The sequence below is a fragment of the Onychostoma macrolepis genome, chromosome 07, assembly GCF_012432095.1.
Source record: "Onychostoma macrolepis isolate SWU-2019 chromosome 07, ASM1243209v1, whole genome shotgun sequence".
In the NCBI taxonomy this organism is placed as follows: Eukaryota; Metazoa; Chordata; class Actinopteri; order Cypriniformes; family Cyprinidae; genus Onychostoma; species Onychostoma macrolepis.
In genome coordinates, this window is record NC_081161.1 from 27,369,272 (window position 1) to 27,441,360 (window position 72,089).

The 72,089-nt window shown below is 37.3% G+C and overlaps 1 protein-coding gene and 1 long non-coding RNA gene across 5 annotated transcripts; one reads left to right on the forward strand and one right to left on the reverse strand.

The window, feature by feature from the left end:
• Positions 1–10,352: 10,352 nt before the first annotated feature.
• On the reverse strand, positions 10,353–34,321 carry LOC131544896 (uncharacterized). Of its 4 annotated transcripts, XR_009272266.1 has the most exons (5): positions 32,448–32,569; positions 28,015–28,145; positions 13,576–13,700; positions 12,359–12,503; positions 10,353–11,929 (listed from the first exon to the last, which is right to left on the reverse strand). It is a non-coding gene; the product is annotated as an uncharacterized LOC131544896 (long non-coding RNA). The 4 variants fall into 4 exon arrangements; XR_009272267.1 differs by lacking the exon at positions 32,448–32,569 and adding an exon at positions 34,135–34,321 and having other exon boundaries at positions 10,353–12,503; XR_009272265.1 differs by lacking the exon at positions 12,359–12,503.
• A 152-nt stretch (positions 34,322–34,473) lies between these two features.
• On the forward strand, positions 34,474–49,025 carry irx5a (iroquois homeobox 5a). The gene is made up of 3 exons (XM_058783573.1): positions 34,474–35,113; positions 36,140–36,545; positions 37,046–49,025. Exons 1-3 carry the CDS (start codon positions 34,874–34,876, stop codon positions 37,735–37,737), a joined length of 1,338 nt encoding a protein of 445 aa, XP_058639556.1. The 5' UTR covers positions 34,474–34,873; the 3' UTR covers positions 37,738–49,025.
• The last annotated feature ends 23,064 nt before the right edge of the window (positions 49,026–72,089 follow it).

Consider the following 72,089-nt stretch of genomic DNA (forward strand, 5'->3'; position numbering starts at 1 on the left):
TCCCATCATTCAAAGCAGATGGGATTTCAGTGTGTGTGTGTGTGTCAGCTCTCGTTTGGGGGACGCAGCCGCTGGCAGACCTCAGCAGTAAAACTTATTAGGTATGCAGTTGCAGTGCGGCCCAAACCACACTGGTTTAGCGAGGGAAACCGCTGATGCTCTAAACCACTGTCACTACAACACATACACACTTCAGCCAACACACACACAAACTCAGACAAATAAGTAAACACATGAGAGTGAATACATCAACAGCTCCTGGCTATCATCTGATATAATGGAAGATTCTTGCAGCAGTCATTCAAATTGCATTCAGTCTCCCAATAATGCCCTGGGCACAAGAGGAAGGAAGTGATTGCGATTGGATTGCACTTGTGCAGGAAAACAAAATCGGAATCAAGCCATCTTATGGGCTTTCATTTCCCATCAAATTTTCTAGCCCACTTTTTAAAAACAAAACCTTTTTGACTTTTTTTTAAATAAGGAAAGAAATTCAGAGTGCAAAGCAACTAAAAGTCAAAATAAAATAAACATTATAAAATAAACATTAAGCAGTTAGTAGGGTTAAAAATGGATTTTAGTTATTTACTGTTATACACTAATAGATACTACTAGAATGTCACACATACAGTTATGTGCACACCCCATAATATTATTAAAGGTCACCAGTGGTAGAAATAACAAGATATTTACCACAAGGGGCAGATGGGTATTTTATTTTATTTTATTTTATTTTATTTTATTTTTTTTTATTTTATTTTATTTTATTTTATTTTATTTTATTTTATTTTATTTATTATTTTATTTTATTTTATTTTATTTTATTTTATTTTATTTTAATTTAATTTTATTTTATTTTATTTTATTTTATTTTATTTTATTTTATTTTATTTTATTTTATTTTATTTTATTTTATTTTTTTTTATTATTTTTTTTTTATTTTACTTTACATTTTCTCTGTTAAGAAACATAGGGTATACATGTCATCTGCAAATAACTTTGTAAAGTCTAAAACATTACCTGACTCTTAGAATAAAGAGAAAGACACAGAGAGAAACAAAAAGGAAGAAAAAAAGAAAAAAAAAAAACTCACAAACCAACAGATTAAAGAGAGGAATATTGTGGTGAATTTGGATCTGAGAGAGAAGGCCACAGTAAACATTCATAAACGTCCATGAACATCCAAAACACCAAAAAAAAAAAAAAAAAACAATAGGCGGGATTTCTGGAACACTGCTCTAAAGGGTCCAACAAAAAACATCTCATTATAGCTAACGAGGGAATAACTGTGGCACAGTGTCTGTGTGTGTGTGTGTGTGTGTGTGTGTGTGTGTGTTTGTAAACCAGTGTACTGTACATCTATTGTCTCTGATATTAACTTTGACAATACTTACAGCTCCTCTGCTGAATAGAGATTATAGATCTGCTTGCTTTTTTATCTCATGACACAGCACCCCTGACACATGCACACACAATATAGGAAGGAAGAGAGGAAGAAATTAAGTATCTGAACAAACATGGATGCCATTTAAAACAAGTGTAAAACTTAAAAGTAAAACAACTAGACAGCTGAACTGTATGCAATTGTATTTCCCTATCCTTTTTATAATTCATAAATGTTCATTCACTCTGCATGTTTATACGTTAAGCAGTAATATTACCAACAACAAAAAAATAAATAAAATAAATAAAAAATTTTTAAAAAGGTTTCCCATTCCCATGTATTTAAAATTTCCCAGCCACTCAGACCGAATGTGAGTTTTAGACAAGATCATATATCACAGAGACTGAATGAAGGAGCTACACAAAGGTCTAGTCTTCATTGCATTCCTTTTTCTGTCTCTCTCTATCCCTGATAAACATCTGAGGTTAAGCTGGGAAAGGTATATAGCATCACTGAACCTGCACTAAGCAGTGCAGAGCTGTTTGAGAAGGAGGAGTTCTTTACACAAAGTGCAGAAAGCAGAACTAAGGCACAGTCTCCCTCTAATTAATCCAAACACAATCTCTTTCAATAACTGCCTAAACACTGCAGTTATGTTTTATGTTGTTAGTGTTCTATTCTAATGTACTCTCTAATTTTGGCATGTAACAAAAACGCAAAATTATATCAATACCAACTTGTTTATCGAGACTTTTAAAGAGAAATACATCAATACTGTGGATAAAAACTCACAAGCAGTGCATAATGGTCAACAATATTTTGGCAGGGTCAAAAAAGGGCCAAAGCATAATCTTGAGAACTATCATGCTTTGGATATGAAGGGTCCGTAAAATAAAGAATATCTGAAAACCTTCTGAGGCCTATGACAGACTGACATCCTCAACTGCTTTTCGGATGTGTACTGAGGCCTAAAGAAGAACTGACACTTGAATATATGCACAAGTAGACATCTCTCAGCAACCATCTCCACAGAAAGAACAAATACTATATATATATATATATATATATATATATATATATTTGTACTACCATTCAAAAGTTTAGGGTTAATAAGATTTTAATACATATATACATAATGAGCCTGGACAAACATACAGGAAAGACATTTTACATTGTTACAAATGATTTCTATGTCAAATAAATTCTGTTATTTCGAACTTTATATTTAATCCTTAATGCTGAAAAAATAAAGTATCATGGTTTCCACAAAATTATTAAGCAATTTATGTTTTTAATTTGTAAACTGTTTTCAACATTAATCATAATAAGAAATGTTTCTTGAGCAGCAAATCAGCATAGACTGATTTCTGAAGGATCATGTGACACTGAAGACTGAAGTAATGGATGCTGGAAATTCAGCTTTGCCATCACAGGAAAAAAATAAAAATTAAAAATAATTAAAATAAAAACAATAAAACAGGCATTTCGGTAATTTGTCACTGAGCTACAGGAAAAATAAACCACTCTGTAAATGGCTGTGTACACTTTTAATTAATCTTTTATGTATTTATAAAAAAGCAACAAGTCAGCTGGCATGCATATTAGTCATGTTGTTTATCATCAGATAAAGGTTCATGTTGTCAGCCACATTATTCCAAAATTCCTCTACATTAACATGATTTGTAATAGACGAAACTGCTTTAAAAAGTTTAAGAGAGAATAAAGGGACCAAAAATGAATGATATTACATATTAACATTAAAAGGATCTAAAGGCACACACACAGCTCTTTAAATTTCACTCTCCCTCTGTTATGAATAAATAAGAAGGAAATGATATTTCCCTATTAAGTTCATTTGCTTTCTTTCTCCTTTGAATAATGAATATCTAATGGAATAGCCAAGAGAATTATAATTCGGCCTATTAATTCAACATATTTTTTAAGGATTACATTAAATTTCTCAATTGTTCTTGCATATAATATTTAAATCAATCAGGGAGCTGTGGATAGAGAACAAAGCATTGTCAGTTCAAAGAGACAGACTCTCCTCTAAATGCTTTGAGCTCTGTATGGACGTCTAATCACAATAAATTAATAACAATGATACAAACAACAGCTCAGTTTAAGTACTTAGACAAAGGCATTCCACTACATCAATAGTCGATCTGTAAGCCCGAGAGCTGCTCGGAGAAAGTAGGGAATCATCTTTGGTGAGCGTAATTTTTTTTTTTTTTGAATTCTTTGAATTCTTCTTTAACAGGCCCTGAATATATGCCACCTAACACACACATACAGAAACAAAAGACACATACACACACACACACACACACACACACATACATATACATAGTGAAGAAGGGGAGGGGAAGATTTGAGCACTGGTTTGAATAAGTTCACAGCCTTTTTGCTTTGGTGTCCTACAAAATTACCATATGAGAGACTATTTACTCCCTGACAAAATTTCAGTGTGTTTCTATGAAAGTTCAGTCCATCCTTATGATGGTACAAAATGAAAAGCCTGCCTTACTTGTTGCATGCAATTAAGCTGGCGTGAGAGACAGCGAGGGCAGTTTAACATTTCATACAGGCTGTAATTATGCTTTAACTATTAGAAAGTGCCGTCCCCTAGGAGCCAATTACTTGAAAAGCTCTCATCACACGCAGGATATATACAAACAAATCCTTCAAGCACAAAGTCAGTCTTTAAACATTAAAAGGGATGAATTCAGGAAGCCATACCAATCAGTTTGATGTAGCTAATTACTAAATAAGAGAGCAGCAGACCAACCATATTAGATAATTATGACACAGGCACACACCTCAAACAGATCGAGCGAGCGAGCGAGCAAGTGAGAGAGAGAGAGAGAGAGAGAGAGAGAGAGTGAGGCTGGTTGTAGGAAGGATTGGATGATAGGTACGAAGAGAGATTAATCAGTACTTTAAAGCAATGCAAGCTGCAGGGCTCGGGACATTTTATAAAGTGATAATCAATGGAATTACAGCTTTTACCCTTCATGATCTATGTGGTGTCTCAGAGACCCTAAGCTTATTTTAATAGAACCTTGAAAAAAATAAAAATAATTAAAAAAAATACAAATAAAATAAAAAAACACACACTTAAAATGGATGCCTCGTGACTGTGCAGAATCTTATGAAAACTGATTCTACAAAAAATTCATACAATGTCATACAATTTTTTTTTTTTTTAAGTGTCAGAGATCCCAGATATAAAATATGGGGGATAGGTGCATTTTAAATGCATTTGGTCTACACAATATATGTACAATATTGCTTTTATTATATAATTTTACAATGTGTCTTTGCTGGATAACAATCAGCTTATGCCTGCTTTACAATGCAACAGACAGTTAAAGCTTTAATAATATCTGCCAACTGGGTTTTGATTAAGTCAGAAATAATAGGCTAATTTAAAATGGCCATTATTATTTTACACATATGCCACTAGGGTCACAAAGACCTTTACCAAATTCAATCACAGAACATTAGAGTTGAATCATCAGTCAAACTCTGCCTCTATCCATTACTGATTACACTTGTTCTTTTGCCTTGTGAATATACTGAATTAGTCAGAACCTCTTTGGTTATTACTGTACTCTAATTATTAGTGTGGTGTACTATAATTCACTCATGTTGCCTGAGCTGCTGAAAAGTGTTAAAGTATGTCTAGACTACTTCTGGAGATAAAAAAAATAAAAAAAAATCTTACTGATTGTGTCGCTGATTAAGTAGGAAAAGATGAGAATACAAAATATAAATGATAACATCAGTGGTCAAACCTAAGCTGTAAAATAAAAAAGGGAACGCTCGTAAGCTACAATGAATGAAATGAATGAACACATCTTTGTTATTTACTTTCTATAGTAGTGATTCTCAGTAGAATCTGGTTCTCAATCAGCTAATCAGCAGAATCTGAAGGTTTTACATTATACATCAAAGGGTGACCAAACAGTACCAAAACCATTTGCTACAAAAATACATATAGGCTACACTAACAATAATATTGAAATGTATTCATATAACAGAAAAATGGCTGAATAAAAAGCATTATTGAAATTGTCCTGGCTCTTTTAATTCAATGATTGCAATTCAGTCAATAACTTTGTTCATGTTTTTTGATGACAAGGGCGTCAAAAGTCAGAATTGGTAAGTCTATTTATTTTGTTATTTTAACATTGCACGATTATACAGTTATTTTAATTTGATTAATTATATTCACCAATGTTTCTTCCCTTCTTTCCATGACCACGACCCACCAATTAAGAACAACTGGCCTATAGCACAGTCTGTGTAGAAACAGCACACACCTCTTCGCTGCCCTATGCCTCTTTCCATTCAGAGTTTGGAAACTGTAATTACAGACATGTATTTCATCAAACATTACCACAAAGAGCGTGATACTCCAGAGTGAGGCTTGCGTTCTGTGATGTATTTGTGTGGCATTCCCGTCTGTGAGTGTCTGAATGAGACAGGCAAAAACAAAGCCGCCTAAATCCCATTTGGTTTGGAGGCAGCACATATGGAAACGAACCAACTCTGCTACTAATACAGCTAATAGGATGTTCCACTCTAAATAGGAGCTCATGGTAATACCAGCATTTTCATTCAGGCTAGAAATTGTAGTTTTAAATTACAGTTTAATGCTTCAGATTTTTATTAAAAAAAAGGCATCACGGCAACACAAAAATTACCAATGCTGCTGAACAGTGTCCCTGCTTCCTATTGTTAGCCAATTACTGTGCAATCTCTTTCTTCTGACTGAATAGCTCACTGTTAGCAAATAATGAAAAGGCAATTATGGCAAAGCTGTGTTCACATTACGCTCTTCATTTTGCGTGCTGGCGTAATTATTGTCAATCCTAGAGGCTTACTGTTGCATGCAAGAGGCAGCAGGGAAGAAAATGAACTGGGCTGGTGCATGGAAAATTAGAAATGTCACAGTTACCTTTTATATCAAGTGCTACTAGACCTCTGCACATAAACATATGGAACCTTCACATCACACACACTCACATCAGAATGAGAGCAAGAGGCGGTAGAAAATGTGTCTGCCGTTTTTATACGTTATGTACGTGCACACACACATATTTATGTGCATATTTTGAGTTGTCTTAGAAGTGTCCATGCATGTGGACGTGATATGTTTTATATTACGTGTATAAAATCAATGAAATATGCGAGTCATGTGTGTGTGTGCACGTACTTACTGTACATGTATATTTCTGTCTCCAGTAAAACATATGGACAAGTTCTAACATATGGAGATCTGAGTAAGGATAATTAAAAAAGGAAAAGGAAAAAAAAACAACAACAAAAAAAGAAAAACAGACAGAATATCATGAACTCTTCTTAAAATACAAAGGGCATTTCCGCTGCAAGGTTCTTTAAAAATATTACACTAAGAAAACAAATGTTAAAAGGTTCATTATGGAACCAAAATGGCTCTTTGGGAAACCTTTTTTGGTTCCCTTTTGGTTCTTTTGGATGCAATTATTTTTAAAATAATACAAATTAAAGGTATAGTTTACCCAAAATTAAATTTATATCATCATTCACTCACCCTCATGTCATTCCATACAAATTTCTTTCTTCTGTGGAACATAAAGTTGTTTTAGTTGTTGTTGTTTTTCTCTCCGCACAATGAAAGTCAGTGTTGTTTTGGATCCCAACATTCTTCAAAATATCTACTTTTGTGTTCCACAGAAGAAAGTCATACAGGTCTGGAATAACATGAGTAAAAGAGGATTTTCATTTTAGGGTGAATTACCCCTTAACTGAATTACTGTTCGGTAAGAAGCTAAGATACAAGAGACACACAGGAAGCATCAGCGTGTCTCGGAAGAGCACATCTGGTTTTGGGGGTTGGATATCTTTTGTCAATACTCCTGCATGCATATTTGACAAATCAAAGTGAATAAACAATGTTGTGATTCGGCTCCTTGTGAGAAAGAAGGCAGGAGCGCTAACACAATTCAGACAGGAAAAACGTCTCAAGGTCAGACTTTAAACACTTAAACGACACCATTGCAAACACCGCTCCAAATTCAACTTGACATCCTCCTACCTGCCAAGCACGATTAGAAACATTTTTTGAAAGTTTCCTTTTTCTTTCTTTTTTTCCTCTTCTGCATGAGCCTCGCTGCTGTGCTTTTTGTGTTTAACAAGGTTCTTTAAAGACCGTGCGAGGGAAAAGTGTATTTCTTAAGAGAAGCATGATGCGCTCTCTCTTTCTCGCTCGCGCACACACAAACTGCCAATTCCAGCCCTCAAATGCGTACAGAAGGCTGTCAGAGTCATACTAACATCGCTCACATAATAGCATCGTCTGGGAGTCTCGACACCAAAGCCGCGCAGGAAACATCACACTGGCTCCTGAGAAAAAGAGCTCTTTTAACTTTCAAAACTCCTTAAGTTCTGAAAGCGCAGTGCTGGTTTAAGCTGTCTCTCCGTGAGTGAGTGAGAGAGAGAAAGACAGACAGAGAGAAGAGAGGAAAGAAGAAAAAAATAATGACAAAACAAGGCAATCATTACGGTCTACTTGTGTGTCACTCTTCCAAACAAGCGAGCAGATGCGTTTGACGTCAGACGACTGCCTGGAATTGTACTTTGTTTTGAAGCCTCGTGGCTGTGAGGTGAACTTACCCAGCTAGCAATCAAAAGCAAAGATGCTAATTTACCTCTCTGCTTGATACAGCCTGTTTGTGAGCTCCCAAAGCAAAATGTTTTGATTTTGTCACAAAGACACACAGTGAGCGAGACAGTCAGGGCATCAATCACAGACAATTTGAGCATGTTACTCTTTCTTTATCTTTTGCCCCTCTGCGTTAGTCTTTTTAGCATTCATGACATGACACAGACAGAAACAACAGGGTACACACTGCACCCGAATCACAGCTCCCTCGTGAAAAGGGTAACTGACGGAGGCGAAGGGACAACTAATACAGTAACATATTGCGATTTTCTTTTGTCATAACTAGTGCAAGTTGACAGATTTTTTGGAAAGATAAACACTTATTTGTTTGTTACATTTCAAGGCTTTAAACGTTTTTTTAAATCATAACACAATGAATTACTTCAAAAAGTTCAAAATAAAATTGATTTCTCATTTCCTCATGGCTTCACAGAAATGCACAGTCTCGTCTGTACTCAAATTGAGCATCGATGCCCAAATGAATCAATGGGAATTTACATGCATTTACATTACAACAGGTGAAATTATCTAAATGGGAACAGCTTTTTGTCATTAAAAGTCTATAAAACTATAAAACAGTCAAACAATATATAAGCAGGTGCTCTGTATTGCCTTTTATCAGAATGCATGAATCTACTGAAAATTAGCTGACAAGAAGAGATAGCCATATCAAGAAAACTATGTAATGGTGTTTATTATCATTGTAGTGCTGAGTGTAATGGATGCGCACTGTGAGATTTCATCACTGTAAAGATAACTCGTTGTCTGATGTATGCTTGGATTCATTTACACAGACATAGATGATGTTTGCATTTCAAAGAAATATGTCTTAGTCAAGAACATGGGAAAACTGGTTTCAAAATTATAAATAAACATATTCAGTGTTTCTGCAATATTACTGTAAACTCCACAACGGAGGCCTAGTAATCAGTTCAATTCCCATTAAACCATAGTTATAATATGGTTTAATGGGATATATATATTTAATGGGATATGTGTTTACTGGGATATGTGTTTATACAACAGATTTATTTCAGAGGTCAGATTCTGTTCTATTTCTATCATTAGTTCAGACAGGAAACACGCAGGTCCACTTTCATCTGGAAAAGACAGGATTTTCCTCCTACGCTTTCCTATCTGTCCATCCTCAGCTACGCCAATCCGGAATTCATTTACAGCAATACTACAGATTTTTTTTTCTTCTTCTGAGTAATATCATTGTATGGTGTAGCACTGTACTTCAAATGGTGTGGTAGAGAGACAGAGAGGTGATGGTTTGGGCCGGAGGGAGGGTGAAGCCAAGCCAAAGACAACACAGCACAGTCCCTACAGCAGCAGGACATTTCCTCCCACAGACCTCTGATCTGAGATCAGGTCTAATCACACCTTTAAACATGAGACAGAGCCGCTCAACGGCATCCATGCATTAACCACCAGGGGGGACAGAAAGGCAAACATACATGAAACTAATGGTCAGAGAGTAAGTAAGAACGTGTGTGTGTGTGTGTGTGTGTGTGTGTGTGTGTGTGTGTGTGTGTGTGTGTGTGTGTGTGTGTGTGTGTGTGTGTGTGCACAAATGCGTTGGAAGCAGGATTTCAGGGGGCTCTTTACAATATATATTCTGGACTGGTAATTAAGCTTACAATCTAATATATTGTAAACAGAAACATGCACACACTAACCCACCACAAGCATCCAAATACACAGCCACATATCCACATGTGAACAGAAAGAAGACTGGACAGATTGTAAGAGCAGGAGGGGGTAACGTTCTGTAGTAAAGAGCTCTGCACTAATTGCTTTGGGTTAATTGGTATTTTTACTGCATTCACAGGGAGAGAGACACTGTGCTTAAACATTAAACACACATCACACACACATTTTACCAATCCTTTATAAAACAACCAAAGGTCATTAAAGTTGACCTTTTAGATCTATTAATTAGAAGAAAAAAAAAATCATTGCTATTTCACTAACAGGTGCTATATCTATCTATCTATATATCTGTCTATCTATCTACACACACACACACACACACACACATATATATATATATACAGTATATATATATATATATATATATACACACACACACACACATATATATATATACACTTTATGTGTATGTGTGTGTGTGTGTGTGTGTGCGTGTGTGTATAAATTATATAAATTACTAAATATTCTTCTTCTTTTTCTTCATATTATTAATAAAATATAAAATATACATACAAAAAAAAATAAAATAAAATGGGTCACACTTTATATTAGGTGGCCTTAACTATGTACTTACATCAAAAAATAAGTACAACGTACTTATTGTGTTCATATTGTATTGCAAAACACTTTTGCTGCTATTGAGGTGGGATACGGGTAAGGTTAGGGACAGGTTTGGTGGTATGGGTAGGTTTAAGGGTGGGTGAAGGTGTAAGGGATGGGTCAACAGTGTAATTATAAATTTAATTGCAGAAATTAATTACAGATGTAATTACATATAGGTATTTTTAAAAATATAAGTACAATGTAAAAACATGTATGTACACAATAAGTGCATTGTATCAAATGATTAATTTAAATGTAAGTACATATTAGTTAAGGCCACATAATATAAAGTGGGACCAAAAATTGGAATGGACAGAGCAATAGGAAATAATCAGGGAAATAAATAAATAACAACAAAGACATAGAGACAGAGATCCCGCTCAGATTTGGCTTTCATAGCTAACTCATCTGACCGGAGTCATCCTCATTTTCATCCTAGTAAATCTCTTCAGTCAGTTTTCCAAGAAAAGCACAGCTCTCCATTCTAAAAATACAACACAGGGCACGTGGAGCGTTAGCAGCATCTCTGTGATGTTAAGAAATGTTAAGTTGAGTTTCAACACTGTGGGACACAGTGGAAGTGCCACCTGTTCTCCAGATATGACGGATTTGTTGACTGTTTAAAAAAAGGGGGTGGAAAGAATGAAAGGGTTTACTGTCTTCCTGTGGCACAACTTCAGAAGACCGGGTATATTTTTAGCTTCTAATGTAGAGCAGCCCGGACTCATCTAAAAATCCCCACCACTGAGTTACCAGATGTCTCCTAGGCAATAAAGGAGTTGCCCTGAAGGGGTCCGGCATGATTTCATCCTACCAGGTATCAACAGGTGATTGGTGACAAAATCAACTTGCTCAGGAGTTAAACAAGGGGAACACAGTTAATTAAGACACATACAAATAAAAACTGAACTGTAAATAGAGATATGAGGAAAATGTACAACTATAGTGAAAGACCTACAATAAAGTGCAAAAATCAGCTATTATCGCTCTTCAGTGTGGGTCCAGACTAGCCCTTCATGGTTCTAACAAAGCACATGTTTAATTCATTATTAATTGATAGAGGCTTGTATATTCATGAGTGTGTAGTCCTGCCATCATTGTAAAATGTGTCAGCTCTCAAGGAGGTCCGCTTTGAGACCGCTCAGCTTGTGTGTGTGTTTGTGCATGCGAGTGTTTTGATGTGTAGGTCATTACGCTTTCACTAGCCCTTTGTTTGGCTGTGTGAAAAATCGTTTAGAAAGGGCAGTCTGGATTGAGACGCCATGTTTATGTTGCAATCAGATCTGAGCGATGAGACACAGGAGGGAGGCTAGCTGTGTGTGCTATTTATTCACTGTTTCCCTCACTCTCTATTCCCAAGAGCCCTCAAACAAACAGCACACACACACACAATCACAATCACACTCACACTCACACACACACACAACACATACACCCGTACATACTTTGGTAGTCCGATACAAAACATCCCAATATAGATATGCCCATTAGTGGTCCATGTCTATGTGAGAATGGCTCTGAAACAGAAATAGAAAACATCATTACAGACTGCTGCAGGAATGCTGAAACACAAGAGTAACATGCCAATCCCCATAAATAAAATAAATAAATTAAAAAAAAAAAAAAGAATATGTCTGTTAAAGATGTATAAGTATAATGTATGTATATACTCTATATATAAAGACACATAAACATAATTTACCAATATCAGATACAATCATAGAATATTAAATTACATTTTGTGGTTATATATTTATTTTATATTTTATTTTATATTTATATTTATTGTGGTTATATATTTATTTTAGTAACCACAAAATGTAATTTAATATTCTATCATATAATATGTAATTTAATATTCTATATATAATATGTTGCTCATTTTATTCCCATTCTGTCATATTAAGAAATAGATGACACATAAAACACACACACTAAGAGTGTACCTGAATGGGTGTCAGTCTCTATCTCTCTCTCTCTCATTAGGGGTCTGCTCTGTATCGAAGTCAAAGTTGTGAACTTGGCACAGCCATAAATTCGGACGCCCCCTTCATCAGAGCAGCCACTGGACCCTGCCATAACTCATTTGCACTTGCACACACACACACACACACACACACACACACACACTTACACACCAGGAACCACTGGGTCCAACCATAACTCACATACACTCTCAGAGGTCTTTAGATCCCTCTCAGAGGTCATAAACCACATTCTCTCTCACACACACAGAGGTATGTGGGGGTCCTAGTTTGAGGTCAGGTGATGGAGCTCTCGGGGTGATATACTGACACCCAGTCTCTCTAACTGGGGTAATGAGTCACAGAGTATGAAACAGAACCCAACTTGTTATTTTTTCATTTTGACAAGAAAAACTGCTCTCAGACATCAGGTGATATTTATGAGTATCAGCAGTCAGACAGAGGTTATGGACACAAAACACAAACGCTGCCCTTTGACGCTGTGTAAGCAGAGTGCAAAAGCCACAGTATGAAGTGCACACCATTTCTTTCATCTAACATGTCAAATATTTCTTACTTTTGACTTCAATTGGGCAAGGGAAAATGACCTCTACCTGAATATGTCTAGAAAGAACTGCTAGAAGGAAACAGATATTCAGGATAAGATTCTAAATATTTTATCTATTCTCGTTTAAGTGAGGATGAAATAAAAATAAAATAAAATAAAAAAATGGTAATATATAGAGAAACTAAGAAAAATGAAATAATAAAATTAGTTATTTAAATAATAATAATAATAATGTTGTTGATGTTGTTTTTAAATATTTAAAAATAATTTAAAATAAATAATACAAATAAAAACGGCCCCTTGTGATATATTTAGATCATAAGTTATATCAAGCACTATATTACATCCAGGTTTGCACACCTTTGCATATGTGTTAAATCTGGGCATGCTATAAGCATCACAGTACATTCCATCTGTGCAGCCAATTTCAGTGTGCTGAAGATTCTGTGCGTACACATACAGTATGTGTGTATTTGCACCAAAGTATTGAGCAGGTGGAGCAGGTGATGGAAACTGAAGGAATGTATTTAAGAGCTGTACAGCTGAGTAAGCATGCAGATTCATGGGTAATGGAGTCTATATCACAAACACACACACTCATGCATGCACACACAAACATGCAAACTCTTACTGGATAATGGAGTCTATCAAACTCGCTCTTCTCTTGGCTCACATGCACAGTCTGAGAATTAAATACTCATCTAGGGCTCCCAAGTGGACCACGGTCTTAAACAGCTCTGGGACTCAGTGTGTTGTCTACAGGTGAGGAAGAAACAGAAAGAGAGAGACAATGAATTCATTTAACCAATACTAAAAAATGCATACTAATAGAAAATCACTGTGTGTTTACATGCAAAGCTCTAGAGGAAAGAAAATGCGTAGGATCTTTCAGTCCATCCGACCCTCAGGTGTATTTTTATTATAATCACATGCACCACCAACCATAGTGATAAACAGCATTATTATAATATTAATGATCTGAATAGATGAAAATGTTATCATATATTTTCTATAAAGAATTATTTACTTGCATTTGTTAATGTAACATGAATGTATTTAAAGTCTTACGTACTAAGATGGTATTTTAAAATATGAAAGAAAAATAAATCTGCAAATAGAAGCACTAAATGAATTCAGCAGCTTCATGACAAAGCTAAGCAATAAGCATTGCAGGGTCACTCCAGTAATTGTACACAGAGCTATGTAAAACCTATCATCCATGCATACATATTTCATGAATGTCTCCCCCAAAAAAACATGTTAAAATGGTGAGAGAGTGTCAGGGAAAAGAGCCCAAACATTCAAAAGCGTACACAAGAATGTGGACAGTATAGGTCACACACAGGGAGACGTGGGTCACGCTCAAATTGTCCATCAGTCAGACAGGCAGAACTGATTTAGATGCTAAATAATGGTTTAGATATTCAAAAATTCCATATATATGCGAAAGGCTCCAGTGCACACCGAGGCAGACCCATCAAAGAACCCCTCACCAGCACTAACGCTCCAAAAACTGGCCCCGAAAAGCCTCTTTGTGTCTCTTACATTTTCTCAAATCCACAGCCAATGTGATCTGCTATTAAGTGAAAAGATAACATTTACATTCATTTATTTATATTTATATTATTAAGTGACAGTCTCTTAACAAAAAAGGAAAAGCGAAGTAAATAAATCACATAGATTCAAACAACAATGTTCTGTTGCACTCAGAAACCAAGAAGAAAACCAGAGAAACAGCACAATAAACTAATCAAGAGGTGTTTTTGAAGATGAACAAGTCAAATTGCAAGGTTAAATACTTGAGGGCCGTAATTCCCAAAATACCACAAATCTGTGTCTGTAGTGCATTACAAAATGCAACAGTAATGCAAACAGATCCCTTTTCCGAGAACATTGATTTGTATCAACATACAACTGTGGCTTCACTCAAAAAAATATATATAAATAGAAAATAATGAAAAGATTATTTTATAGAACAAAATCAAAAGGACAGGAAGTCCATGTTTTGACCAAAGGCAGAGAGAGAAAGAATCTGCACATGGACTTTTTAAATCAAACCCATGTCCTCACACAGGCCTCCACTGCAGGTCTGCACACTCAGGATAAAAAGAAGCAGATGATATGCGTCACACCCTGCGAGCACAAATCAGATTTTTGGATGGGCAGGTCAGGGGGTTTTAAAATGGCTGACTTGTTTCAATCACAGTTTATGGAATATAATCTCAAACACAAAGTATTTCAGCTTTTGCTATGCTTTTGAAGCCGCATATATACTGATATGGTATGAACACTTCAAATACAAATTCTGTGTAAATTATATAAAATCTATTGAGTCTGAAAATGGACAAAATTGACTGTTACTAATCTGCAAAGATATGAATTTGCTAGCTAAACCTTCAGCAAATAAAATCAACTAAACTATAAATCTAGTAGAAAATGTTTCGGTCAGTCTTTTGTTGTTTGCTGAAGCATTACCAGGATTAAAAATGATTAATAATAAATTATAATAATAATAATAAAATAAATAGAATAAAATCAATTTCTATCTAGCAGAAAAGTCCACGGTTTCTGTCAGTCTTTTATTTATATTTAGATCACACATCTAAATCAGCCTCACTAATCTTCAAAGATTTTCCAGAGAAGAGAAATCTTCAGATAATCTGGTTTGAGATATCTCTATGACATTGGAAAAGCAAGGTGAATCAAACTAGATGTAGAGCAGTGTGACAGAACTGATTGAGTGAGCAGTAATGTTGACGGACAACCAAAATCTTGTGATCTGACCCCAAAGACAAAGGTTTAATAATAAATATAGCAGTGTCTGGATTAAAAAGACACCACTCTGCATTTTTAATGTAAATGTGTGTCTGCATGCTGTTAAATATGAATGATCCCTGTCTCACCTCAGGGTGAATGTGCGAGGAATGAAGAGCGATGGTCTGCGCTTGTGTGTGTGTGTGTGTGTGTGTGTGTGTGCGCTAGAACTAAGCAGTTTAAATCGGCCACAATTTAGTAAAAGGGTCTCCAAAGTTCATACGCAAGGAATGTCTTGGCTAAATCAGAAGGGTCCAAACTGAAAGCACACCTCTCCCACTTTAAAGAAACCCCTCAACTCTGATCCTAACGGGCTATTAGAAGGGCAAGCGGGATTTTAAATCACTCACAGTGAGAGAGGAAGATAGTCGACTGTTCCTCTGCTTTATTTACACCCTGCTGCAGCCAGTGGTTGGTTGGCAGGTACTGATGGTGTGTGTGTGAATGTGAGTAGGGCACTGGGGCAGGGCTGAAAGGGGTTGGAAGGGTAATGCGAGGGCTATCACATTAACCTGACTGGAGCTCCTCTAATAGGCACCGCGGCTTAAATTGATATATCAATTTACTCCCCTCCTGCAGGACTTCAAAGGCCTGCAGTCTTGTTCCCTTAGCCTTTACCCGCCCCACATCAATCTGCCTGTCTACACCGCATGAGCCTCTCACAACCCACAACACACCGCGCAGCCAATCACATGACCTGCTACAACAGGACAAGTTCAAACTGGCCAATCAGAAAACATCCAGGAAGTAGCTCATCTGCTTATTAGATCTCGTATTGGCTAAATGAATAAAAATATATTGATGGAACTGCAACAACGTTATTCCTAACACAAAATTAGGAACTTGTTTAATAATTTTACCTGTATATAATGTTAAAGTGTCTTCTAGGAAAAAGTGTAGTGTATTGTTTTGTATGCACCATTTCCAGCTATTTTTAGCTGTACAAAACAGCTCGTTTTGCTGCTTGATATTGCAAACTGGTGTGTCTTACTCTTGCCATATTATTTTAATGTATTATCTTAATTATGAACACAGTGGTTTGTAGTGCAAACAGTTTTACCATTTACTGCTCTTTTTGCCATTTCATTACAGCGGCTAATGGACCGGAAGATTTGCACATTCACAGAAAACGGCTTACTTCCACATTGAAAAATAAGGTGGATGGCAACAAGACGAATACTGAAACAATATTAGGGTAATATTAATGGTGAAGAGCTCATTTACGTCAATACACTGAATTTAAAAAAAAATATTAAAAAAAGTTAAATACATATTTTTCCAGTTTATGAGACTTTTAAAATCACAAATATTAAGACACGTGAATTATTAAAAAAAAAGAAAAAAGAAAAACAATTACTGCAAGCCAAACAGTCATCTAAACAAAGAATTTCATATTGAACAATAGTGCTGAAATGTTACAGGTTAGAACATTATTCAAACTTTTGTTCTTGTTTTGTCATTGTCACTAAAATAAATGTACATAAAAAAATAAATAAATAAATAAAACAAAAAAAACATTTGTTGAACAAGAAATCTCTAGTTACCTTAATAAATTTATTGGTTAAATGGGACATTTTTGCATTTAGTGAATGAGCAAATTTAAACTGACAAAAAGTAGTGTACAATTATAAATACAAAATAGGACAACTTAAAAATCTGTGTGTTGCCATAGACGAAGATGAATATATCAGAATGGCACAGCTGACCAATCAGAAATGGGTTTTCCAGAATATGGTGTATTAGGTAAACACACTAAATTGTAATTATCTGCATAATCACGCAGCCTAATAAAACACATTACCCATTAGATTCCGCCGAGCTCATGTGCCTTTATTCAAGACCCATAAACAGGAACAAAAAGGCTGTACATTTGTTTTGACATGCACCTGTGAGCTGTATTTGTGTTAGCAAGACATTTACAACAGCTGAGATAGAAGCAGATCTTCACAGTTAGCTCCAGACTCTGTTCTTTTACACGGAATCAAACAACTCGTCTTCCCAGCACAAGCCCTAGAGGGCCATGATGTCATATCCAGTGTAACACCTTGCGGATGACTGACACATGTTTCCCATGGAGAGACAGACACACAAACACGCAAATGCACACACGTACGCACACAAATTGAAAGAGTCTTTGTTTTGTCTGACATCTCCCACCTTATGCTAACCTGTTTTGTCAAAACAATTCCCACAGAAATTAGATGACACAGATTCAGGAAGATAAGAGCCTAAATCTGCCAGAACCAAACCAACAGTGACAAACAACACCTGCTTGCAGTTTTCACACAATGATTTTAGTGCACATATCGATTTACATACCGAAATACTGTCAACCCAGACAAAAAAATGTTATCAATGAACTGTCTTTTCGAAATTGAGCAGTAAAGTGCTGATATGACTTACTGTTTACTACACCATTTTCCAAAGATCTTTGAGATTAAATCTAAAAGAGAAAGATCATACTGTTTTTATTACGCTGGACTGACTAAGAATGAATACTCCAACAGGGTGAAAACGACATTCGAAACGTTAGGTTGGATAAAGAGGAGAAGGGAGTGTGTTGTCAGGTGAGGTTCTCTCTCAAACCCACCTGATCAGAGAGTTTAGACAGAGGGGAAAAAATACAGCAAATATTCCAGGAAGAAAGGGAAGCGTTGAAGAGGTTGAAAGAGATTGAGAGAGTTGAGAGGATGTGGAAAAAGAGAGAGAGGGTCACAAAGTAGACGGGAGCCATGAATACAGAGCAGCCGAGATGTGAGAGAATTTTACAACAGCTATTGTCTGTCACTCACTCTGTAGATGTGTGATCACAATTTCTCCCCATCAAGTGTTTCACTTTCACCTGAAGTAACTACCCAACACAAATATGCTTTTTACCCATCTGCTTCTCTCACTTGGTCTTGGAGACACACACATACATAGTCTGTCTTTTTAACACAGAGACAGCAGATAGACACCCCCATCCCCCTGCAGTCCTCGCTGCCAGGCCGTGCCCTTGCCAAACAATAACAAGTTCACACTACAACCAAATGATTGCTTTCCTTATTTGTTGCTTTAAAGAGCTGCTTCTGATGATTAGGATTTTTTTATGTGGTGACCTTTGCATTCAAGGCCTTGAAATGCATGTATCTGTGAGACAGACGCAATATATCCATCCTGCTATTCGATCAGTGTGAGAAGGTCAAAAGTTAACAAACGCACAACCACGTACACATCCATGCAAACACACTCACAGTCCGGAACAAAATTAGCTAAGTGCTAAAACAGCTGTGCTTGGTCATTTATTCAGCAAACACACACAAAATAACCTCACTTTACTGTAAACGATCAAGACCACCCAAGCCAGCCACAGGTTTACAACAGATTTAGACCAGATGAGGAACGATAAACTCATTTGACTGCTTCTTTCTCTATTCTGTATGGCAAGAGTGGTTGAATATATAAAAAATATATTTAATGTCACTAAACATCTGTTTTATTTCCATATTATTAAACATGAGTTTATGACTGGCTTACAGTCCAAATCAGTTTTTTCTTCAGTTTTTTTGACTGTCAATTTGTCTGAAGTAGACTAAACTATTCAAACCAATCATGTATTTTTTGCATTATATCAGCTCTGTTTTTTTTTGTTTTTTGTTTTTTTATTGCTGGCCTCTGTCAAAGAGAAACATATTTTATCATACATTAAAAGCAGAAAAAATATATATACATAGCAATATATATTTTAATAAATTTAAAACAATTATAAATATAATTAAAATTGAACTCACAGACTATTAGAATTCACAACTATTTTTAATCTGTTAAAAGAGACGGGTGCTATTTGGAACCAAATGATACATGCAGCAACTATCAGCAGCAAAACACTTTAACATGACATACTTAATCAAAAAGCATGTAAAGACAGCACTGAATAGTTATTATTATGTTGCTTTTCTATTTGAACATTACATTCATTTTCACTGAAGCATTGTGTTGGAAGAAATATAATAATGAAATGTTTGTTTGATGAATCTTGTCAGTACTCTGCTTTTCAGTGCATTTGAAAATGATGGTCCAGCACTTGCATTGTCCTCAACGACTTCAGCCACAAGACAACATGCTCTGGATCTTCTTTTCTTCTTCATTCCATTCTGTCTTTTTTTCCACTTAGTTTATCATTTGTTGGTAAAGAGCAGAAAGAAGGAATGGTACGGTCACTGATTCGCCACAATAGGTGCCTGTGGGGGTTGACAGGAGGCACAGTTTGTGGGTGAGGTGTCGAGGCTGGGACAGCGCCAACTCCGTGTCTTTAAAACCATCGCTGTTGTGCTACACTAGGCTACGGGCCAGTGAGTAATCTTCACACAACAAATGTCACAAGGAATTCTGGGTAGCACAAACAAAACGACCAAGTCTGTCAAGAGAGGAGAGGGGAAGTGAGACAATGATGAATGATTGGCAAGAACCTGTTTGTCTCTCCCTCTCAATCTCTTAATTTTTGGCACTAGTCTTGTAAAGTTTTTTTCGTTGACTCTATTGCATGTCAAACTGACAGTAACATTATATCATTTAATGATGTGTGCTATACAGAACAAGAGTCGCAGCTCAGAGGTCTACTTTCCTCCTCTTTCTCTTTCTCTCTCTCTCTCCGTCTCTCTTTCTCACGGTGCTCCTCTGTCGGTTGGAAGCCCAGAGCAGGGCTGCTGCGGTGAAGCTCCCGTTACACTCTGCCTCAGCCTCTCTGTCATCTCCACTAAGCCCAGTGCACCCTGGGAAATTAAATAACCCCATGTCTCAGTTTCTCCCATTGCCCCAATTAGCATATTTTCTGTACAATGGGCATGGTGTCTAGGATGTAAAAGGACAGTCACTTAGCTATATCTTCTCAATTAAAGGGACAGTTCACATTAAAATAAAAACTCTTTCATTATTTACTCAACCTTATGTCATTCCAAAACTGTAGGACATGTTTACATCTGTGGAATACACTGTGTCAAATGTGTTTTTGTTTGTTTGTTTGTTTGTTTTTTTTTTAAATAAAAGAAAAGTCAGTCTGCCTGGAACAAAATTGTCACCAATATACTTTTTTCCCTTCCATAGTAGAAAGTACGTCATGTAGATTTGTAATGACATGAAGCTGAGTAAATGATGACAGAATATCCCTTAAAGCATAGGCATCTAAATTATATGATTGCAGACAGGGTGTCCGTTTATTACTAAAACTGTTTTTTGATGATGACCAATAATGAGCAATATTATATATTCAAATAATTACGCAGAATAATTAATTCTGGATGAAGTATCCCTTTAACTCCCTGCACAAGGAAGGACCACATCTAATCCACAGGATTATCTTCTGTTTAGGAATCTTTACATTAAAAAAAAATAAATAAATAAAGTATAAAAGTCTTTAAAACCAAACCTTTTATTTTCATAAATACTGTCTACATGGATACTAATTTGGCAATCTGCAGACTACAAAAATACTGAAAATGTAACTGGTTCCACTCAGCCTGCTCCAAGTCCAAGTGGGGCTTGAACAAGCATGTCAATAGAGGAGTTGGGTGCACTAACAAGAAGGTTAAAGACTGACATGCCTGTTGAGGCCAAGGGAGTGAGGATTGCCTGCCCAGCTATCAGAGGCGGACAAAGTACACACCTTCCTTACTTGAGTGAAAGTACAGATACCACTGGTCAAATACTACTCCACTACAAGTGAAAGTTGTAAAGACAGATTTTTACTTAAGTAAAAGTACAGAAGTATATGTTTTTAAAAGTACTTAAGTATCAAAAGTAAAAAGTAAATGCATTGTTTTATTGTATTTTGCTTTTATTGTATACTTACAATACTTTATGCCACTAATGCAACCTACTGAATACACTGATTAGCTTGTATTATCTTTGGAATTAAGAGTTTTTATGTTACCAAACCTAGAAATGGAACAACTGAATGAAGATAATCATCTTTAGTTTTAATCTAACACTCCTACAGCTACATTGAACTCATTTTAATACTTGTTTAAAAGTTACAAAGTTATTTTTCAAAGAGATATTAAAGTCTATGATATGGTTCATTTTAGGCAAACAAAGCAAACATTGAAAAGAAAACAAATCTTTAGTATCCTCAGAAAACTGGAACATACTCTCTCGGTATGGCCATGGGTGTGCAGGTTGCACCAAAGAACCGTCTTTTTTAATTTTGCCATCAACTGATCAGTGTTCATAAAATGCTCAGAAATCAGTGAACTTCACAACATGTGGCTAGGGTTGGGTATTGTTTGAATTTTATCCATTCAGATTCTGATTCTGCTCATTGATTTCAATTCTTATTGATTCCTAGTTTAGATTCCAAAGTTTTCATTTAGCCTACTTTTTGATCATTTGTTTACAAAAATATATATATATATATATATCGTGTGTGTGTGTGTGTGTGTGTGTGTGTGTGTGTGCAGTGTTTTGACAATAAAATAATTTTCAGATTTATATACTTCCCTGACCAGTTTTTAGCAGCAATTTACCAGTAGGCCTAAGTTTATAGCATATATAGAGTAAAGTGAGGGCAGCGATTTTTGACAGATATATTAGCCTACCATTTGTATTGCCATAAATCAAACTATAGTTAATATAATGAAACTATGGTAAATTGGTGGTGACTGAAGTTTTACTACAAATAGCATATGGTTACTATAGTGAGATAATAGTAAATTTGTGGATACTGTGATTTTACTGCAAATACCATAGTTACGGTTACTATAGTAAAAACATGGTTAATTTTCCAAAGGGCTTTAATGAGTTAACACATGCCTTTGTAGAGCGCTTTTGGCTGTGCAGTAGTGCGGACGTTTACATTAGTTTAGTGGTGAAGATCCCGAGGTTGCCAGATTTGCTAAAAGAAATCAGCCAAAAGCTAGGTGGAAAACTGCAGGCTTAGAAATACTGTAACACTTGGCAGATCGCAGGCTGGATTTTCGCAGAAAAAAAAGGTTCAGTGAATCTGAAAATGCACACACTGTAAAAACTGCTACATACAACGACTTTCTACTTGGGGACCTTGATATAAATGTAGTTGAGTAAAAAGTACGATATTTGTCTTTCAAATGTAGTGAAGTTAAAGTCGCAAGTTTCCAGAAAAAATAATACTCAAGTAAAGTACAGATACTCAAAAAGTGTACTTAAGTACAATACTCAAGTAAATGTACTTCGTTACTGTCCACCTCTGCCAGCTATACCTTATCACCATTTTACAGTGACACTACATGTTCAGTTCCTTGTGAGCCGCTTACACATGCATCATTTTAAGGTATTGCAGGTGCATTACTGAAACCAATGCATTGCAACAATATCAGTGAAATTATAAATCCAAGATGGCAGAAAAAGTGCATTTTTATTCTTAAAATTAAAAATACATTTTCATACTGAAATGTATTATTGAATATAGTTTAAAAACTGACACAAAGTGGTAGGTGCTATGCATATTATTATTATATTATTTTTTCATGCTTCGTGTCTCAACTCACAAAATCAACTGAAAGCCACTCAGAGTTTTTATTTGGTCTATAACAACCGAGTACATGTAAATCTAGAAAGCAGATGATTTCAATATATACGCAGAACTTTAAAGCAGGAAATTAACAATAATTATAGAAACACCAGTTTATCAAACATTCGAAATCTGAATGGAGCAATGCAGAATATTTTGAGCTGATATTGTCAGCTTAGCCTATAACAAAAATAAATAAGAAAGACTGTATGAGCACTTTCCATACTGCCAAACATAACGGATAGTGAGAGAAAACTGACTATTAAACACATGGGGAATGTGTAATTGACTACGGTGGAAATTATTATGGTTTAAAAAGGGGACTTAACAGAGCAGACTTATTCTTTCACACGTCCTCTATGCAATCCACATGACATATGTCCACACACACACACGGGCAGTTAGAGGCAGTAGCAGGCAGGCATTTAGACAGCATGGTATAAGAGCTCAGTTGGACTGCCACACTCAGTCCAAACCAAATGAGACCATGCTGCTTCAAACTAGCCCAGCAGTCTCCAAGGACTCCACACTGATTCTCCACAGCAGATCATTAAAGTCATGTATTCTCCCTTCCCTTCTCTCTTTCTCTTCACACTCCCTCTCGCCTCCTCTCCCTCCCAACCATCGGCGTATTGAAAAAAAAGGAAGTCTAAATAAAGTTAAAGTTTGAATAAACAAAGGATTTTCTCCTATTTTCCCCGCCACTTCTATGGGTTGTAGTTTCCCTGAGATGTGTGTGGAATCTCATTGGCTCTTTCCAAGCTTGTTGCAGTGGTAGCTGGTTCTCAGTTTAATTGGAAACTTAAATACTTTGGGTAATGTGTGGCCCCTGGGAGCCCTTGCTGCCATATCCTTCACAGCCACACATACACACACACACAGAGAGAGAGAGAGAGAGAGAGAGAGAGAGAGCAGACAGGGTGTCTCTCTCCTTTGCACAGGACCTCCAAACCCTCAACACCCCCACCCTCTCAAACTACAGCTGTCCTCAACGACAGCCCCGGCCCTTCATTATCAAAATAGAAATTTGTGTCCTAAGTGCAGCAACATTGCTAATGCTAAATATTCAACTCCCTCAGGAGCTAATTACGCCTGAGTACTGGCAACATGGATTCCATTTTTTCACCTCCAATAACAACTGTAAAAGCAATTTGAGCATTTTTCAATTAATTAAACACATAGTCTCCCAGTAACCTCTTGTCATTTTGCCCTCCAGGACCAAAGCTAATTTGTGTAAAATATAATGAGAGAGCGTGAGAGAGAGAGAAAGCAGCGGATGGGTGTTTTTAGTCATTTTTGCCACTTAAGGAATTAAAGAAGCACACTCTTAATATTTCATAATGAGGACAGACATGCCATTTTCAAAGCAATCTAAAGCTGGGTTTCAGCATTTTAAAAATGTTAAGGAGTAAACTAGGTTGATCTACTGCAACCACACTTTGATTCATTGTAGTTTTCACAAGTAAACTAGAGTAAATCAACTAGGTACACATACTATTTTGGCACCGTATCAGTTATCAATAGCTGATAATAAAGTCCCCATGAAATCAAAATTGACAATTCTTATTTTTAATAGAATTTTGCAATGTTTATTATAAATTATATATCCATACACAACATTCTTTTTTAATTGCATGCCTTTGTAATCTTTAATAAATAAATGTAATATAAATTTTTGTTTATATTATAAATTAGGTTACACTTTATTTTAGGTGTCCTTGTTACAGTGTAATTATTCATTTACTGTAAGTACTGAGGAATATTAACTACACGCACTTACTGTATGGTTAGGGTTAGGATTAGGGTTTGGCTTAGGGTTACTTGCATGTAATTATGCATCATTTATTGTTATTATAATAGTGAGTATATGTAACACGTGTAACAAGGACACATTAAAATAATGTTACTGTAGTGTTACTGTAAAATAGTGTTACTGTAAATTATGTGGTGCTGTCTAAATTCCCATGTAGCATTTTTAATATTTAGTACAATTTATTTTCCATTTATTGGTTATAACAAAAATAATTAAATACTTACTGATTTCAGCCATAATTTTAATATATATCCCTAAAATCAACCCTTGATGTGTTTGACTTGAAAAATATACAAAGCTATACGTGAATCGGATGTTCTGCTTCTTTTTTTTTCTTTTTTTTTTTTTTTTGTCAAAGAATAATAATGTGTGAGGAGAATATGTGTGGGTGCATGCATCATATCAAATATTTTCTGTCACAGCTGATGAGCGGAGCACATAAAAACTGCATTCACCTAGACACTGATGCACACACACACACATCCAGAATCCTGCCAAACATTCTCATTATTGTCTCTTAGAGGCTTCTGTCAGTGAGTCAGATCAGAGAGAGTGCGTGAAATCTCGCTAATGGGCATTACAGCATTACGGGCTTTCCCTCGTCCTCTCTCTAGATCTGTCTCCCTCCCACTCCCTCTCTCTCTCTCCATCAGGACCTGTGCAAAATAAAGAGAAACACACACAAAAGGAACACACACAGAAGGAAAGGTAAGGAAAACAGGCATTCGGTGAATATTTACAACAGGAAATTTGGCCTACGAAAACACAAGATGTTTCATGTGGAAAGCCATCCCTCCCAACCACCTCAATCTTTCTCTCTCTCTCTCTCTCTTTCTCTGTGCTCTCTTGCTCGCAGCACCAGTCAGAGAGATGACTCCCGGTGCTGTCTAGCTTCACTTTCAAAGCAGTGTTTAAATGGGCTCCCTCAAGGACGGAAGCACAGCCTTCACCTCTGCGCACCTCTACTGTCTCCCGCATGGACGGCCCTCTTAACTTTCCCTCCTTCCCCCTCACTCAAAATATTCAGACGCCAGCTCTGCTTTTCAACAGATCCTCCTAGCGTTGGCAAATATAGGTGTGTAGTGAATGTGCCGTGTTAAGCTATGAGAACCGAGGCTTCTGCTACAGTCATTACACGGTGTGCTGCTCACACACTGATGTTGTCTGAAGAGCATCTCATCTGCATAGGGACACACTTCATAGGTTACACTCACTGCACACACATTGCTCTTTTGCCTTCATTAACAGGCTACAGGGAAACAAATATGTCTGAGACGATGAGCAATGTTTTGATAGTGGGTTGCTGTGCTTAATTATCATAATATAAAAAATAGCATTGCTCATTGAAATGAAAAATGTATTGAGTAATAAAATGGACTGACACCCTTCAGTTAAAATAAATAAATAAATATTTTGTAAATATTTCATTTTGCACAATCATAATATTGACGTACTTTAACCAATAAATAAATATTTATTTATTTATTTATTTTAAATAAATACATATTTTTGGCGCAATCATAATATTGACATACTTCACCCAAAAAAAATGAAAAAATAAAATAAAATAAATAAAAATAATAAGTCATCATTTACTAAGGCTCATATCATTCCAAACCTGTATGAATTACTTTCTTCTATAGAACACAAAATAAGATATTTTGAAAGAAAAAAAACAACAACAACTAAAACAACTACACACACACACACACACACACACACACTTATACACTTTTTTTTGTTTTGCAGAAGAAAGAGAGTGATCTAGTGATCGACATGAAGGTGAAATTTCATTTTAAGTACAGTCTAATATGAGTAACAATGGACCTCTGGCGACATCTTCCTGGTTTTGTAGTGATGGGACTAGAGAGTAAGCACAGGTGAGACGAGTGACTCTTTGATCTCACTGCTATATTTTTATTGCGAGGGTGGAACCACATTTCTCTGGGTTACAGATGCTTATGGGAAATGAAAGGTGAGCACACCCACAGATACCAGTGTGTCACACTAAAATACATCCTCCCTGAGGGAGAAGGGAGGCAAGGAAGAGGGTTACGCAAACAGATCATCAGCAAATAATGACTGGGCCCCAAGCAACAAAAGTCAAATGTTCGAATGCTACAACTGGGAAATGCACACACACACACACACAATAGAGAAGTACCTCAGAGGCATATGGACAGATACCTAGAGCGAGACGTGCTCAAACAGCCAACCAGGTGTGGGGAAACAGACTCTAGGAAATGTCTATGGAGAATTCCAGCCTCATAGGATGTACTCCTTCTATAAGAGTCATTTAACTTGGCATATAGTTCTTAATGATTTATGTATATTTGTTATTCAATGAAAATGACATTATTAAATCATTAAATTTCAAAAATTATCAACAACTCGAGTACTGTGACAGGCTGGCATATTCCTGAGCTTCCTAGATGTATTATGAGAGGCCATATCATGTACTATTGCAGCATAACAAAACAACTAATTTGGATCCAGCACCTCAGTGATATCATCCTAATGAGGAGCAAATGGGGAATGAGGCCTCGCTCGCATTGTTGTTGCCACAGATTACACCTGACACCCAAAACGCCGAGGCTTGATCGGGTAGCTGTTCGAATGTATCAAAGGCAGTGGAGAGAAACCCAACACCTCTGCTGCAAAAAAGCGTCGGGGAGAGAATGTGAGAGGGCAAGTACGGTATGCAGAGAGGCAGGCAGAGAAAGCCATCTACATTTCAAATGCAGAGGATGTTTTCCGTTGGATGTTTATGAAACATGGCTGCTGGGATTGAGCAACTGTAAGAGGATATGGCATCAAAGAGCTGCTCAGAGAAAACAAAACAACAACACGCCGCTGCTCACGGAAGAGGAGAGCAGAACACAACCCCTCCTAAGAATTATGCAGCAGCTTCAGCTGATTACCTGCAACCTTGGGCCTCTGAACAACTCGCTCGAACCTCAGGCCTGGACACACACTGTCTGGATAGAGAGTGGTTGTGGCAAGATTCTGACCAATGGGACGACAGGAGGGCTTCACTTAAAGAGGGAACGATCTGTGGATGGAAGAGTGTACTGAATGGTGTGATGATAGCAAAACAATGATACTACTGCAGTGACATAAAACAATCTGGAAGTATGTAAAAACACTCCAGGTAAACATCCTTAAAACCGTCTTTATTTAAGTTGTACACTTGCAAAAACTTGTCCTTTAATTTAGTTAAAAAAAAAGAAAAAGCATTTTAGCTTACCATACCAGCCAAAGAGGGTTAGAGAAAAAGAAGTTTAATTACATTTACTGTAATCCTCTGGGGGTCATGTTAGCATGCCTGGTGTACATTGACAACTGCAGTCAGAAATAAAACAACTGTGGTCGCTTGTTTTTTCACACCAATTAAAGGGCATTTTGACAGATCAGGGACTGCTAAGATTTTAAGTCTCAGTGAGGCTTTTAATGAAGCCTGTGCCTTGTAAAGATACTTTGTTCTACAGCAGTTCATCAACTGTCTATAAACTTCTAGTATTGACTATTGGTATATTTTCCATATACATTTAAAATCATCCTGTAAAAAAATCATCTAAAGCACAAATGTGACCCTGGACCACGAAACCAGTCATAAGTGTCAATTTTTACAAAATTACTTCATCTGAAAGCTGAATAAATAATCTTTCCATTGATGTATAGTTTGTTAGGATCGGACAATATTTGGCTGAGATACAACTATATGAAAATCTGGAATCTGAGGGTGCAAAAAAATCTAAATACTGAGAAAATCACCTTTAAAGCTGTCCAAATGAAGTTCTTAGCAATGCATATTACTGATCACAAATTAAGTTTTGATATGTTTAAGGTAGGAAATTCACTAAATATATTCATGGAACATGATCTTTACTTAATATCCTAATGATTTTTGGCATAAAATAAAAATGGATAATTTTGATCATACAATGTATTTTTGGCTATTGCTACAAATATACTCCAGCAACTTAAGACTGGTTTTGTGGTCCAGGGTCACAAATGACGGTAACACTTTAGATTAGGGAACACATATTCACTATAAGAGTTTTCCCTCAATAAACTATTAACAGTGAGTAAGTTAGTTGTTAAATTTAGGTATGGGGTGGATAAAGGTATCTAAAATATGGTGATGCAGAATAAGGCATTAATGAGTACCAACTGAGTACCAAATTTACAGCCAATATGCTAGTAATATGCATGCTAATAAGCAACTAGTTAATAGTGAGAATTGATCAGGTTGTAAGAGATTGGACAGATGCAATTTTTGGTGGGTTAAGAATTATAAACCACTATCCAAACAAAGCTCCTTAGTTCGTATTTACTTTGAAAGCACAACATTGCTCTTGTGGCTTGGAAGCTACTTGCTGTGTAAAGTGTCCTTAAGTTATGGAAAGGTAGTATATAAATTAAAAGTTATTATTATTATTATTGCTGTTGTTGTTGTTGTGAATATTAAAGTGTGACGATGTAAGACCCTCTAAATTATCAGAATCTGTTGAAGCTGCTTCTAATCACACTTTATCAGACTGAAATTGTTATGACAAGGTTCATTCTGTCTTTGCACTAAACTTTAAAAAAAAAAAAAAAAACATTTAAAACTTTGTTGAATACACTAATCATTTCAGTTCTGATTCAGTGGCTTTAATACCAGTTATAAGGTTAAACAGCTGCTATGCAACTCTTTGTATACATAATGTAAAATTCTACTAAAATATTCACCTATGATGCCTAAAGGCTCTTTCATACACTCACAAAATGTGGTAAGCATACATGTTGAAATTCATGTTGTCAGATGAGTTTTTAGTAACAATGTTTTCCTGCAACTAATTGATCATAACAATCTTTAAGTGTGCATGCATATGCAGGCCAGTGGTGTCTGATTTAATATTAGCAGACAGCAAATGAGCCCTACAAGACACAGGCATCTGCAGTAGTACAGAGTGCATTGTATCGTGGTGAGCCTTAGTGCTGATAAGAGATGCGTCGGCAAAACCCTGAAAAGGCTTGTTTTCCCAACACTCAATCCTCATTAGGCTCAATCAATACTCCTTTAGTCCTTCAGCTTACTGACTCATTTCAAAATAACATTACAGGTCATTTGTCTCATCGTTGACTAGGCTGCATTACGGCACTTTCTCGCTCTCAGAGCAAAGAATGACACAGGGAGGAGAGAAAATGTTGGATACTGAGATTTCTACGTTGTGGATACAACTTTAAATATTTTTTTGGTGAGAAGTCATTGAAAAATCAATGTCTGCTTCCTACAATCCATTTCAACCAAATCAATCATAATCTAGCCGGCTGGCAGGGGAAAGAGAGAGAGAGAGAGAGAGAGACAGGGGGAGGGAAAGGAGAGAGAGACACAGAAAGAACGAGAGAGAAAAATGCACACAATCTTTGTCTGAAATCTCTCAATTCTAAATCCATTCTCATAAAAAGCTCATCATCACATCGTTTAGCCTGGCTAACGGCCTGTCAGTCACCAGGGGCCTCTGAGGAAGACTACCGGGAATATGGAGCCACAGCTGGGGGACCCAGGGACCCAGTCTATCTCTGCCATATGAACACTTTAAAATTGACTAGGGTGGTAAAGGCTATCATGATGAGAATCAGCAAGTCGATTAAATCTGCTAGAAGTCCCTCATGGTATTTTCACACCTGTTCCAGGGGGCAGAAAAAAATACCAGAGTAATCACGTTTAAAATAAATGAGCTCCTGCATCAACATTCAAGGTGGTTTCAATAAAAGGTCCTCGGCAAACCTATAGAGTACTGACAGATTTAGATTGCTCTTTTTAAGGATCAGCGTTGCCCCTTTTGATCTTGTGCCCTACTTACATAGATATTTGGATCATGCTTAGAAGAGCTCAATTACAAGCAGCATTGTTATGAGTGAACACATGGTTGTGTACGCGGCCACTCACAATCAAATGCTTACACATAATATTGTATGGAAAAGAACTGATACGAATGTTTATTATTTCCCTGGGTTATGCGCATATTTTATTATTTAAAGCAAAAAATTAAACGCACAGTTTTCATGTTATTGAAAAGATGACAAACATTAATTGTAGTTCACTTTGAAATTTGCTTTCAAAGTATTACAAAGAACAACAAAACATTTTGAAATAGTGGTTATGGTTATTTATACACTTTCTGCACTCAATAACAGACAAGTAGATATGGTAAAAATAGAATGGTTTCAAAGCATTAAAAAAACACAAAATAAGTAAAATAAATTAATGAAGTCATGTTGAATGAAATTGTTTTCTCTTTCAAATTTGCAAGGATTGTGTGTGTAAAGTGTCTAACACTATATCCTTTCTAGTACAGAATATAAATATTTAAATAGAATAAATTTAAATATGATTTTGCTGTTTAATGCTATTAGTATTATTATTATTATTATTATTATCATTATTACGTTGCTTTGCTGCTTAGGGAACAGGTTTTACTTGTGCACATGTGTTTAATCATTTCATAAAAATGGCAAGGTCAAAAATAAATCACATCCATTATTCGCTACGGATCTCCCCAAAGCATTAGCGGCGGACTGTTTAGAATTTCAATTGGCTTCCAAGTGGCAAAACCCCTTAGCTAATACATCAAAGAATATTTGGCGTCAACTAATCGGTTTAGGGCAGATTTGGAGTGGCTAAAATCCGTTTGAGGGGACAGAGAGAGAGGTACACGTTACCGGCTGCCCACTGCTGTCGGGAGAGACACGCCTAACCTTGTGCCTCGAGGAAACCTGTCATGCACTTCACGTTAACTAACTTTGTTTAACCAGCCCATTCTGCGCGCGAACGCGAGAAGCAATTAGTCTGCTACAATAGATAATGCTTTCTAATAATAGTTTCTAAATCCAAATTAAATTACGTCGTTTCCCTCAGGCATTTTGCTGGAAAAGCACCACTTGAAATACCTCCCCCTACTTATTTATTTATTTATTTTTGTGATCGTCCTTGTTATATTTCCTTTGACATATTGCATTATTGTGAAAAGATTCAGACTCTTGCATATCCGCACGACTAGTCATATTACAAACATGCATAATTGGAAACATAAGCGTCCGTCCTAAAACAAGCAAGAGAATAACTTATACATCAGTGAGCGCACATATCCTAACATAAGCCTACACCTCCCCTTGCCGTCCAGTCTGGGAGTTCACGGGAGCATTTCGGGAAAATAAAGCACGAACTACTTCAATATAAGACCCCTCTGCTAAAACACCATGTTCAAAAGTGTTGTTGTTCGAGTATTCGTCCACTTACTACCTACTGATTTGATGAGGGTATTATATAAAGAATGTAATTTAAGTTAAATAAGCAGTGTCCTACCTTTACGCCATGCAGCGCGTGTAGAGTGTGACTAGTCCCTGCTGCATTTCTCTTTCCAAGCTTTCTTTCATTCACCCCTCCACTATCGCTAAACAGACTGCTTATCGAATCCTATTGGCGAGGAGGAACTCATTACTGCCGATAATACTCTATCAATGAATATTGACGTCATTTAAATGCTACTCCCGGGTATCCTTGGAAACCGATACGCTATTTAGAGGTGACTGTGCAATGGCCACTTCCAACTGCGCTTCAGCAAAAAACAAAAACAACAGGAAACATATATAGCAAGTGGGGTATTTAATGAGGTTAAGGATTTTTTTAGATGGAATATGTATTTTTGTCTGTTATATGCATTCGATTCAAATGTAAAATGACAATAAAAACGTGCATGCTATGGCTATTTTGGTTTACTCATTTATAGATATTACAAGAAATAACGCTCATAAGCTATTGTCATTCTCGAGAGCTCCTCAACTCAATTTCATTCATTTATATACATTCAGGGGTGGTGCAGATATAATAAAACCACTTCACTATATCACAGTCGACAACGCGGTAATGTCGTATGCCTACAGTTTGTTTTGCTTTGAACTTAGCATTGGTCCACTGAGTTTGAGCGTCATCATTCTTCACTCTTGAGAGTGCAGTAACACGTGACATCATGAACACACTCTGTAGCAGCGCCTACAGCGATCCCTTTCGGCTCAGAGAGACTTTAACAAGTGAGCCAATCCACTGACTCCTGCGTGAAGTTCCTTCACACACACACACACACACACACACACACATATACATACATATATATATATATATATATATATACACACATATACATATATATACACATACATATATATATATATATATATATATATATATATATATATATACATACATACATACATACATACATATATATATATATATATATATATATATATATATATAACATTTTGCTTTTTGTTTGTATTAGGCTTTTGAGTTAGATGTATCATTTACTGTTGTGATGACGTAGAATAAAAATAGTTCTTAATGCATTTTTATCGATGCTAAATACAATATTTAAGATGCATCTCCTGTTATTTGTTAGTAGGCCTATATGCGCACACAATATAGTCTGCGAGCAAATAGAATAAAATACATGAGGATATTCTCCGCCGCAGAGGAATATATCTGTTTGAATCAAAGGGGTTTAGAGCCCCTGGTCGTGATGGATTTGCCGTGGTTCATATGGTCTTAATCTGTCTGCGCTTGGGGCTTTGGTGTAAAGGAGAAGAAGATCTGGTTTGTTCCGGGATCTAAGGCGAAAACTGTCCAGCGGACAAATCAGTTAACACCTGTCAAAAGTTACTTCTTCACTTTCTTACCGCTGAGACTTGATAAGCGCACATACAGTCACTTTAGGTTCTTTGTTTCTGAAAAATTAGGGAAAACCGTCTTTCAAAAACCATTGTGTAAAAAACAAATAAAAAAAAATCCAAGCTATAGTTTTATACAATGAGGTAATAAAATATAGAGTATCTCCAAATTATCCCTGATAATTTGCAAACGCATGACATTTCGAAAGCGACACCGAAACAAATAAAATAAAAATAAGAAAAAAAAAAAAGGAGGCTGTTTCTACAAGTTTGAAATGAGCGACGAGAACACAAAACCAAGGAGAATGAAGAACTGCAAACAGTACTTGTAGCGTCTCCTGTCGTATTTGGCAAGCCGTCCTCAAGAAGATAACAGTCCATTTGTTATTAATCATGTGTGAAAATGAAGGCTTCGTGTATTTGGAAAATGAGGAAAGTTGAAGTTGATGTACTGGCTCGCATGAGACCGCCATCCAGGGGCTGTAGCTACACAGTCTAAGGCATTGAGGCTTGTTAGAGACAAAAATAGGGGGATAGCGGGGGAGATTGTTAGTGAGTGCCAGGGTACGAATGTAGAGAGAGAGAGAGAGAGAGAGAGAGGGAGAGAGAGAGAGAGAGAGAGAGAGAATCGATTCAGGCTGGGCTGCTGTAACCCAGCTCCAGCTTGCCGTTCCTTCGATGACTACACCCCGAGAGGAGGAGCGAGAGGCTCATAGTAGGCGTCAGAATCCTCAATTTCCAACTTAGCATCCTGGCAGGACACTCTCCGAAGCAAAGCCCCATCCGAGAGCAAAAAACTTGTCCCGCGCGCTCGGCATGAGAGTCACAGCGCGCGCAGAGAGTGAGAGAGCGCCTCGAAAATCCGATTGTGAGTCTGACAACGACTGATTAACGAGTGCGAAGTCTATGCATTCGTCGTTCTCTTTAATTTCCATCACTGCTATCAACGTGAGGAGGACGGGACGGAGGTCTGTTTACTCGGAACTCTTATGAGCGAGCGCAAAGAGCGCGTGAGAGTTTGAGGGAGAAGAACTCAAGTGAGAAGCTTATATTTGGATCTTCACCATGGCGTACCCTCAGGGCTACTTGTATCAGCCATCCGCCTCTTTGGCACTTTATTCGTGTCCTGCCTACAGTACAAGCGTGATATCGGGACCCCGGACAGAGGAGCTAGGAAGATCTTCCTCTGGCTCTGCTTTCGCTCCCTATGCCGGATCTACAGCGTTCACCAGCGCCTCGCCAGGCTACAATTCCCATCTTCCGTACAGCGCTGATGCGGCCGCCGCCACTTTCACTTCTTATGTGGTGAGTTCGCTATTCACGGTCTTATTTTTCTACTTTTAGAAGTTGCCGGATAATTGTTTTTACGCTTTGTTATAATGCATGTTGTGTTGCAAGACTGAGACACACAGTAATCATTTGCGCAACATCTGCGGTTTTATCAATCAAATATGCATTCGCGGAATTTGGCTGGGTTTCATGACACTTTAAATAAAATATATTGCAGTACAAATTTTTAAAACAACCAAAAAAAAAAAAAAAAGACAAAAAAAAAATGTTCTCAAACAGACATTACAACAAAAAGGCATTTGATTATTTTCCCCACACAGTAAATAAAACAGTTCACTTCGAATTCTAGAAATGCAAAAAGGAAAAACACAAACACGATTTCGCGTATTTACTCTATATATTCTACATAATTATTTTTGTTGTCATTTGTGGCAATACGACTTCCTCAGTTCTGTGGGCTGCAGGCGAGAAATATCCCCGATATCAAAAGGAATAAATTATCAGTTGTTCCCCATTTGTCTTTAACCATGTATTTAGTCAAATGGGCTACTTAAAGGAAACAAGTCCTACCGGCTATTTAAATGTGAACTGCGTGCATGTAGGCCAGTGTTGGTCAATGCGTGTACAACACACTGTCAGATGACCCCACATAAAGCTGCAACTTCTAATTAGCTGGCTAATCTGGAAATAGACATTGTCAAAAGTCAGTTTAGTCCAAGGGAGATTTATGATCGTTAACAAAGAGGAGGGATTTTGGATGGAAAGTTGTGAAATTGGATTTCACAATAATTCTTGCTGAGGGGAATGAGGCAACTGACAAAATTTAAATGATAGAATACGTAGCCCCACGGCCTTGCGCTTTGCTGTTTTGATTAATTAGATTTAAAGTGTGTAGTCTACATGTGGCATGCATGTGTGTGCGCAAAAGTGTGTTTGTTTATGGTGTGTTTGCGTAAGTGATCTGTAACCGATCCTGCATTGTGCGCAGGTGTCCATAAAGTGATCTTTTGCTAATAAAAGCATTGGTTTGGCTCCTTGCAGAGCTCGCCGTATGACCACACGACAGGCATGGCCGGATCTATAGGGTATCATCCTTACGCTGCTCCCTTGGGCTCGTACCCGTATGGAGACCCAGCTTACCGCAAGAATGCTACCCGGGACGCCACAGCCACTTTGAAAGCTTGGCTTAACGAGCACCGGAAAAACCCGTACCCCACCAAAGGCGAGAAGATCATGCTGGCCATCATCACGAAAATGACCCTCACTCAAGTGTCCACCTGGTTCGCCAACGCCAGGAGGAGGCTAAAGAAGGAGAACAAGATGACCTGGACCCCACGGAACCGGAGCGAGGACGAGGAGGAGGACGAAAACATTGATCTCGAGAAAAATGACGACGACGAGCCAAACAAGCCCACGGACAAGGGAGACTCCACAGACACAGAGGCAGGTCTGTGGAAAAATCATCAATTTTTCATCGCAGTCGTTTCCACTCTGGGCGCAAAATTGATTGCTGGTTAATGGTGGTATATTATTTATAATGGGAGAATTGCTTTAAATAATAATCACCTTGAACTCCTCTAATTTGACTTCTTATGGACTGAGAATTGCTGGTGACGTATGGTGTTTTGCACTTCATTTATCTCGAGCTGCATAATAAGGACACAGCTGGCGCACGGCATCTCATTTAGAGCTGTAATAACACCAGCCATATTTTATTATTATTATTATTATTATTGATAATACTAATAAATGTTAAATGACTTTTACATTGCACAGAAATACATTTAATGATTTTTTTTTAATTGTGAAACTAAGAATGCACAACAGTTTAAAACGTGCATGCAATATTTATCTCTTTCTAAAAAAAAAAATGTATATTATCTTATTGTCAACAAATTTTGTTTTATAAAATCTTTTTTTTTCTTTTCTTTTTTTTTTCACTTTCAGATCATAAACTCATCAACCCAGGGGAGCTACCATGCGACAGGTTTAAAGACGAGTCTCATGCTAAAGATCTTGATCCACCTTTGACAGACTCGGAATTAAAAGACACAGAGGAGAGGACGGATTTGCTCGCCGAGCAAGCAAAACCCACCACCTCTTCTCCCTCCGTCCTACAGAGAGGGAATGATCTCATTACGCAAGAAAAGCCCTCAGAACCGGGCCACGCCGTGAGCACGGGGAACAGCAACGCGACGTCTGTTATTCATTCTCCCCCTTCGGCGCCCAAACCCAAACTCTGGTCTCTAGCCGAGATCGCCACGTCCTCGGACAGGTGCAAAGGGAGCAGTGAGGCTCCACAGGCCGCGGGGCTGGGTCAAAGCACAGTCATAGCCAGCGCTGCCTCGCCGACCCGGTCCTCCCCTCAGTGCCCTCTCCCTAATAACACTGTCCTTTCTCGGCCTATTTACTACACGTCCCCTTTTTACCCGGGCTACACGAACTATAGCACTTTCGGACACCTCCACAGTAGCCACGGCACCAACACCAGCTCCACGGCACATTTCAATGGATTAAGCCAGACTGTTTTAAACAGAGCCGAGGCTCTGGTAAGAGAGAGCAAAGTAAGAAGCCAAACACAGGTAGATCTTTGTAAAGACTCACCTTATGAGCTAAAGAAAGGTATGTCAAACATTTAATACCGGATTCATCGCCAATCGGACATTTATTTATTATTTGTGGTTGCTTAAAGAAGAAGCAAAAGAAGACGCATTCTGATTTAAAAGAAAAAAAGAAAAAAAAAATCCGAGGACAATTATTTTCTGAGTAAATGCTTATCCTCAAAATCTTAGTTTCTGAATGGTTAATCAAGAGGATGTAACTTCTAAGAATTGTCTTAAACGCTGCAGCCGCCTGAGTCTATTTGTATTAAAGACTAATATGTATATTTAATGTAGCATTTTGTATTTAAAATGGACAATACACTATCTTTGAAGTAAATTATGGAAAAGAAAATGTGTGCAGCGATTGATTTGGGAGTTTGCATGCATGTTAATGAAAATTTGACAGCTGCACAATTTAAAGCGATATTATTTATTTGCGGATACGTGACATCAGGACCGGACAGATAGGCTGTTATTGCTAAACGCGGAGATGCCGAGTAAAGCAGTGTGATAATACTTGGAATTAGCATGAACATACTGTTTTAAGGATTTACCCAAAAAAAAAAAAAAAAAAAACAAGCAAGGGCGGCACATTTTGAAACTCAGGCGGTTTGGGAAAAGCTCTGTTTGAAGACGGGGCTCTTTATTTGTCGGTTGCTGTTAAGTTTTTACTCAAGTTTTTCCCGATAGCATTCGGTCGGGGCAATGCTCATCTCTCTTTTGCAAACAGAGAGATGCCTCGACGGATGAATATTGATATGACAACACCGGCAAAAGTGTCGAGCAGTCATTTAACCCAATTACATTCCAACCGCGTCGTGTTATATGCAAAGCAATCAGGTGGCGAACTCCAGTAATGAGTTCGATTTTATGCCAAATTTAGACCTCATTACTATTTCCTAGGCGTGGCAAAGTGGTTAGAGGCGCGCGGCGATGCGGAGTGGGTCTGGGAGCATACTGCTCTGTTATATCATTAAATGGTAGGATAGGCTTAATGGTGCTTTGGATTATAGACGCTGATGGCTTTTAAGAGTGTAGCCAAGGTGCCGTGACAAGCAAATGTCCCCCTGGCATGGCCTGTCCCTTACTGTCCTGCACCTCTACCCTCACCCGCAGGTAGGTGTCACACTTGCTCTTAATTTCGAGGCCTGACTCTTTAGGAGACTGTGAGTGAACCTCTTTCAAGAGGCGCAGATAACCTGGAGTAACATTATAAATAAGGTTAAAAAATGTTTATGTGCTTTAGCAATTACAGAAAAAGTTACCAAGATACAAATTCCCACGCAGAGACTGCAATTAAGATTAATAATAAACAAAGATTTCAATTGATTTCAATTTACATTTTAAGCTATTTCAGTCTCAAAATTACAACACAACAAATCTATAAATTATACAACTCTTTGGAACATAATTAAAAATAATAATAATTGTTAAAAGTTATTTAATTTGTCGTTCTTTGCAAATCATTTGTATCGTTTAACATTGTTCCATTAAATATAATTATATTTATTATTCAATATTAATATCATTAATAAAATTGCCTTTCAGTATCGAAGTATGGCCTACTTAAAATGGACACGGACAATTAGATTTTTTAACACATCCTATATATAGGACTGATATTTTCAGCATTTCATCTAAAAAAATCATGCATCGTTTGCACTGAATTATAACCAGAAATGTATAACAATAATAACAACAATAATAATAATAATAATAATAACAACAACAACAGACGTGAAGACGGAACGCGACTCGATTCAGTCGGAGGTCGTGTCATTAATCTCTATAGTTTACTTTGCGCACTCCAGTTGAAAAGTCCCCTGGGTTTCATTTAATTCCCCTGGCTCTAATGTCCTTCCCCGGCAGCAGAGCGGGTGAGGGGGGCAGCTATATTTAATCTCTCGGAGTGGGATGGAGCTGCCGCTGCACCACATCAGCCGGCTAAATAGCATAATTATGTTTTTCTTTGCTGATCCCTCTAGGAGTTGAAGCATTCGATGCAATGCCCCGTGTGTGCATAAGCCCTTCAAGAAGTTTAAAAAGCAGCTATTTATATTTTCGAAGACAGTTGGTTACATTTTCCTCCCGAATTAATCTAATAAACATTCATTCGCCTGAAATGTTAAATTTTTTTTCGAAAATATCCTCTCTTCTAATGCTGATATGGCAGGATTAAATATTGAAATATCGATAATAATTTACGATCTCATTTTACGCATGATAGAAATCAATTGGATATTTCAACTGGTAGACGGGGATTGTGTAAAAGCTGATTTTTACGCCTATAGACACAATAGGGTGAGTCTTTTGAACACACTGAAGATGCCTAATGTACTCTGTAAAGGTGGTGTGAACTTCAAATAAAATTGCATGGCTATAATGCAAAAATAAAACTTAGCCTATATTCAACTTTCAGAAATTTTCAAAGTTCAATCACTAACACGTGACTTAAATCGGTGATTGTCTATTTTAATTTACTGTGTTAAGGGTATATATTATTATAACGAAAGACAAATGGGATATTTTCATTCAATCTATTGTCGGTAATAGTTTTAGTCTGCAGCCATATATTAAAATCGCGCATACCCTAGCCTATTTTAAACACAGGCTTCGATTATCTTCAGCGTGACACAATGTATTAATCCAGTAAGCTTTTAGATTCGGGTCTGCCGGTCCGTGCTTTTGTAAGAATGAATAACCGCACGAACTCCGTAATGATCCCACACGACTTTGTTCAACTTTTTCCCCGCGTCTCTCTCTCTCTATCTCTCTCTCTCTCTTCCAGTTGAATGGGTCTTAGTCTCATTGTTCGTAAGAGATCCACAGTCACTGTGTGTGCATGTCAAGTGAGAGCAAGACAGTTCCCACGTGTAAAAAAAGAGAGACTGAGACGAATCTAACTGATAGGCCAAATAAAGAAAGTATATGCTGAAATAAGATTTTAAAATGTAAATTTGCTGTTCTGCGAAGAAACTTTACCGCAGCTCTACAATAAGTAAAAGGAAAAGAGCAGCATACAAAAGACCAGTGTTACCAGAAACGACTTCATTTACGATTTTCCTTAATAATATTAGGAGGGGCTGCGATGTAAACTCTAAAAAAATAAAAATGCTTATTATTATTATTCTTTGGTTATACATCTGGATTAATTTCACTTTAGTTTCTGAACAATAGGTTATATCGAACGAGGGTAGGGGAAAACGAAATTATAACGAAATTACTCCGACGAAATTAAAATAGCGTTTACTGCAATAATTCCCGAGCTGTTCAAAAATAGGCTACATTGGGAAAGCGAGTGTCGACAGGCCCCTTGCAACTATTTGTTTTCATTAGAAACGTGACATTAGCTTATTCACGCAGCAGGAAAAAAAAAAAAAAAAAAAAAAAACTGGACAAACACAAGTCAGGATAAATGGAGGAAAAAGTGAGACGAAAACAACCCAGCAAATTAATGAGTTTTGGGCACATTTACATTAATTGGGAAATATAACGAGATTGGAAATAACTTAATAAAACTGTACATATAAATATACACATTTAAAAATAGCTATATATGTCCCAGCATGCATTTTAGAAAGCCACGCACTCATAATGCACGCACCCATAATTCTTACACAAAACCCCTTTCCTCTTTATTGGCTGCATTTCTGAATATTACAGGAATTGTCAGTAAATTTGTAGGGAAAAAATGCAGAACTGATCCTCCAAAATTCAGTGTATAGTAAATATCCTCTGGGTATATTTCCTAAACGTGTTTGCATATATCATGCAGCAACAGCATTTCCACGGTCTACAACCTCACAAAACCAAACACCAAATTAACATTTTCATGAACAAGATTCTGTTGCATCTCTGCTTAATACATAATGATAAATATGAGTTTAAAACATTCACGCGTAAAATTACACCTGCCACGTAATCGAGCAGTGAGATTGGGCCTCTCCAGAAAAGCAGGTTAATTCTATGGGGTAATCAGAACCTGTTGATAAAAATAATCTCTAAATCACCGTTAAAATGTACCGGACCAAGTGTTCCAAATCGGATTTCTGCATAATATCGACAGTCCACCTGATAACAGCTAACTACTACTTGATCCCTCCACACTAACACTACTCCAGCTGAGTCGAATCAAATTCAGCTCGAATGTGTAAAAGGACACCCATTTATTTGACCTGCTTATAATATGCGCTGAGACATCTGTGCGAGGCAGCAGAGCAAATGTGGCCAAATTCAGACATGTTTTTCTTCCCTCTCTATCTCTCCTTGAAGTGAACAATGTGCCGGTTGATTAGGGCTAGTTAGTTTAGAAAAATAGAGAGAATAGAAAACCGCTTGAGGGGACCTTGGTCGAAAGAAAAGCTGACAAAAAGACAGAAATAATCGCAAAAACTGATTGTGCATGAATAGTTTTCTTTTTTTCTTTTTCTTTTTCTTCTTCTTCTAAACATCATCCTCACCCTCGATAAAGAAACTGAAGTGGAGTGGCCTCTTCAGTATGGCATGCTGGGAATACCTCCTCCCTTTTATTTAATCATCCAATCCCACTGAGGAACCTCTTAATTAATTATGGGTGCTAAAAATTCACACCAGCTGTTTCTCTCATACTCTCTCTTCACTCCGGGGCGAAGAGTGTGACGCGGCCATGGGGCGTAATTTTCACAAATTAGCCCATTTTCTCCCCCAAAAATCGAGCTCCTGTCAGGGCTGTTCTGACGTATATCATTTCGAGGGCTCCAACGGCAAGCAGACGAGGGGGGAAGGAGAGGTAAAGAGCGGCTTTTCGGTAAAGTCACGGCCCATTCGACACTTATAAATCGTTCGCGTTAAAGGAACATTTTTAGATAGGCAGACGTACATTGTAAGTTGAGCCAGATGAAGTGACAGGCTGTGATTTACTGCTATTTACCCCCACTTTAGCCTAGACTTCACCCACTGTTTTCCTATTGCCCGCGTGCGGCTCTCTGGGGAGAGATTACACGTGTCATTTTCAGCTTTCTGATGTTTTAAGTGAAACCTCCTTAAAAAAAAAAAAAAGGTTAACGAAGAAAAATCACCGGAGCGCGTTTTTGACAAATATTATGGAAATAATAAATAAATAGTTAATAAATAATAAATACATTTTTATATAATATAATTATAAATAGTTAATTCACAAGAGACAATAAAAGTAAAAGTTTTTTTTTTTTTTTTTTTTTTTAAATCTGCGCTCTTTTAAAGCTAAAATGTAATAATATGAGCAGAATTGTCATTGGTGGATTTAATGAAATAAAACACATGAAATTAAACTTCACTCATAAGAATTTACACACAGATACAGGTGTTGGTAGCCTATATTGTGGGTTAAGGGGTCTCTCCATAGGTCTAATGGTTTTCCTACTGTACAAACTGTATTTTATATCCCCCTACACCTACCCATAAACCTTCCCTCACAGGAAATTTTCTGCATTTATATAAAAAAAAAAAAAAAAAACACCATTTAGTATGTTATTAAACTTTTTGAATTACAGGAAAACAAGAAGTGTCATACTCCATGTTATGTATAGCCTATACAAATTTGTGTCTTCATAAACCATCGGTGCGCGCAAACTCACACATAGCCTACACACACACACACACACGCACACACACGTTGGTATTTGTGGTTTACGGGGACTCTCCATAGGCGTAATAGTTTTTATACTGTACAAACTGTATGTGCTATTGCCCTACACCAACCCTACACCTAAACCTACCCCTTACAGGAAACTTTGTGCAATTTTAGATTTTCAAAAAAACACAATTTAGTATGTTTTTTAAGACTTTTGAATTACGGAGACATAGGCAGTTCAAGTTGTAATACCTCTGTCATACCCATGTCATTAAACAAATTTGTGTCCCCATAAACCACAAATACCCCCCCACACACATATATATATATGTATGTATGTATGTATGTGTGTGTAATATTTAAGATTAAACCAAATTTAAGACAACTAAATTTACATTTATATCAAAGACAATCAGTATCACAAAAAAACAAAACATATTTAATGTGTATTTATCATTTAATGTGCATAATAACAACAACATTCAGAAAATATATCTGGACAATCCATTCATTTTCTGTGATATAGCATTTGACATAAAAAAAAAAAAAAAAAAAAACTTTACTAAAAACTTTGAAAACAAACTTTAGCATTGTGCATATGACATGAACTTTCACAATAATTGTTTAATTATTATGTTTTCTCTGTTTACCATACCCTGTCACTACTATCAATGGTAAGCACACGTAATACGAAATATCAGCCCCATCGAAAGGCGAAGCCACACAAGGATGGAAACATTTTGTTTTAATGCAGATATAAACGCTTTTTTTCACTGCAAGGAAAGAAAACAGGGACAGTTTTCAACACATTAGGCTCAAGTCCTAAGAGTCCCACAGCACCACTTTGCCTAGATAAGCAGCTAGTATTATTACATTCTTAATGGTTCAGATTAAGATTGATGAACTGTTTTCTTTTGGGCACTACACAGGGTCCACGAGAACGGGGGGAGAGGAGAGGGGGGCGGAGGAAAGAGGGGATGAAGGGAGGTCTACAAGCTGCCTGTTTATTTACATTTGGCCTTTTTAAATGATCCCTTTCTTCTAGACATCTGTTCCACATTATGACACTGATATTTAGCCTAATGGCTGTTCTGATGCGCTGCTCTGTGAGATAGCAGGAGTAAGCGGCCATTATCTGCAGCCCACCTGGGGAAGAAAGCCAAGCCTGATGATGGAAGTTATGCAGGAGAATGAGGGGCAATCATCTTTTTTTTTTTTTTTTTTGGGTGAAAGAAGCTGACCAGTTTTTCACAGAGAATTTTCCCCCTCTCAGGCTGATGGATGCAAATGTAAGCTCTGTAATTGGATCAGTTCCCCAGATACAGATAAATGGCTGCTGCTTTACTGGGGTTATTTTGAGCTATGTGAAGACAGCAGTGTGTCTCTCTGTGTGTGTGTGTGTGTGTGTGTGTGTGTTTAGGCAACATTAATGAGAAGGAGTTGAGACACGCTTTACTCAGTCACAACACTGTGTGCCTGGACCTACTGTACACATTCACACACTAAATGAGGAGGAGACAGCACTGCACTGCCCTGTGACTGTTTTCTTTCAGGCACTTCACAGGGTGTTGAACTCCCACACACGCCAATTAAGAGAAGACACTTGCTGATGATGTACAACCAGCAATTAACAAATGTCAGGACACAAAAAACAAAAATGGCATTAAAATCCCTCCGGCAAGCCCAAATACAAGTATTTCAAAAATTAATTCACAGAACAGATCATAAAAAGTGTAATACATTTTAATGAAATGATTCCTTAAAGTAACAGTTCCTCCACAAAATTTTCTATTGTCATTTACTCAACATCGTTCAAAATCATATAACTATTTTTTATTTATTTATTTATTTTTTGCAATATTCAAAATAAGACATTTTGAAGAATGTTTAGATTTTTTTTTTTTTTTTTTTCTTTTGGTCCATATAATGAAAGTTGGTGGGGACCCCATTGACTTTATTAGGAAGTACTAAAAAAATTAATTATGTTTGGAATTACATGATAATTTCATTTTTGGGTGAACTATATATAGGAAATTTAAAAGATAAGGTCTTGTCTTGTTTTTTTTTTTTTTTGTCTGTCCACTGTCTCTACAGAATCCACCTTATTTAGTTTATTTTAAGCTATTTACTGGGAATGTGCGAGACTTCTGATTCATCAGCCGTCATAAGTATACACCTAGAAGAATGTTTTACACTACAAAAATGAATAATATAACAAATACCAATATCAAGCAGCATAACAGACCGTTTTTTGTATAGATAAAATAACTCAAAGCGGAGGACACGGGAATACTTGTTACAAATGGCCGCATTCTTTCTTATGTTAAAAATAGGTGGACATGTCAGTGGCTTCCTGTCTTACTGACAACCGAGTATCTTTGTTCTTTTCCATTCGTTTGCTAACCACCTTCTAAACTGAGTATTTTGGTTGCGCGCCAACTGAGAGAGTGTTGGCTAGCTCTCTGATTAGGAGTGTGCTTTACAGCCAAGCAGAATAGGAAATCTCATCAGCGAGGCTTTTTCAACTGATAAAATGCCAACTGTGGCCTCCCTTCAACCTCCCGTGCCGGGGCTCGTCTGCATACTGCTCCCCCTCCAACCCCCCAAGACAGGACCCTGCCAAATATATTAATACCTGTTACACTGCAGCAAAGGGAGCAAGCCTCAGCCCAGGCTCAAATAATCGATTGACCTCATTTTCGATGAAGGCGCCATTTCCAGTCTGAGAAGTAATTCTCTGGCTGAGAATGCCAGAGCCATCTGGGCAAGATAGGTGTAGCGTGGCATGAATTCACCTGTCTGCCAAACACAGAGCAAAGGGGCCACAGTACAACATTGTGCTACAGAACACAGGAGAGATTTCAACACAAGCTCATTTCAGTCTGATTACCATTCAGGTGAGCCCTGGCAATGACGGTCACAAAACAAAAACAGTGCTTTTAAGGTACATTTTCTTTTCAGGCTAACAAGGATTCGCATTCTATGTCGAATGACTAGGTTTTGATAAATGGGATAGTTTACCTAAAAATTTAAATCACAATGATTTTTTTTTTTCCATCATCCATACAATGACAGTCAATGGGGTCTCCTGCTGTTCTGGACCACACTCAACTTCATTGAATAAACAGTTTCCAAAACATATCCTTTATGTTCCACAGCAGAAAAGAAAGTCATAGGTTTGAAATGACATGAGGGTGAATTAACCACAAAATGTTCATTTTTGGATGAACTATGCCTATCAAGAATAAAGAAACAACACTATGTTTGCAAATTACTGAACATTTCTGAATGTTTTGTGTGTGAGAGTTGAAGTTGATGTTGTTGCTCACTCTTAGAGCAGCACTTCAGATTTTGTCTGGATCTGATTTATTAGCTTGTCAGGGGAAGCATTGTTGGAGAAGGCAATCAAAAAGCACTTACCTAGCCCCAACTAAAATGAACACTTTTTCACTAGCTAATTTCTGCTACTCCCATGGAGGGGTTGGCAACTTGTTTGATGAGGCATAAAATGATGATAAATGAATTTATTGCTCCACTGATCATCAAACAGTGGTAGTATATACTTCTTTTCTGATAACACATTGCATAGATCTGTCTTCATTCATGGATGGGCAGTGGGACTATAGTTTTTACCCCCCTTAACCTATCTGACCCCAGGTCAGTGTGTGGAACTGAGCCTGCGCCAGTGGAGAAGCAAGACAAAGGACAGTTTAATAGGAGGTTAAACTGGAAACAGGAGTGAACTCCTTGCTTTGAGGGACACAAGCTCTCAACTTTCAGTCTCTGATCAGTGTGTGGGAAAAGACAGAAGTAATCAGATATCCACCCCTCTCTTTCTTTTTCTCTCTCTTCACCCTCACTCTTTTTTCTGCCAACCATCTCCAAAAAAAAAAAAAAAAGAGCGCCCCAAAAACAGAAAAAAAAAGACAATAGTAAATTGAAGTTAACAAAAGCAACAAAACAAACACCCAAAACACAATTTTTAATTTTGTGAAATATAAGGGGATATGGTTAAATATAAGGGAAATATAAGAAATATTCCACTAGTTTATTCATTTAAGCAGCCATTCTGATTCCCAACAATGATTAATGACCTTTGGGGGGTATGTAAGCGGTCGCCATGGGGTCAAAAGCATTTCTGCATATTCGTTAAATAATCCCTTCACCCTTCCTATGCTCCCCTCTGTCAGCTCTTGCACAAATCGGTGCCTAATATAATAATAATAATAATAATAATAATAATAATATTTTTATTAATCTGAAAAAGTGTGGGGGAAAGTTATTATTATTATTATTACTATACTACTACTAAATAATAATTTACTAAAGCTCAAAGACACTTTACAATATTTGTCAAAATTACTACGCTTTACCGTAAAGCTTTTTGATATAGAAATACAGACTATTTTCTTTCAGCCAAGGAAAGGCAAGAATGCACTGGCACGTATTTCTCCCCATTGGTCCTCTTGCTCTCCCTTCTTTCTTTTTTTTTTCTTTCCCTCCCTCTATTTCTACAAATAAAAGTAATTAGATTGGTGTTTTAAATGTGCCAAAGCACTCAGCATCAAACAGCAAAGGCAATCACAGAAGGAATATGTATGGATGGAGTACGTAACTACTACATAAGTGTAAAATATGATACTAAATAAGCTCAACAATAAAAGAGTCGCAAGACACAGGTTATGACGTGTACTTTTTTCCAACATCGGTGTCATGAATCTGTCAAACTGGCAACTATGTGATGGTTTTACTGAAACAGCTTCTCTGTAAATCTAGTCTAGATTGACCTGACTTTACAGACTGTTGCATTCAGTGTTAAATGTTAGCGCTTACAGCTTTTCAAATATGAATTTGCTCCAGAGTCTAGTCCTTTTATACTGACACTTGCTACAAAGACGGGCAGAGGATTGTGATCATGATAACCTCATTCACAGTGATGGTGGATATAAAGTGCATTTGTCAAGAATGAGAGAGAAAGTTAGGAAGAAGAAAGAGAAAACATTAAGATTTACTAAGCACAGACTGATATTGCTTTCATTCTTTTACTTTTATTCACATACTGACAGAAACCTAATCAGGGGAATCCAAATAAGCAGACAACTCAAATAAATTGTTAATAAACATCCTAATCTGACTAAAGGAGGGTGGCTATTAAAGATTGAATCATCAGACTGAGATATAGCGTTAAAAAATGATCTTTTTAAACAAGCGTTTTGCTTGACAATCCATTTCAATTTTCCAAACAGTGAGAATATGAGCAATATTTTTTTTTTAATGCTGTGCGTCTCTTCAGCTGTAACTGTGCCAAAACTCAATATAGCTATCCTACAAGGGACCGATTCTCTGCTGAAAAACAGGATGTGAAATGTAGATTCGAGATTTTAAACTACTACCTTTTATTGACTTGAGTTTGACTGCATTAACAGCTATAAACATACATTTTCTTGCACATTGGTAAGAAATATTTGCAGCTATAAATATTAAGTGTAATAGCTATTCAATTCTTGCTTAATTTAGATAAGATTAAAACCCCAAATACACACACACACACTCATGTCTGGTTTGCTATCCTTGTGGGGACTCTCCATAGGTGTAATGGTTTTTATACTGTACAAACTGTATGTGCTATTGCCCTACACCAACCCTACACCTAAACCTAGCCCTTACAGGAAACTTTGTGCATTTTTAGATTTACACCATTTAGTATGTTTTTTAAGCCTTTTGAATTACGGGGACATAGGCAGTGTCCTCATAAACCACCTTCAAATTGTAATACCTCTGTCATACCCATGTCATTATACAAATTTTGTCCCCGTAAACCACAAAAACCAGTACACACACACACACACACACAATCCATTACTTCTAAATAATTACATATCTCCCCTGTCCTTGACCTGTAGACTGACTCGGCCCAAAATGTAGCTCGTTCATTAGTGTTTCTGCCTGACATTAGTTTATACATCACAAGTATTGACACACACATATAAAAAACCCATACATGTCATGCACTAAGAGGGCTCAGAGCCTATGAAGATCTCCTTCATAACACATGCGCACAAACCCTATCACTTGAACAGTTCAATACTGGGCAGGTTTTGGCTGATTTATGGACCAAATTGTGGGGGTAAATCACTGAACATGTATTAGGCTGTGTAATATGCATATGGTGAGTCTGCCTTAGTTTGGGTGCGTAATTGCTTTGATGTGGGCTATTAAGACTAAGAGCATATGATTTTAGTGTCTGCCCTATATTCTTAACAATGATTATGATGATCAATACATATGATTTGTAAGTCGCTGGTCATCGATCGGATACAGGAGTCGTTGCCCTTCCCTGAAGGAGCTTTATAATGTCACCTACATTAGAGAAGGGTATAGAGCAAGAGACAGAGGACAGGCTGTACACTCATTTTAACCCTTTGTTGCAGAATTTATTAAATCAAAAAGGAATAATTACTAGAATCTAGAAAAAAATGGAATACAATCATTCCCAGCATTGTATTTTAAGAGTGTTACACATCTGACAACTATAGATTCCATGCATTAAGGGTTGTAATGTAAGCCAATAGCAATTTACAGGGAAGCAAAGTAGATACTATTAACCATTACTGCATACAATTGTTGTAAAATAAAGTATTGCAATAAATGGTACATACATCTCATATACACAAAGTGTATATGATACTGCATGAAACTGTTTAATTCAAATATTTAAATCAAAGTTGCATCTTTTTTTGTAATTAGTCTAACAAATAGTCTTAAGTACTGAAAGGACATTTAGGCTCAATGAACAAATATCCTTTAGTGCGTGGTTAACTATAGTAGACAGATGCAGAATAATAGAAGAGAAAGTAGAATTTGCCATGTATGATTAAACTGACATTAAATTGAAAAATGTTTTGAAACAAGCATGAATGAATAATATATAACCTGCACTCTCAGAAATAAAGGTACAAAAGCTGTCACTGGGGTGGTACCTTTTCAAAAGGTACATGTTTGTTTTGGTACCTTAAAGGTACATATTAGTACTTAAAGTGTACATATTTGAACCTAATAGGTACAAAAGTGTACCTTTTGAAAAGGTACCCCCCAGTGACAGCTTTTGTACCTTTATTTCTGAGAGTGTGTCTTATGTTCAGACTTTGTGGGGGTAAATCATTGAACATATGTGTAATAATATGTATAATGTGTAATACGCATATGGAGATTATGTGTGTCCAAACACTTTTGCGGTCACTGCAAGTACACAGAATATGAATGACAACCCATGAAAGCATCTCAGCATATTTTCATATTCCTAAAAAAAACAAAATAGATAGTAGTCAGGTTTTTGCAGTTCATGTAAACACAGGCAGTGTTTACAAAGGCCACACACACTGGGATTGTCTGGGTGTCTGTCTCACATACTGTGAGACAGTTTGTTTTTTAATGCAGGCAATGTTCAAATCTGTCTGACTCTTGGTGTCTCCCCAAGGGCATCCTTCAAGAAACAACATGTGCAGAGATGTGCATTCAAGAGCTTTTCCAATATCATTGCAGTCTCTCATGGTAACACTGCAATAAGTTTATTTATATATATATATATATATATATATATATATATAGGCACAGAATAAAAATAAAATATGCAATATTGTTGTTGGTAAATTTTGTAATCATGGGAAATCATCCTAGCACTCCCACCCACAGTACGCAGATTTAAAACGACAAAAGTTTGCAACAACAAAGCAGTGTTAAAAAAAGCCATATTGATCTAAAAGACGCTACAGGCCACCTGGTAAGACTGTGAAGACATCTTTTGTGTTGTTTTCTAAGGCTATACAGCTTAAAGCATGATTAATAAGCTTGGCTGTCAGAATAATTAATATTCAATGAAGCCAGCACGGATGTCTGCAGGATGATGTGGCTTCAGAGGAGATAGGCCTGAACAGGGAAGCCCTCTGGAAAATTCCTTTACATCACACACTCTTTTCACATCTGCTGCATGTTTTGAGCGTTTCACTGAGTGAGATTTTGACAGACACAACAAGAATGACACCTCTATGTTCCCTCCCAATCCGACTAGACTCTTACACAGATGAAGAAGAGGATAAGAGAGAGTGACATTTCTGAAGAAAAGGCGCAAACTACTTCAACTGTTTTGGAAATACAAGGCCATGATATGTGAGCCGTGTTCACAGATTATACTCATAACTTTGTTTGTTCTTCAGTAATAATTTAAAATGGTTGCGGGGGAAATGGCGGCATTTGAATATGTTACTGTGGTTATATTAACATGGATTAACATTTTATTACTGTGATATGTGCATCTCTCTCTTTCTCTCATTCTCTCTCTGGCAGTTTTATCAAAGTACCTATAGACACGGCTGCTGGGGGACCTATTAGCAGGCAATGCTGTGTAATCAATAAAGAACACATCAGAGAAAGAGAAAGAGAGAGATAGATTAGTTTCAGCTTACTAGCTTCATTAGTAAACTCACACTCAGGTCATGACCTGCTGGTTATTCCCATCACTTTTATGTTGCCTGGATCAGAGTTGCAGCCCTTTCAGAAATTCACTCTGCACTATAGTAACAGACTCCTGCTGCTTCCCATCGCTGTGAGGGGCATATCAGAAGTTTGTTTACAATGCAGCTTTCTAAAAGTGTGGAAATGTTTTATTCTTTGCTATCAACATGGATGAATTTACATTATTCCTGCACAACTCAATATCTGTTTGTACAGTATGTAGCAAAAGCCCTTATGGGGTCTTGTTGGTGAGCTCAACACATTGAAATATGCTGATAACATGTCATTTATAAATGTGTGAACTCTTTCATGATGATTAGGGATATAATTGACAGATATTTCCTTATTTGATTCTGATTCGCAAGCTCCTGATACAAATAGATTCTGAATTTTGTTAAGTAAAAGAAATTGTCTTTCATTTTATATAGCCTTCTAACATAATAATAAATAAAAACATTAGTTTTAAAACATAGAACAGCAATATATATATTAAATATTTTATTCAAATATTCCATATTCTATTACTGAAAGTAATGATAACTTGATGTGTTTATTTATTTAGGCTGTGATTCTCAAAAACATCAGGCCGATTCAAACGGTACATTTAGAGTTTTAGAGTCCTGAATGAATTGGCCGTTAAGAATAATTTTTTCATTAACTGGACTACTTTTCTCATTTAAACAGAGAATTAATATTTTCCCCCAGCCATAATAATGAGAGAAACATCAGAGAGTTTTCACAAGGCAACAATCTCATTTCATACACACACACACAGAGACAGAGACTCTCACCTGTGTTTCGACTTGTCAACAGTCTCAAGTTCCACCCAGTCCTAACATTAAGCAGACTGATTTCTGTCTGCAGGGCGGGTCAAAGTTTGAGTGAATTCCACTGTCCCTGTGTTTATGTGTAAACTTTTCAAAGGCTGAAAACAAGGCAGAGACACCTCACACCACAGAAGCACTCCGCCATTACCAGCTCCAACACAAACCAGACAATTACAACAGACTGATACAGTCTGAGCCGCTCTGGAGACATTATCTGTGGTAAGGAGGTTTGCCATTGAGAACGGAGGGAGAGGGGGAGTGTAACCTTTTAAATTTAGGCAATTGTACGACACAACACTGGATACCCGGCTGGTGCCCACGGCTCCCTCCTCCCGCTGTTAAATTCCAGCTTAAGGAGCCTGCCAATCATTACAGTGAATGCGGTTCTCTCCAGGCTTGTGCTGCAAACACTGCATCTCTGTCAACCCCTACATTAACCCAAACACTATCGGCCTGCTGATCGTTTGCATGTTTGATTGCTGCTGGTTCTTATGTCGTCGGTGAAGGCATATATTAAAAAAAAAGTTGGTGAACAGTATAATCAGACATCTAACCGCAGTCTGGGAACACTACTACAGGAAATTGCCACCAGTAATCAGAAGAGAGGACAGGCCTAACATGATGCCAATACCCAGCTGAATTACACATCAATATTATATTTTAAAAGATTGTCTGTGTTTGTATTTGCATATGCGGTATCAATCTGTCCACAATATTAGCGTTTAGGCGGCACCATGGGAAAAGATTTCCAGGTATTGAGCTGCTGCCATTGGCCTAATCTTCGAAAATATCCTTTTACAACACACTGACTGCCTGTCAAATGGTGGCTTTCCATGTATATGTTCACCACAGACTGAAAAGAAACCAAAGGACGATTTTTCAATTGGCGACCTCATTATCGCTGATTCCCCTGACTAGCCTCCACAGAGCAGGATAGAATACAAACGCTTTCCTAGCATGCATCGCAGTGAAATTGTACACGGCAGTGGTTCGTTCACACCCAAAGCCACGGTGACAGACATAGTACAAAGCCACGGCACTCATAGAATCCACCCAGTAAAAAATGCATGCAGTGTATGAAATATGCATACCATGCTATGTCACTGTCTGCCACCGCCGCACATGCGTGGCACGCTCGCATGGAGTAGCATCCATGTTCCTGCCCTCCCTCTCTCTATTTCCTGCCTTTAATGTGTGTTGACATAACAGAAGTGGCTGTGGAAATAATTAAACGGAGGCTATTGTAAATCTATTCAGTCGGGACCTCACTACACCACTCATTTGCTTTACTCAAGCGACTAGCATGAGAATAGCAATAAAAAGCACTTGCAAAAAAGGGAGAGACACCGCACACCAAGCAATATTGTTTAAGAATTAAACGCCCCAAATATCTTCAGGAAATAGGAGTGTTTTGCTATGGATGCAGCCTAATCGCTTAAGTCATGGTGGTTTGAGGGGGAATGTTTTCATGTTTTAAGAGGCTTGGTTCCACTTTCCTCCACCACAGAAATCGTTCTACACAGGAGCTTCTTTCTCTCTCTCTCTCCTTCTCTCTCCATGGATGCATGGCACAGTATACAACCAAAATGCAGAATTTTTCTTCAAGATAAAGACAATGTGAATGGTATGATGAACATTTAAATCTAAATATTTCTATAATAATAATAATAACAATAATAATAAACCATTCAAAAGTTTGAAAAACATTTTTTTCTCTCTTATGCTCACCAAGGCTGCATTTATTTGATCAAAAATGCAGCAAAAACTGTTTTCTATTTGAATATTTTCTGAATGTAAATAGATTAATACAAATGACTTAATAGGTGTAATTTTTGCAATGCAATTTTCAGCAGCAATTACTCCAGCCTTCAGAAATCATTCTAATATGCTAATTTGATGCTCAAGAAACATTTCTTGTTTTCAATGTTGAATACTTAATATTGACAAAAGTGATCGGAAAAACAGAAAAATTCTAAAGGATACCATTGATTTTTAATAACTAGAAATAGAATATACTTTTTGTAACTTTGTAATTTGATGTTTCTTTGTAAAAGTCTTACTTTTAATCATTTTGATGCATCCTTGCCAAATAAAAGTATCTAATAAAAAAACAAACAGCAGTGTAAACCTCAACAGAAAGCTCAATTTCAAAAAAAAAAAAAGGGCACTGTAATCATACATAGGCTCAGCCAATAGCATGAACTATACATTTGGGGTGGAACTACCTGCACTATATATATATATATATATATATATATATATATATATATATATATATATACACATATATATAGTGCAAGTGCATTCCAACTGCAGTCTGACTAACATTTATACATGCTGGACCAAGCTAACCTACAATCACATTATGTAGGTATTTTAGTCCAACTTTTGGGGAAGAAAAAAAAAACGGACTGACCGTACAATTTCAATTGGGCTAAATAATTTCAAAATGATTTTACTCTGAAAGAAACTGAACATTTTAGGTGCATGCAAACATTTCTGGGATGTTCAGACAAAAAGACCTTCATTTGCACACAAAGGACTGTGCTGTTATATAACAGGAATTGTCGGGCTATCAGTGACTCAGAGAGATGAAAGGTGGATCAGTTAGTATCAGTTACTGAGGCAGTCAAAGTTCAGCCTTCCCGCTAGAGGCAACACCATAATCCCCCTTAAACCTCTCTTCTACTGTACTCACAAGCTCTCAAGTGTGTGTGCGATGGGAGTCTTAGACTTGCCCACCACCCTGTGGCCATATGGGTCTGCTGCCCTGCCTCTCAGGTATCTGCTTCAAGTGTTTGTTACCTGAAGGACAGGTGTGTGTTACACAGCAGCGTGGCAACAGGTGGCACTAGCAAAGTGTCTGGACTGACTGGCTCCAGTGACTTTGTGACGGTGCCGGGACAGTTTATCTCGGCCTTGTTCGAAGGAGCGCTACACAATAAGAGCTGTCACGAGGCATGTAATGTGTGGTTGAAAGTCTGAGTCTGTTCCTTTTTTTTGGACGGGAGCACTCAGGCCTAAACCTTGATTGAGTTTCATGTGAAAGCGAACACTGCTTTCAAGTGCCAAATTTTTAACAGCCATTTAAATTGCCACAAGAGTTAGTTTTGTTTTACTTGCGACATCCACCCTTTCACACTAACCCAAAGCTCACGTCCCACCCTTCTCTCGGTCTCTTTCTTTCTTTCTCACACACATACTCTGGAACTTTCATTATGTAAAGTGGATAAAAATACTAACGCATGCTGTGAATTTATGGTTCTCTCTTAGCTGCCATGAAAAATATGAACGTTTTCAGGCTGCGCTCTGAAACCGGAGTAAGAAAACAGACCAGACCACAGAGTTTACACACACACCACAACAGCACAGGGCTCTCAGCAAGATCACTCAAAACACACAGACGCACGCACAGAAACACACACGAAAAAGCACAGCAATCTCAGAAAGATTTGCTCTAAAACGCACATACACACACACACACACACACTGCAGATAGCAACATAAATACAGAAACATAATGCAATTGCACAGAGACCGTGGTTAGATTGTAAAACCACACACATGCACATACTCTCACACACAGACGTCTCTTTTATACTTCATGACTCTTCCCCCAATGCTATTCACAAGTTTTAGATAGCATCAAACCTGGAGCACTCAAGTCTTGCCTCAAACCATTACTGGGCTTTTCTGATGGTTTACGTTATGCCATTTCAGTTCATTCTGCAGGGCATTACCCTCCAATTCCAACTTATTTTCCCACTCTCCATAATGACAAGTGCTCTTCAGGGAGGAGAGCTATTTGTTTCTCTGAATATAATCTAGCGCTTTAGCTCTCTACATGAGAGCAGCGTCATGTAGCTACATGGTGACTCAGCTTGGTAAATCTGTCATTACCAAGCTAATGCTATGCTAATGTGCTCAAAGTGTCTGGCTTTAAAGATGTACGCTGCCAGTTGTGCTGTGACCCCAGGGAAGACACTACAGAGAAAGCAAAGCCCTTGTGGGTCCAAACTAAATACAATTTTACTGATTTTGAACGCAGGGATAGGAATAGCATTGATGGTATTTTAATGATAGCACATTTAAACACTTGTGGTACAAATTCAGTGCAATAAAGAAGAATTCTAGCCAAATATGTTATTTTAGCCGTTTTAAAATACTAGAAGTTCAAATATTGCAAAAACTCATCAGTTTTTCAAATATCAAACATTTAGATTTGTTCCTTTCTAAGCAGGACTGGTTAAAATTCTGAATTGCTTCATAATTGCTCCTTTTCAGTACATGAGCTGGAATTTGAAATTAATTGACCACACCTCACAAGAAGCTGAATTGGAATTTATTGAATTCATTTATTTGAATTGAGTTCAAAGAGATTCAGCAGTTAATGCAATCTAAAATACAGTGGCATATCAAACACACACACACACACACACACACACACACACACACACATATATATATCTAAGGCCTACAAAGATTTTTTTTTTTTTTTCAAACTTTAAAACCTTTGCTTTTATCATGAAAACATTACACTATTTGATTTTCTTTGAACTTAAATTTTGTTTACAATCAATTCTGCATGGTCACTATTTGGAAACTCGTGTCAAATTCAGGAATTCAATTGGAATTTAACAGGCATTTTTAATTCAATTCTGAATTTGTTAGTTCTGTTATAAAACACTGATATGCATGCAAGATAATTATGCCCCATGACTAATACTGATGCTGTATTGATTAGTTGTATTGCTTTTACAAATCACTAATTATGGGTTGAAATGTAGTGTGAACACCTGCGCATGTGATTGGGAAGAGATGACCTTTGACACTAAATGCTGAACCACAGAAAGTGTCATCATACAAATCATACCATTTGGCAAGCCAAACTAGAAATGCCAACACCTGCTCAATATGTGTTTTTTTTTTTTTTGTGCTGGCTTGATTCTATTCAGATAGCATAGAGACACTCCTATCCTTAGGCAAGATATATAAAAAAAACAAAAACACACACACATTTCAAATACTTTGTGGGTCTTAAAGTAAAAGAAAAAATATCCTGTTTTCCACACAATGCCTCTAATGCTGAGAGACAGTCAAAGTGATAAAACATGTCCTTCCTCCACACCTGTCTATAGCCTCTTACAGATCCACACAATTACGACTTAAATTCACACATAAAGCATCCAAGAAGCTTTATAGAGGAACCCCTTCAGGTCATGCAGAAGACATTTGTTTTTGATTGCGTTGTGTGGAGGGCTACAGTATTGTTAGTGACAGGACTTAGGTGTATATGTCAGGTACTTAGTAATTATACAGGAAGTAGACTAATATTCTGTGCTGAATGTGTTTATATTCGAGAGGGATTTAGAGAACATGAGCTTGTCAATTATCTCAGCTGGTTTACTCTTATGAATAACCAACACCCAACATTTCTTCCCCATCTCACTCACACCCACCTGACATTTGGGCCTTTTTAACACCTTGCAGGGGAAAAACTACATCAGTGTGATTGATTTTTGAAACATGATTGATTAGTAATCTCAGCCGTTTATCTGTTGGCTATGGCCCACCTTCCAAAGGATGTCCAGAGAATTACTCATCTCACTGAGCATAGCTGATGGCTTCATCATGATGACAATGATATCCAGCCCCTTAGTCAAAAGCAAAAAGACAAAATCAACACCTTTCAGATAATCTAAAAAAAAAAAAAGTAATAAATCATGTGATTGTAAATTCTTAATTAATTAAAGTGATGATGGTGAGAAATTAAGGACATTTATTCTGACATTCATAATTAAAACAGATTTTGTGTTGTGTGTGTGTGTAACATTAATCAACTTCAGGAAGGTTAATGCAAGCAAGAAAGAAAGAAACCATGTTCCTCAAGGCTGTGTCTGGATTGGCTTCTTGGGCGAGATAGGAGTCAACATGTTTTGAAACATCAAAGGGGAACCTGATACCTTAAGTATAAGAAGATTAGCACTTGCCATGATCTTGAGCTTAGGCTTCTCCAAGACTCCCAGCATTCAGGCCCAGATGGGACAATTACCTATGAATTGGAACCAACATCTTCACATTTATGTAAAGAGTGTAAGTCCACATCTTTAAAACCTGCATGAAAACATGGACTAGAATTACTATATTGAAGAGGGAAAAAAAGCAAAGCATGATATGAATTGACATATAAACACAGCATTCAAATAAAGTCTGTACTGGTAGTACAATTACTATAAAATGGATATTTAAATAATAATAATAATAAAATATGGTATTATGCACTAAGTATTATGAACTAACAATCTCTGTGTTTAATTTGAATTCATATATATATATATATATATATATATATATATATATATATATATATATATATATATATATATATATATATCCTCATTTGTCAACGCACACACGTGTATATATATATATATATATATATATATACACGTGTGTGTGCGTTGACAAATGAGGACATAAATTTGTATAATGACTTTTCAGGACATTACCCCATGTCCCCACTTTTCAAAACGCTTATAAATCACACAGAATGGAGTGTATTGAAAATCTGAAATAGCACAAAGTTTCCTGTAAGGGCTAGGTTTAGGTGTAGGGTTGGTGTAGGGCAATAGCACATACAGTTTGTACAGTATAAAAACCATTACGCCTATGGGATGTCCCCACTACACACACACACTAACACAGCATACTCACAAGCATAATATTATCACAAAGTCTATAATTCGGTTTTAGGATATGTCTTGCTTTACATTAATAAATGATGTATTGTACACATTTATTTTTTACTCTGTGTAAAAAAAAAAAATCATGTAATGTAATTTTAGGTGTGACTGTCAAGCCCACCTCAGACTGAGCCACAGTGATACCGTGAAACACCCACACAGTGCAGAAGTTTCAGAGATTAAACTCAACACATGATGACAATCACCCTCACACATCTGACATGCCTTACCCACAAGCTTCTCTGAAAGACACTCAAATAGTGGGTAAAAATTCAGTGACGGTGTGTGTGCGCAAATCCTGTGGGCGACAGCAGTGACACTAATACACTACTCTTGATCTCACCTATTACAGGTGTGAGCAGACAGCAGTTCTACCTGTGTTGTCACTCTAGTAGCCTTGCACTCTGAGCCTCTCAATGGGGCTATGAGGAAGAGAATCAAGCCCCGCACCCTAAGACAGCACTCATATCAGTGGTCGTGCAGCTCAGGGAAAGACACTGAAATAGGAACCCTGGAGTGAGCACGTCTTAGGCTGAGTGCTGGATCGACAGGTCTATACATCACACCCGGAACTGGAACATCGGAACAGAAGCTCACATGCAGACTAAGCCCCATGGAAATGCTACAGGAAGAGAGAGAGTTGCAGTTCCTGGCCAGGAAATGGAATTGGTCACACAGAAAAAAGTAGAAAAGTTTTTCTTGCTTTGACACTTTAAGAGAGGGCACTGCATATATAGCATGTTCTCCTTTTACTCCAGATAATGTATATGAAAGTTTTGACCAATGCATAAAAAAGTGAGACTGCACTGAACAGAAAATGATGTTACATTAGTTAACGCCATATTGAATAGGATTAATTAGAAAAGTCAAATTCTCATAGCGTCTATATAGCGATATCACACTCGTAGCAGTGCAATATGGCTGTATATCGGCACGGCTGTGAGATGAGTAATCAGTGTGCGATATACAGCCATATTGCACTGCTACGAGTGTGATATTGCACTTATACAATAGTTTGATGGCTCGAGTGTGTAAATACATAAGGAGTAGCTTTAAAAACCTTCTTTTGTGCAGAACTACTTCTTTCTGCCATGCACATTTTAAGTCTAAACAAAGTACATTCTCGCCTTAAAACTCTAAGAAATACATTCCATGACACAAAAACTGTATTATTTATACAATTATAGTGAATTTGGGCATCCAACATGACACTCGCTGTGAGAAATACTGCAAGTGGAGTGATACAAACGGTTGGAGCTCGGTTATCACTAGAATATTGCACTCCTCTCAGCCAATCAGATTCGAGGACCAAAAACAACTGTTGTATAAATATAATTAGAACATTTGGTTTTTCTGAGGTGATAATGAAAACAAAATTCAAATTAATAAAAATAATGTTATTATGAAATGATCAAGGAATTACTAAGTCTCTTGCTGCTTCAGAAATACTGCTGCACATCAAAGGCAAGTCATTCTACATTTAGAAAGCATAAAGTTTCTGACATGTTGTGAACAATTAGCGACAAAAACAGAAAAAGGCTGGACTGTTTATGTGGGTCCCTCAGCCCTACTGCGTTCTGATCTCTCTCTTTATCTCCGTCTCTCTATTTCTCTCGTTCAATCTCTCTCAGGAGTCAGAATACCACATATTCATCTCTACTCTGACCTGGAACAAGAGTGAGTGTTTGATCATCGCTGTACCACTTTCATTCTGTCATAAAGACGAACTCTGAATGCTCAATATTAAACAGCCATAAAATATTTTTAAAAGAAAACACACACAAGTGAAAATTCATTATACATCAAGTGCTCGAACTGACATAAACCATTCAGAAAGTAAACCGATCTTCCCATAGCAGAGAGGAAATCAGGGCAACCTCGCACGCATCATAAATGCACGGATCTGCTGTGTGTGTGTGTGTGTGTGTGTGCATGATACATTGCATGTGTCTAAAGTCTCCAAATGGTGACATATTATTAGCCACAGTGTGCTAAAACAGGTGTCTGAACTGGAAAAATAATCTTGCTGTTCATTCTGTCACTCTAGAATCCATCAGGAAAGAGACAACCGGACACTCGGAGAAGGTCTGAAAGGACTATTCTATTGGTGAATATGTCTTTAGGAAAGGGTTTTGAATGTCAGTGATTGAGTGTTTAATATGCCGTGTTTGCGAGGACACAAGTGCATGTGTGTGTGTGTTTGCGTGTATAACTCAGGATATCACCTCATTAAGCCCGAGTCCATCTAGACTCAAACAAATTTAGAGTTTCACAGCTTAACGTGGCTTATATGACCCTCTCATCCTTCATCAGAAGCTGACAGTGCTGGACTTGTCACCATTAGACGGCAATCTGAGCGATCTCTTCTGAAACTCTAGAGGAGACACATGTGGGATTACTAGGGCCTTTATGCAGGTGACTTAAGTAAAAGTCTCTATTTGCTCTCCATGCCCATGTGAGTCATTATGTTCAAATGTCTCAATGTGTCTGCGGTTTTTACTTCATACATAGTGTCAGAGTATAGATCCTCACTGGCTCCTCTCGTCTGGTGAACAGGTCTGCGTGATGTGATTATGACACTTCAGATCTTGTTTCTCAGAGTTACGGATGAGATACGGGACAGTGTCAGGTTTTAGAGTATAGAGGAAGCAGCGTCTATGTGTTTGTGTCTGAGAAGGAGTATTCAGTGCTGAGCTTGCTAATGTGTTACGACGACAGAGAGGTGCAGCACACATGATCCTCAGAGGGGCACAGAGAATCGCCAAAGAGACAAGAGTCAAACACCAATGACACAATCAATAATGAAGGGTCTGCTTCTTTCAAACTCTATTTCCTTCTCTGGCTTTTATACAGTTCAAGTTTTTGCCTCTCAAAACAATGGAGTTTGGCTGATAAATGCAGTTAGGGTAAGATGAATTGGAATGCATAAAAAGTACTGATGCACCGATAGTAGCATGCTTCACTATTTTCTATTTTCATGTTATAACTCATTATAACCAAAATGATAAATTCTAGAAATTAAAAATTAAAATTCTAGCCAACAACGATATGTTAAAAATTATTTTCGTGTTATAACCAATGACCATATAAAATAAAGAATATAAAATTCTTTCTATTTTATAAAAATAGTAAAAAAAAAAATAAAAAAAATCAGTTTTAAATGCTACAAGTGAATTTCACAACATTTTAATGTACATTATGAAATTGATAGTCATTGTGGAGATTTGCTAAGTACATAATATACATTTAACTTTACATGAGCATTAGATGATGGCAAAGATATTCTACTTTTTTTTTTTTTTTAAGATATTCGGTAACACTTTACTTAAAGCCTTTATGTATAATGCATTATAAAAACAGTTTAATGCTTTAATTATGCCTCGTAATGCACCTAATAATGCATTGTACAATCTCATGAATAATTAATACACTATATCACTTATCAATTCATTGTTACGCTATACATTTAAAATTTGGTTATAATAATTTATGACAAGATATACTGTATTACAATGCACATTATGAATAATTACAATGCATTATACCCTTTAATAACCCTTTATATAATGCATTATACATAAAGGCTTTAAGTGTTACCAGACATTCTATACATTAAAAAAAGGGGAAGAGATAAGCTTGCACAATCAAATATCCAATAATGACCAATCCTAATAAATAAATAAAAATCAATAATATTGGCAGATATCCAATGCTACTGATATATTGTGCATCAGCAATAAGAAGGCACGCACGCACTGCTAAAGGAGCCCAAGTCAGCTAACAATACAAATATGTGTGAATGAACCCCATTATCATAGTTCCGAGCCTTTCTGTGTGTGTGTGTGTTTGTGTGGCTAATGGACGGAGAGAAAAGGATCAACCTTTTTCATTGTCCCGAAAAATTCACCTTCACTTTTTACGCAGCACACCACACTCTGCCTTTCCGTTACGTTTTTCATTCTACTTCTTCAGAAATTAACCTTCAACCACAATTACACATTTAACACTTCACCTTAAAAACAATTACCGGCTCAAACAGATCCGGCTTCAGTCTGTATTAATTGCAGTTTGAAGCAAGATGTCAGAGAGTATGGATTTTCTGCCAGCAGGAATGTGTGTAACTGTCCCTCTACTCCACTGGAGAGGATCTCTCTCTGAATTATTCATCATGGCTACGAGGCAGGACGGCAGGGCAACACTAAGGATTTAACTGCATTTATGTTTCCCTCTGAAATTAGGCTCTCGACTACACAACAAGACGAACAGGAACAGACTGTGAATGACACATTAACACTCACACAGGATTTCACAGAAATTCCATAATTCAATAAAACCTTAACTGAAAACAAAAACTGCTATGGAATCATAAACCAGAAGAGTGAAAGAGAATGTGAATTACAATGGCTTGTTTGTGTGTGTGTGTGTGTGTGTGTGTGTGTGTGCTCTTATGTCTGTCTTCTCCTCTGTGCTTCATATCAGTGTGAGGATGACCTCTCACCTCACCAGCACTTGCAGAGCAGGGTGAAAATCCTTTCTGAGTGTCAGCCAGTCTCTTTAGCTCATCACATCACTCTGTACCCCTGCGGACCTCAAAGAACACTCTGAAACAGCATCCAAACACAATCAGTACACACACACACACAAAGTCTCACAGCGATCGTGGCTGAAACCCAGAAAGATTTGTAACCTTCTACCTGTACAAAACTGCAGCATAAACCGTCTGTTTGTAAAAAGACATACAGTATGTGTAGGATACAAATCATAATCTTCTAATCCTCTGAACTCTTCCAAATGTCTGCCAGATTCATAAAAGTACATGTAAAAATGTAAATGCATTACATGAAAAAGGTCTAACTGATGTTTAAAGGGAGAGTATACCAAAAAACTTAAATTGTGTCAATTTACTCACCCTTCCATCTCAAATTCTTCTACTGAACACAAAAGAAGATATTTTGAAAAAAGTTTCTTTACATATAAGCTTTTTTACATATTTCAATGGGGTCCAAAATATTCAAGCTCTAAAAAGAACAACTGAAGTGAGAAACTATTCCATATAACTCGACTGGTATATTGCAAGTCTTCCAAATATAAAATGAATCCTTTATTTACTCTCAAATCAAATCACTGACCGACAAACATACTACATTAAATACAGTGACATGAATCTCAAACGTAAAAGAACCGTGGAGGTTTGATGTTAGTTGAGGTATCTTCATTCCACAAAAGAAAGCTTTACGCACCATACACGCCAATGGATGATAATGCTCTGTTTATTCTAAGCATGCCCTGTCGTTTTGTCATTTACCACTTTAAATGCTTGAATTAATCAAAACTGGGTGGATTCTGATTGGCTCTCAATGATTTTAATGTTATCAGCTGAAAAAAAAAAAAAAACTGAACATCTTGTTCTGAAAATGATTTCAATAACATTGTTCCTGTGTATGGTTATCATTATAGCTGTGCATCTGTGTATCTTTATAACTTTATAGTTACTGTCATCCTCGGTGTGAATGGCCCTTAAGTCCAGTGAATGAAAATATAATGTTGATCCCAATAGGTTAAGTGATCATGAAAAAGACAAACACATAAAGAAAAAATTCTTAGACATCTATACGAGAACTCATTTCCTCTATTATTTTCAAAGAAAGCTAATTATAATTATTATTGACTTTACCCAAACACAAAGGCATTTTTAGAAGCAAAAGAAAACAGCATTTACTATATTTATGAACCACTTTTTAAGGACATGTATAATATGTCTGATTAGGAAAACTTCTGGGGACATTTTGAAAGAATTTTCCACCCCAAAAATTCGGTGTATGCAACATGGCGCAGATATGTGCTGAATGTGTATAAATACGACCCAAATTACATTAGCCATACTCTCTCTTCTGACATTCTCTTCATCTCTCCCTCTCTTTAACAACCACAAGATGTTAGATCTGAGAGAATCAAACTGTGGCCTCTCCCACAAACGACAGCTCTGAGCAAGTTTACCTGTTTTCCCTTCGCTGTAATCCACTCTTTTATTTCATCTCTCCTGTAGCTGTTTATTTGGGGCAGCAGTCTCTCCTGGCGGTGGGCTGAGCCAGAGCGCTGCCTGCAGGGATGAGAGAGAGCTGCGGTTCATGTCAAATGGGACCCCTCATCCACACACCTAGAGAAAAGCCGTGTGCATCTCCAAACCTCAGTATTTTGTCTCAAACTGATGTCTACACATGTTAACGACGTTTCAGAGAGAAGAAAGGCTGGAAAGAAAGGATGGAGGGTGAAGGAATGCGCAGAGGGAGCGAGAAGGTGGATAATCGTATTTGAACATTACAGTCTCTGTTGTCTGCTGCATATTGCAGCTCTGCCTTTAGCCCAGGAGACCTCAGATTAGAAAAAAAAAGACAGAAATCATAAACAAACATACACAAGCACACTAACAAACCTGGATGGCAAAAGAGATGAAAGACGAAGAGCTAGAAGGGGGGAAAAAATGGAGCTTTGAGGATGAGCGGAGGTGGAATATCGATCAGCCATTGACAAACACAATAGAAATTTTATATGTGATGTGAGAGCTACATCCATAATTTATCAGAGGGCAAATGGGGGGGGGGGGGGGGAGGTATTGATCAGAGTTAAGAAGTCTAGAGGAACACTGGGGACACCAGAAGAGCCAGCATGAGAAAGCCATTAAGGATGGCAGCGTTACCAGACACGGACAGGAGGAGGAAGATGAGGAGGGGGCCGAAAAAGTGAAGGAAAGACAAACAGAAAAGCCAGAGAGAAAGAGAACGGAGACAGAAAGACAGGGGAAGGAGAGCGCTGTCATACTAGCCCAGCCCCCACTGCTCTTTCCTCTGCCGCCTGCCGGATCAATACTACCATGTCAAAACATAAAATGCATGCTTTTGCTCTTAAGTAAAAGGTGTCTAAGATTTTTAAAAGCATTGATTCAGGACGGGTCAATGAAAATCAGGGCAGATTTTCCTGTGCAAAGAGGGGTAATAACACTCAGCTGATAATAGCACAACAGAAAGGACTCTGGCATGTCAGGCAGGGGAGAGCGCTGCCCAGATTGCCCAGAGAGGACAGCTCGATGCAGGGTCAAGGATTCAGCCCACGCTCCCGTCCTCTGAGTGAAGAAAGAGCAGAGTCCGGAGCAGAGAGAGAGAGAGAGAGATGGGGGTGGTTAGGCGGGGACTTCGCACAGGTGTCACGGAGAGCTGGAGGAAGAGAGAAAGAGCATTTTACACATTAAAGTAAAGGCCTGTCTAGACACTAGCTCTGTCTCCAGAGACCCTCTAAATGAATTAAGACTCTGCCTTTCTCTTTTTCACTGGGAGAAACGTACATAGAGATCGAGAAATAAAAGAATACTCTTTTTGAGTGGATCAAAGAAGTTTGGTGGGGTATTTAACAGGAGGGGGAGCTAAATTCAGCTTGTTTATATGAGATTTTCAGATCGGATTCAAGCAAGTGATGTGATTTAGCCATTCACTAAAGTGCAGAGAAGAGAGCGATAGATTTTTTGATGGGGGATTTAAATATGGTAAAATGTGTGCTCTTATTGCTCGCTGAAACAATCAAATCAGTCAAACTATAAAAACAAAATGCAAGGGGTGAGATATGCGTACAACTTTGCAGTCAAAACCTATCTCAAATCTATCAAAATCTGCAGATTCCATGTGGGCCCAGGCATGACCTCTTCTTTGGCTTTCTCTTTGAATATCATCCACTGGTATAACCCGCTGTTTTCACTGCCCTCTTGCCCAGATCAAGTAGCACAGACTCAATACTAGCAGACATAGGACAGCACCTCCATGTACTACTGTATGTATTGCTTTTGCATAAACTGATACTGTAAATGTAGCACAGACACTCTGCAGTCTATTCCTTTATTGTGTAAATAGAAAAGGACATAAGCCAAATACGGAATAAGGCAAGGGCAAAAATCATGCCCAAAAGAGGGTCCTTTACGTTTCAAGAAGTCAGTGCTTAACAGTGCTGAATAGTGGGGAAAAAGGAGTTCTGCAAGTTCAACAAAGTTCTTTTTCGTTCTTCACTTAGAGGTAAAAATAAGTTTGAAATACCTGAGTAATGGTATATTGTTTTCAAACAATTCTGACACTGCTAAAAAGTGCTACGTGATATCCTCTTAACAAATGCTACAAACACAACAAAAATGACAGCGATGCAAAAAGTTATGAAGATCTGATCATATGGGATGTGGATATTTTTGTGCCAGGTCTGCAATTAGGTCCTCCAGTGTATTCATGGTTTTCTTAAGTGAAGAAATTAATCTGAAAATATTTCCACAACAAAAAGAAAGTGGAACTTTAGAGCACTTCCACCTATCTTGCAATCAACATGGACCTATAGCGATGTAACGACGTTTTCCAAAAGTCTGCACTGGCATGCCTTTTCGAAACCACCAGATTTTTGTTCAAAATGATATCACACCCGTTCATTAATCAATATAACGGTAACACTTTACAATAAGGTGTCATTTGTTAACATTAGTTAATGTATTAACTAACATGAACAAACAATAAACAATGCATTTATTACACTATTTATTAATCTTTGTTAATGAAAATACAGTTGCTCATTGTTTATTCATGTTAGTTCACAGTGCATTAACTAATGTTAACAAACACAACTTGTGATTTTAATAATGCATTAGTAAATCCTGAAATGAACATTAACTAAGATTAATAAATGTTGTAGAAGTATTGTTCATTCTTAGTTCATGTTTACTAATGTTGTTAACTAATGTTAACTAATGAACCTTATTGTAAAGTGTTACCAATATAACAATATAATGGCGTTAATGGGAAGACATTTTATTACTTTTTTTTTTAAAGTAAGTAAACTCTCACACTTGGATATAACCACTTTGTTACATCAAAATAATACTTAAAATCAGCTTGGTAAAATTTAAAGGGGTGGTTTACTGCGATTTCACTTTTTTCATTTTAAATAGTGTGTAATGTTGCTGTTGGTGCATGAACAGTATCTGCAAAGTTGAGGCGCTGAAAGTTCAACGTAAGCGGAGATATCGTCTTTTAAAAATCAGGAAGTTTAATGCCTACAAAAACGACTCCTATGGGACTACAACGAGATACTTCCCGGGTTGCATACGTAAAAAACCCATCAAACCCCTCCCTCCGGAACATGCCAAAGAGGGGGCAAGGCCATGTTCTGCGGCTGTGTCGAAGAGGAAGAGTTATAGTGGAGAGTTGTAGTCATGCGGTCGAAACGGTGTTATTTTCACCCAGCTGTCAGGTCTTCTGTGTTCGGGCTTCCTACGGACGCTGTAGTTCCTCAACAATGGTTAAAATTTATGTTTGATTATGTTCCTGACAATTACAATCGTAATTCAGCTCTCTGTGCTGCGCATTTTACGGAAGACAGCTTCCAGAATCTACATGAGTTCAATGCCGGATTCACACAGAAACTATTACTAAAACATGGAGCAGTTACAACTTTAAAACCAGAGGCAGCAGTTGTAGAGCCACAACCTGTAAGTAAGATTTCATAATTTTAAATGTATTTGCATGTATAATTTCAGAAGTAATGTTTTAGTTTTATCAAGGACGTAAACAAATGCCAACGCTGGCTTTAGTAGCCAGTTAGTTAAATGCTATTTCGTGTGTCTATGACAAACGCGTACAAACATTTTGGACTTGATTACGTTCGATTTGATCAAGAACGTAAACACAAGCCAACGCTGTTTGGTTTTAGTAGCCAGTTAGTTCGATGCTATTTTGTGTGTATAAGACAAACGTGTACAAACTTCAAAAATTGATATGTAATCACAACAGCAAACTTCCATTCAGAAACGTTTGTAAGAGCCGTGCTTGCGGAAGTTCTGCTTGACTCTCTTCGGCAATATTGAGACCATTATTTACATTTGACCGGAGCACATGCAACTGTCGCCCCGTGAAGGTAATGGGCGTGAAGTTTCCGGACAATGTGCAGTACGCAGTTTAGCCAATCACAACACACCGGCCCAACTAACCAATCTGAGCCCATTGCCCGTTTCTGAGGGAGTGGTTTCATAGAATCAGGAAGTCAACCGGTCGTTCAAATGACAGAGGAGAAAGCGGCTTACAATAAAGGTGAAATATATGAAAAATAAGGCGTTTTTTAACAAACGAAACACGAAGACATGTTATATTGCACCCCATAAACGCAATCAAGCAAAGAAAAAAAGCAGTAAACCACCCCTTTAAAGTAAATCTCCGCATCTGTGACCAATATTTACCGAGCTTTGATGACTGATGACCCGAAAGAAATCTAAAATAGTTAAACGTTAACTATTAAAAAGAATAGCTGAACATAAGTAACTGTTACTGCCTTGAGTTATTATTTTGGAATTAATGTAAAATGCTTAAAAACACTAAATTGAAAAGATTCATACTCGGCTTTAATAAATATAATATTGATAACAATATTCTTTTCTTTTTCTGATATTGTAAGTAATGTTTATTTAAACAAGAAAATGTGACTGAGACATGAAATTACATTTGATAAAAAAAATTTTTAAAAAGAAACTTTGAGGACTTTGCCTATTCATTTCATTTCAATAAATAAATAAACAGATATATATTTTTTATATATATATTAGAAAGAGTGAATACCCTACAATTTGAAAATGTACATCCGCAGCCAAGTGCCACTGATATGAATGGAAATGCTAGCCTTCTTGTTTCATGACACAACTTAAATCAGCTTAACTCGCCATGTAGAATCAAAAACTCAAAGAGAGAACAGACAGAGAGATGCATAGTGAAGAACCAGAAAGAAAAACACAATTATGTCTCATAAACAGAAACAAATCTTACATTTGCCACATGAAGCACTTAGCCAGTGTAGACGCATATGAGTTTTATTCTTCGGCTGCTTAGCAGCGCACCCGCAAGTGTGGATTTACAGATGATGGGAATAGAGAAGTGATTAGCCAAAGCTGGGGTGCATGGAGAGGAGCACCATGGCTTCTTCCCACATCAGGATAATGAATGACATTTGTGAGCTACAATAAAATAAACAGTGGTGGTGAGCCCTCTGTTCCACCGCTTCTATTTCCAAAGTGAACTTGCGAACTTGAAGACAAACAGAGCAGCTATCCCACAAGAGAGGGAAGAACTTTTTTTTCCTTTGGTGGTGAGTTTTTCTTAGAGTTCTTTGCCAATACATTTCGATCATTGTACTAATATGCAAAGTGATGTCTGGCATATTCTATTCACAAAAGAAATGCACAGTAGAGCCACGTCTGTGCCACATTTGAAGTATCCATTTGTACAGAAGCAAGGCATTGAGCTTTTCCATGTACAGCTGTATGTTTGAAAGTACACAGTCTGTGCTACTTGATCCAGGCAGGAGGGCAGCGCTGACAGTAGGCACGTCGCCACAGCGGGCAATATTTGAGAAGAAGGTCATGGAGATAAAGACTGATTCATAGACAAAGAAAGAAAGATCCTCCGAAGGCCAAATTAATATTAAACCAGAGAGAGACTAGACTAGCTTGTGTTTGTTGCTCCAAACTAGTTTGAAAGTCTAGACCAACAGAATGCTGATAGACTAATTGCTGCATGTTTGTTTGTTGCACAACTCTGGCCCATCGTCAAAAGGAGGAAAATGGGTTCGTTGTTCAGAGACCTGGGCTGAAGCCAGTAACCAATGGGCCCCACCACAACCTTCTATGAGGGAGGCTTTGTGAATTCAACCAAAGGCCAATTTTATAGGATGTCTAGAAAACACACTCACAGAGATTACAAAAAAAAAAAAAAAAAACCTGAATAGCAGAACTGAAAATTAGTGTTTATGGTTTTGTTTTTTATTTAGTTTTTAGTCCTACATATTATATTATACATTAAAACACTGGAACACAAAACGCTTTTTGTGAACTGTCTGGCCCTAAGTGTATGTCATTGTATGAGTAATCAAATAACTACTACTGTTTTGTGAAAATTATTCAGGATTTCCAAGCAACACTCTCCTCTATGCCAGAAGAATGTAATCAAAGAATGTAATAAACATCCAACACATTATACAAAGCTTGACAGCGGCTCAGGAAACCAGATCCTCAAATACATCCATATTAATATCTGTTCAGTCAGTCGGCATTGAGGATAATTGGCATAAGTAGATAAAAGGGCCAGGCTGGCTGCTAACGCCCTCATAACTGCAGATGTTACTGAGCTGATTCAATCACAGCTCTAACAGATGTTTTCGGCTGCCCCCTTTCATTACAACCCAGCATGTGCGGTGCACAAATCAAAGATTATTCGAGGAATTAGGATATGAAAAGCACGTTAGCTCAATTAAGAAAATTAAATAGTGTACATTAGACGTGGCTTGTTCCAGCAGCGGCGCACATTAGGGCAACGAGAGTTCGGAGTAATAGAATCAAGTGAATCGCTCTCTAATTGAAATGCACTTAAAAAGGATCATGCTGACAAATGCGATTGTATCGAGGCAGTAACGCGCATATACACACACTTAAACGTAAACGCACGTAGAGACACACACACCTCACATCCTCCCCCTCATTAAATCCGATCAAATTGAAATAGCGAGGGTCCTGACAGCGGAGCTGATAGAATCTGCAGGCAACAGCGCGTTCACTGAAACAGGTAATCAATTTAGAGCGAGCTCATCACCACCCTCAGAGGCCCCTTTTAAGAACACTTAAAGATCAGGAGAAATTAAAGGGGGACAGATAAG

Excerpts from the sequence above, each read along its gene's own strand:
- irx5a (XM_058783573.1), top strand. The coding sequence starts at position 34,874 with ATGGCGTACCCTCAGGGCTACTTGTATCAGCCATCCGCCTCTTTGGCA. Across the intron at positions 35,114-36,139 it reads CCACTTTCACTTCTTATGTG|AGCTCGCCGTATGACCACAC; the intron begins GTGAGTTCGCTA and ends GGCTCCTTGCAG. Across the intron at positions 36,546-37,045 it reads CTCCACAGACACAGAGGCAG|ATCATAAACTCATCAACCCA; the intron begins GTCTGTGGAAAA and ends TTTCACTTTCAG.